Source organism: Leptodactylus fuscus, chromosome 6 (genome assembly GCF_031893055.1).
Source record: "Leptodactylus fuscus isolate aLepFus1 chromosome 6, aLepFus1.hap2, whole genome shotgun sequence".
Classification (NCBI taxonomy): domain Eukaryota; kingdom Metazoa; phylum Chordata; class Amphibia; order Anura; family Leptodactylidae; genus Leptodactylus; species Leptodactylus fuscus.
In genome coordinates, this window is record NC_134270.1 from 60,514,746 (window position 1) to 60,573,634 (window position 58,889).

Consider the following 58,889-nt stretch of genomic DNA (forward strand, 5'->3'; position numbering starts at 1 on the left):
AGTTTATTCAGAGGGTCATTTATTATTCAACCCCTCAAACCACCAGAATTCTGTTTGGTTCCCCTAAAGTATTAAGAAGTAGTTCAGGCACAAAGAACAATGAGCTTCACATGTTTGGATTAATTATCTCTTTTTCCAGCCTTTTCTGACTATTTAAGACCCTCCCCAAACTTGTGAACAGCACTCATACATGGTCAACATGGGAAAGAAGGAGCATTCCAAGGCCATCAGAGACAAGATCGTGGAGGGTCACGAGGCTGGCAAGGGGTACAAAACCCTTTCCAAGGAGTTGGGCCTACCTGTCTCCACTGTTGGGAGCATCATCCGGAAGTGGAAGGCTTATGGAACTACTGTTAGCCTTCCACGGCCTGGACAGCCTTTGAAAGTTTCCTCCCGTGCCAAGGCCAGGCTTGTCCGAAGAGTCAAGGCTAACCCAAGGACAACAGGGAAGGAGCTCCGGGAAGATCTCATGGCAGTGGGGACATTGATTTCAGTCAATACCATAAGTAACGTACTCCACCGCAATGGTCTACGTTCCAGATGAGCCCGTAAGGTACCTTTACTTTCAAAGCGTCATGTCAAGGCTCGTCTACAGTTTGCTCATGATCACTTGGAGGACTCTGAGACAGACTGGTTCAAGGTTCTCTGGTCTGATGAGACCAAGATCGAGATCTTTGGTGCCAACCACACACGTGACGTTTGGAGACTGGATGGCACTGCATACGACCCCAAGAATACCATCCCTACAGTCAAGCATGGTGGTGGCAGCATCATGCTGTGGGGCTGCTTCTCAGCCAAGGGGCCTGGCCATCTGGTCCGCATCCATGGGAAGATGGATAGCACGGCCTACCTGGAGATTTTGGCCAAGTACCTCCGCTCCTCCATCAAGGATCTTAAGATGGGTCGTCATTTCATCTTCCAACAAGACAACGACCCAAAGCACACAGCCAAGAAAACCAAGGCCTGGTTCAAGAGGGAAAAAATCAAGGTGTTGCAGTGGCCTAGTCAGTCTCCTGACCTTAACCCAATTGAAAACTTGTGGAAGGAGCTCAAGATTAAAGTCCACATGAGACACCCAAAGAACCTAGATAACTTGGGGAAGATCTGCATGGAGGAGTGGGCCAAGATAACTCCAGAGACCTGTGCCGGCCTGATCAGGTCTTATAAAAGACAATTATTAGCTATAATTGCAAACAAGGGTTATTCCACAAAATATTAAACCTAGGGGTTGAATAATAATTGACCCACACTTTTATGTTTAAAATTTATTAAAATTTAACTGAGCAACATAACTTTTTGGTTTGTAAGATTTATGCATCTGTCAATAAATCCTGCTCTTGTTTGAAGTTTGAAGGCTCTAACTTATTTGCATCTTATCAAACCTGCTAAATCTGCAGGGGGTTGAATACTACTTGTAGGCACTGTATATGGATGCCCTTATTAACCTACTAATAGCACTAACATACCTTTTTTTAAAAAATAAAATAAAATTTTGCCCAGAAAACCCCTTTAATGCTACTGCATTTACATTTATTAGCTCCAGTGGGATAATGTAATCTGTTTCTTGGTTCTGCTACCCTATCTATGCAGTAAGCCTGGTTCTTCTATTGTTTCCATGCATGAGCCCCCCATGAACAAATGATTTTGACCCTGGGCTGGTTTTTGTTTCCAGTTCAGAATCAGGACCTGTCACATAATGGACACCATGAGCAATCTCACCCAAATCCACAGACCTTATTGTCTTATAATGGGTATAATGGGGTTTGTTAGGGTGACATAATGCTTTGGTGGGAAGAATAACGCTACACATTCTGCTGTTCCCATGAAACCTGACATAACTACTAATGGAAGCTCCAAGCAGAGGCTTCTATTATTAACATTTATAACAGATTACTACTTTGGGAGTACTCAGATGGTCTCTCTTTTCTCAACAGGTTAGTTATCGTGAAAATGTTGAGAAACTCTGGTCTATGGGGTCTGTCAGACACTGAGTCATTCACAAAATTAGTCTGTATGGGGCCTCGAAATTCCTGATGGCAGCCCTCACTGCATATTGTAAAATCCCTGCTCTTCTATTATACATGTGTAATAGAACTATACTAATGACAGGCTGGGAGCTTCACTAGGCTCTTAGCTGTAATAAGAATGGATCACCATCTGCTGATGCTCCAGAAGAAGGCAATTTGATTCAGGATGACTGTACCCATGGACCGCTGTACTTTAGATGCCTTCATCGCAATTGACTGAGACATTGAAAGGGTTACATGTCTCCCATGAGATAATCTCTGAATGTAGCATTACCTCCATTGATCCTGAGTGGGTGCCATGTTTACAGTCCTGATATCTGCTTTTCAATTGCATTAGATGTCAGGTAGGAGGAGCAACCGAATCCTAAGCTCTTATACTGCATGCAAAAAAGTAAGTGCCCCTATCAGGGCCGGCTCCAGGTTTTTATGGGCCCTTGGGCGACAGAGCCTCAGTGGGCCCCCTGGTAATGGAGGTGGGGGAGTTGAGACACTGTGCGTCGCAGATGAAGTGAGTGATGTCACGCCAACGCCATACCTCCCAATTTTTAAAGAGTAGAAAGGGGTAAAATGTGCAGTGCGGCAAATTTGGCTCCACCCACTTTTATGTTGACTCCGCCCATTCTCATTTATTTATCATGTGCTCCCACACAGTATAATCCTCCTACAGTCACCCGTAAATTATATGCCCCCCCTCCATCTCTCCCCCAGTTTCATATACACCCTTCCTCTGCCCCCAGTTTCATGTCCCATCTCCATCTCTGTCCCCAGTTTCATCACGTTCTCCCCCTTCATCTGCTCACAGTTTCATGTCCCCCGTCTCTGCCCCAGTGTCATGCTGTTCCACCCCCCCCATCTGCCCCAGTGTCATGCCGTTCCCCCCCTTCCCTTCATTTGCCCCCCCAGTTTAATTGGGTCCCCTCCTTCTCTGTCCCCAGTTTCATGCTGTTCTCTCCCCACCCCCTTCATCTTCCCCAGTGTCATGCCGTTCCCCCCTCCCCTTCATTTGCCCCCCAGTTTCATTGGGCCCCCTCCATCTCTGTCCCCAGTTTCATGCCATTCTCTCCCCGCCCCCTTCATCTGCCCCAGTGTCATGCCGTTCCCCCCCCTCCCCTTCATTTGCCCCCCAGTTTCATGGGTCCCCTTCATTATGTTCCACCTTAATATTTAATACAAATCAAACACTTAAACTCACCTTCCATCATTCCCCCGACGCTCCTCTCTCTGCTCTCTCACTCCATTCACATCGGCGATTAAAGCAGGAGCTGTGAGCTCAGCTCCTGCTTTAAAGCTGCGGCCCGGCTTGCGTGTGTAAGCGCGATGTGATGACGTCATCACGCCTACACACGCACGCCAGGCCACAGCTTTAAAGCAGGAGCTCACAGCTCCTGCTTTAATCGCTGATGTATTCAGCTCATTGGCGTCCGACGGACGCCGATGAGCTGAAATCGGGACAGGCAAGTGCTGGGGCGGGCAAGTGCCGGGGGGCTCCCAGAGGCTCTGTGGGCCCCGGCCCTTGCCCGACTATGCCGTGCGCTGACGCCGGCCCTGGCCCCTATAACTGTATGTATCATGTTTAGCAGCAGTCATTGAAAGCAGTCTTTTCCTATGATACACTATACAGAGAAAAATCCTGGGAAATACTACACGGCACACTTACAGGAGCTAATTCAAAGACAATAATATGGAGTGGGTCTTCTCTTTTCAGTTAAAAGAGCTTCCCCTCTCTCCTGGATGGGTTTCTACAATGCACTGGAAATTTTTGTCCATTTATAAGGTCAGACACTGATGCTAAATACGATACATTGGCCTGGTTAGCAATCTTTGTCCTAGTTCATCTCAAAGGTGTTTAATGGATTTGTGGTCAGGGCTTGTTTTCCAGTGGGTTCTAAGGATGGTGTGTCAATAATGCCACACACCACTAATTTAAGGATTTTAATAAAAGAATATAATAAACAAGAATATCAGTGGCATAAATAGGAATGGCGGGGCCCCGTGGCGAACTTTGAACATGCCCCCACCTTCCTGACTGACAGTAAGGACCTCGACCGACCAACCTCCACTGCATTCCTGCGTGCTCTGTTATGCCCCATAGTGGCCCCTACACACACCATTATGCCCCATAATGAACATCCATGAACAAATATTATACTCTGGGGTCTTTTCAGACCCCAGAGTATAATAATTGGAGACCCTGAAAGTAACCGCTTTTTAATGCGTATAGGTTTCTGTTTGAGGGGGTCCCAAGCAGACTCCACGAACGGAAACCTGAACCGGGCCTAAACATCACGTTATAAAATACAATTCTAGTATGTATAATGGTAGACATGTATAGAAGCAAATACAGATAGATAGATAGATAGATAGATAGATAGATAGATAGATAGATAGGAAATAGATAGATAGACAGACAGATAGATAGGAGATAGATAGATAGATAGATAGATAGATAGATAGATAGATAGACATTGATATGCTGTATATACTTACACATATACACATCTACTCACACACATACATTCATATACAACATATACACACACACACCTATCTACACACATACAGGACTCACATAGTATATAAGACACATAATGTAAACACATATACACATCTATACATATTTTATCCAAAAATATACTTACATGTGGCTGTGCAGCTCTGTCTAGCAGTGAAGAGAGCAGATACATCGCACAGGATGTCTCCCCTCACACTCCGATACTGAGGGGAAGGGGCAGCACAGGAAGCTGCTGTGTGCAGAAGCTTTTTACAAGAAGCATCTGCAGCTCTGCATCTACTGCTGATCTTCTACTTATGGTAGGGAAGTTATGGGGCCCTTGAGGGTGTGGGGATATTAAGGAGCCTATTAAGGAAAAAAAAAAAAAAAAGCAGGGGTAGCGGCTGTCGCCGGGCCCCTAATGTCCCGGGCCCTGTCGCAGCTGCTACCACTGCTACCACGGTAATTACGCCACTGAAGAATATAAACATTAACTTGCTCAGGCTAAGAGGAATCCAATATCATGCCAGGTGACACCCCAAGGAATATAAGGCAAATCAAAGACAATAGGAAATCAAACTGATGTCTAGTTAAATGGGTCAGCTGGCATAGTATATATTGGACATTTATAGTGTCCTAGCCCCCCTTCTTGATATATTGAACTTTCCAGAAGCTATTTTGTATGCATTTGTGATGTTTTCTGGTTTGCAATTTAACCTTACACCTTTTGTATCAGATAGTATGATGACCTTCTATAAGCTAAAACAAGCTAAGAAAGCTAAAACATAACTAGAGTTGAAGTGGAAGAATCATCAAGAAGTAATATGGAAAGAATATGCAAATCTGTTTTGCATGATGTAATTAGGAAGACAGTGCCTCAGTCATGCAGTTCAATAGAGGGCGCTGCCTGAGGATATGCAAATCTGTCTTCCATTATGTAATTAGGAAGACAGTGCCTCAGTCATGCAGCCCAATAAATGGTGGTCTCTCCCTAAGGAGTAATGATATCCCCTTAACCCAAGAAGTAATAGTAACCCTTTGCAATACAAGGCTCTGAGCGGGCTATTCAAGTTCTTCCACACAAGACTTACCCAACCAGACCGTTATGGACCATGCTTTCTGCACCCTGGACCAGGAATGCTGAAACAGAAAAGGGCTTTCTCCAAACCATTCTCGCAAACATGTAAGCATACAGTTGTTCAAAATGTCTTGGCCGTATTGTATTGAAACTGAGGGACCTAAGCTGACCCCTGAAAAACAACCCCATTGCATTATCCCTTCTCCACCAAATGTTACAGCTGTCACAATGCAGTCAGACAAGTAATTCACCAAACCCAGACTCATTCATCAGGCTGCCAGATAGATAAGTGTGAACTGTCACTCCACAGACCATGTTTCCACTGCTCCAGGGTCCAGTGTCCACGTGTTTTACACCACTATGTCTGATGCTTGGCATTGAGCTTGGCAAAGTAAAGGTTGCATGCTGCTGCTCAGTCGTAGAAACCCATGCCATGAAGCTCCCAGGGCACAGATTTTGTGTTGATGTTAATGCCGGAGGAGGTTCGGAACTCTGCAGTTATCAAGTCAGCATGGCAGCCAGTTTTCTGACCAAATTTATAATGGAAGTGTACGCTATTTAGGAACTATCCATTCTGACTTATATAAGCCCTGCCATGCACTTGTCAGGGTCTTTATTAAGACTGTCATACAATGCATAGTCTTAATAAAGATGCTGTACTAATTGGCTAGATGCGGGATTTTATACACCCGAAGCAATAAGAGAAAGACTAAGGCCCCACATTGCAGAAGTGTAGCGTTTTTGGTGGCTGCAGAAAAGTTGCAGAAAAAATGCACAGGCAGAGGCTAGTTCTCTATAAAGATAAGATTCTTGCATTGTGAGTCCAGACAAAGGACAATCTAATGGGGACTGAGCATTCAAGCATTGTATGTACTGGATGTAATTCAGTGGCGTAACTAGGAATGGCGGGGCCCCGTGGCGAACTTTTGACATGGGGCCCCCCCCATCCCAACTGACGCCGAAGACCTCGACCGACCCCCTCCTCCGCACTCTATTATGTCCCTTACTGGCCCCTGCACACAGTATTAACCCCAATAGTGTCCCCTGCACACAGTATTAACCCCAATAGTGGCCCCTGCACACAGTATTAACCCCAATAGTGGCCGCTGCACACAGTATTAACCCCAATAGTGGCCCCTGCACACAGTATTAACCCCAATAGTGGCCCCTGCACACAGTATTAACCCCAATAGTGTCCCTCTGTGGACACCCATAAACAATTATTATACTCTGGGGTCTTTTCAGACCCCAGAGTATAATAATCGGAGACCCAGGGAATAAAAACATTAAAAAAAAACCCCACTGTTGCTTCTTACCTGTTCCCCGGCTCCTGTGCTGTGCTGTCCTCCTGTGCTGACCACCGCTCGCGTCCTTCGTTAATGACGTCGGACGTCACATGACCCGGGAAGCATGCCGGGTTCATGTGACGTCAGTAGGACGGAGGCCTGGCAGGATCACGGAGAGGTAAGTAACAGTTTTTTATGTTTATTACCTCTCCCGATCCGCCGGTCATTATACTCGGGGGTCTGCAAAGACCCCCGAGTATAATGATAGCCCCGTGGGGCCCGCGGTGTCACTTGCCGATCCTGGCCCAGCCAGGATCGGCAAGTGAATAGGGCCCGTAACAGCCTATTTAAAAAAAACCGCAGCGGTAGCGGCTGTCACCGGGCCCCCTATTGGCCCGGGCCCTGTGGCAGCTGCTACTGCTGCTACCACGGTAGTTACGCCACTGATGTAAGTGTTGGTGAAAGTAGAACATCCAGGACATCTCAGTAGTCTGGTCCTTGGACCATGCTCACATGCTTTATAGCTTAATATGCCTCAGTGTCCAGTATATTACTAGTGGAACCATTGCAAGGAATAGATCAGATGTGTTAATAACATATAGATATAGAACACTATAGATTCCATTGTTGATGAAAGTTGTTCTGTTGCTATAAGTTAACTGATCACAGCACATAAGGTGTATTTCAGTCCATTGGATATTCAGTTCTTTATGAAATTAATATTTAACTTGTAGTAGCTGAATCAGATGTGCTCAGTACCAGGTAGCTGCAAGGAGAAGGTGTGGCCACCAAAACCCGATAAAGGGGAGAATAAACAAAATTTGCAGATAACGTCTCCAAACAACACGTGAAGCTGGAAATGGAATTCATGTCTAAGGTGAAGTGAGAAGATCAAGTGCACTGCTCTGATCCTTCTCATCATAGATGTTTGTCTAATAGGCCAGAGGAACATAGATAAAACCATGAGTCCTCAAAGCTCCACCAGGCAATGGTTTGAATTCACATAACATTGCTGTAGTCTATGCTCTCAATACTGAATGTTATCCTCACCCTCTGTAAGATTTATAAATAATATACTTAGATTTTAGTTATTATAAGACATTGGGTGCTGTTCCTCCAGGACAACTTCTGGTGAGGAATATCCAATAATCTTACACCTTGTGGAATGGTAGATTATTGGAGTTTTATCGCATTAAGGAGTTATATGTTTGTGATAAGATGCACCAGCTACAAATACACCTTCCATACACCCCTCGCATGAAACACAACAATTAGATGTTGTCTCCAGGAGGGGAAACTACTCCGTAATTAACTCAGTGTAGAACCAGAGACGAGGCGAGAAGTGGAGTATGGGGATGTTTTGTCATATGTTACCATACGTACAATTCTAATGATAGAGGGGGCGGAATGAGACAGCCTGGGGGATCCCCGTATTATAGGTTTGTGCATAAAGTAACACGGTTTCTACTGTCACAGGGTCTACTGTCCTCAATATTTATTAAAACAACTGGTACACACTATGGATGTGTATACTGTTTCTACAGTATACTATGCATACTGATCATCTTCATGAGAATTTTGTATATATGCCTTCAATGTCCAAGACTGAACCGCTGCACCATCTCCTATCTACCAAAATACTGCTCCCTATGCACAGGAATATGACAACTATAATACCACCCCATGCAGAAGAACATATCTACTTTAATACGGCCCTGTATGTACAAGAATATGACTACTAAAATACAGCCTCCTATAAGAAAAAAAAAAAAAGGTACTATACAATTGGTCTCAAAATTAAGACTATAATGCTAATCTAAGATGTACAACTACTATGGTACTGCCCCCAAAATACACTACAATATTGACCAGTATGTAACAAAATGTAACTACTGTCCTGTATGGACAAGAATATAATGATAATACAGCATCCTATATGAAGAATGTAACTACAATAACATTGTCTTCGATATGCAGGAATATAACTACTTGATAGGGAATTGCTTAGATGACAATTCCCCAGTAGCTGCTGAAGAACCCTGGAGGAAGGGGCACAAGAGACCGTGAGCCCTAAGCTGAAGCCTTCCACTGTCCTTTCCTCTTGCCAGGCCCTATCCTATGTAATAGGCGGCAACTTGGAGACGATCCTTTCCTATATACGTGACAAACAAAACGCAGACAAGACAAATAACAACAAAGGAAGGTCAGCTAGCCAGGGGTCAGTAACAGTTGAGCAATGCAGTGCCAAATCAAAGTCCAAAAGAATAGTCAGTAGGGAAAGCCAGAGATCAAGGATAAGAATACAAGTAAATTATCAAGAGAAGCCAGCAAGCACGAGGCAATAACAGGCACCAGTGTGAATGTGAGTCAAGACTAAATAGGGGAGGATGAACCCGCCCTGGACCTGACAGGAATGCAGGCTGTCAATCACAGGGCAAGATCAAATTTAACTACTTCATGGAGAGAGGCAGACAAGGGCAGAAGACGGGTGTGGTGCAAATTCAATTCCAGAAATAGAGCCGTGTTCACACAGTGCAACCAAAAACTCTAAGCAAGGAACTAAACTGCACACGCCTCCTGCACTGCCGCATGCGAGCAGAGGATGGCGCAGTGACCTGAACAGGCAGAGATGTTACACTACTATAATACAACCCTCGATATACAAGAATGTAACTATTATAATACTGCCCTACATGTGTAAATATAACTACAATAATATTGCCGTTAAGGAAGGGAATATGAATATGTAAAGTAAAATAGTCCCATATCAAACTGGAGTTGATATTTATAGGGATTTTACAATCTCTTATGTTGGTGGTGGGTCTGACGCCCGGACCGCACACTTATCAGTTGAGCGTTGCAGCTCAATGTCTCATACATGAGTTGGAGCGAAGCTGTTGTCCATCACTGTAGCATTGGGCGACCAGAGTTAACCTGATCACCTGACCCCCACCGATCATATGCTAGTGGTAAGTAATCAGTAGGAGATAGTACATGGTGACAGAAATCCCCTTTAATGAAACTTAATTACATTTTTATTAATATTCCACATAAAACCACAGAGTGAGACAGGTAGAGCTTATTATAATTGTCTAAGGTCTGTCCTAGAAGTGCCAGGTCAGGCTGTATGAAACCGAGAACTATTAAGGATGGCGACAGTAAAGGTTAAGGGGCAGTTTTAGTCTACAGTAAGGTTTTTTCAGTACACGTTTAATCCTAGTTTTCTTCATCCCATGTACACCTTGCTTTAGTTTTCTCTTAGTTCACAGCACAGCACTATGTAAATATGGTGGGTCCTTTGCTGCGGTTGGGCCAGTCCCAGTGACTCACACAATGCTTGAGCAGATAACAGGTTCCAGTCCTCGCTATCAGAACGACATAGAAACCAGCGCCAGGCACCATGCTTCATGAATGTTCCCTTCTCATATTCCTTGGACTCGCAGCTCACACAGGTATGTGGTTGATCCTTATGTAATTATAGAACATAGAAGCTCCAGGGACTGTATACAAGAATCTGTGTGGGACCCCAGACTCACACTGAAATGACATATCATATCCACCAGGGTTATTGATGCAGGCTGCCACGTACTACCAACCAGCCTGTTACCTAGCCCTCACCTTAAACATTTCTGTTCTGGTTCCCCCCTCTGGTGGCTCACTCCTGCCTTAGACTGGGGCCCTCTTAGAAAGATGACTGGTGATGGGGCCCTGCAGTGACAGTAAGAAGATGAGGCCCATATGGGAGCATAGTGGTCGGCCTGCCTCAGTGCCTAGATGTCATCTCTGCCACTCGTATCTATACATAATAAACTAGGTAGTTTGTTAAATATTCCAGCAAGTATATCATATGGCAGCATAGACTGTGTGAGATGCTGTACTCTATTTGTACATAGTGCAGTGAACGTACTGTGCCAAGCACCACTCCTGCAGGGGTTGGGGTCTCGGAGTCCACTAGCCCCCCTGGGTCTGGGGCCCACCAGGGGATTGAGCTGCTCCTCTGCGTGTTAGTCTGGATTCATGCCTGGATTCCTGTCTCAGAACAGAATATTTTAGGCTAGGTTCATATCTTCGCTGGGCTCTCCATCGTTCAGTTTGCTGAGGGACCTGAATGCCAGAGAGCTCGGCCGCCAAAATAGTGGTTACCCTCAGACACCAGCTGTGCCTATAGACTATAATGGGATCCACCAGTTATTCATTGGGTGCCTGTGTTTTTTACACTGATACGTCCTACGCACAGGAATTTTCTCTCTGCCGATTTCTGTTGGTTCTATAAAGGAGTCTCCAGCGGAGATGTGAACTTAGCCTTATCCCCATCCTGAAAAGCAGTGAAATGGAAAAGTTTCTTTGTGTTCTTAGTGTTCAAAAGGAATGAGAAATAGCAAAGGAGCTTCATAGCAGAACTTAAAAGTGAATCTCTCACTACCAGGGATGTAACTGGAGGCTCAAGGGCCCCAGAGTAAAAAATTAACTTGGGGCAATTTCTTCTCTCACTTACGAGTCATGTCGTCCAGGCCAGTGATGCAGAACTAACAGTGTGCTGCTTGGGTCTTAAAAGATTTGACGTACAAGCTCCAACTTATATGTCTTTTCCCTTCCTCTCCCCCAAAAATATAAATATTGGAAACAAGACAACTTTCCAACATGGCAGGTCTAGATACAGCAGCATAGCCCTATGTATAGTAGTTTACTTTTATAGTACAGTCATACATAATTTCAGAAAAGCAGAACAGCATAGCAGAGTTTAAGAACAGCAGAAGGACATAAAGATAGTTATTAAATAGCATATATCATAAAAGTAATTAGAGCCAGACTCTGTACACTGTGTAGTAGCCCAATCGGGGTACAGTCTCTCAGCTCCTATTCAAATGGGCTATGATAAATTTTAAATCAACAAAGCAGAATAGCGAAGCAGAAGAACTAAATTGCAGGCCAATATTACAGAGCAACAGATGTAACAGATCACAAGAAACTCAGAACCGTAGCAACATAGAAAAAGAATAGCAGAGCTGAAGAATAGCAGCGTAATTGAAAAGCAGAATGGCTGCACATTGCAAGTAGAGCGGCAACATAGAAGTGGAGAATAACAGCAAAGCAGAAGAGTTGCTGAATAGTATATAAAGCCTTCTATTCTAGTGCATTGTTGTGCTCTCTGTATAATCCTCTATGGATGAAATAATGCTTTTATGTTTGTAACTTGTGTAAGGAAAAAAAAATGCAATAGGTTAAGGCCACGCGTTGCGGAAAAGCAGAAGAAAAAGGGCTGTATTTTACAGTACCTGCAAAATTAATGAGATTCTGTGTAGTCTCATTCACATATTGGCCCAGGTTTACTATTGTGGGTAAATCTAGTTACTGCTGTAAACATGGCGCATCTTTGGCACAGTGTTGGACACTTTGGTGCATCTAGATTTGTTTCAATTTTTTTTTGACTAGCCAGACATGAAGGTGTGGAGTCTCAAATAAAGGAGTTATGACTTAAAGAGGACCTTTCACCATCTTCATCAAGTCTAGTTCATGTCCAGTCATTTAATAGCTGATACTCCATGAATTCTAGCACAGTTGGAATTTTTTCTCTAGACCCCACTGTTCCTGAGCTATGAATGCTGTTAGTTGTGGTACTTGATATGCTATTTAGTCTCTGTACTGTCTGGGCGGCGGAGACAGGTATGAGCAACAAGGGGTGTGATTCAGACACTGTCCCTGCCTGTGTAACACGTTCCGTATCAGCGGCGTTAAAACAGATCCCATTGCTTTCTATGGGAGCCGGCATATGTGCGCTCCCCATATAAATGAATGGGCTGCTTTTTTTCCTATTGCTTTCAATGTGATACACGTACAGAATCAGCGAGCGAATACTCCGTGTGAAGGGGCCCTGACACTGCCCTTCTGATGCTAGGTTCACACCTACATTGGGGCCGAAGTGCAATCCGCTTAAAAAGCGGTTACGCACAGAAACCCGTGGACCTCATAGACGATAATGGGGTCTGCCCAGGTTTCTGCCTGAAAAATGCAGAGAGAAAAGTCCTGCTTGTAGGACTTTTCTCTCTGCATTTTTCAAGCAGAACAGGGGACGATATTCCCAAATGGTGTTCGAGCACAGGTGTGAATCCAGCCTGACATTACAGAGCTTAACTAGCACATCAGGCAACAAAACTAACAGCACTTGTTGCTCAGGAATGGTGGGGTCTGGAGAGAAAATTCCAACTGTTCTGGCATCAGAGGAGCAGTAACTATTAATAGATGATACAAACTTGAATTTGTGGAGGTGGTGAAATGTCATCTTTAAATGGCCAAGATCGTGATGTAAAATTTTGGCTCAAACTAAGCCAACTGAACGACAGTAGAAACTGAGACTAGACAATTATAGATACACCAGAATAATAATCCAGCATCAGCCACTGTGATAAATCTGTCATATTTTCAGAACTGCCTAAGTTTATACTGTCTAGCTATTAGTAAATCTAGGTCATTGAAAAAAAAAGCAATGGAAATTCTGCATTTTCAAAATTGCTGTGTTTTTTCCCCCCATTGACTTATATTGGATGGTAAAGGTAAAATTGAACAGCGCAGATAAAACAGCAACATTTTCCTGCATTTGTTTTCCTGAATAAACGGGAATATTCTTTTCCTCCCACTATATCCAAACTGAATCCATTATTATCCTTTTCTTCAGGCTGGGTTCACTCTGTGTCAGTGACAACTCCTGAGAAAATTGTGGTTGGGAAATCGGGCTCCACTGTGGTCCTGCCTTGTCAATACTCCACCACTGTTGGCACGCAGTTTGTGGTAGAATGGAAATTTTTTTCCAGCAGCAAACAAACAACAAGATGGCAGCAGGTAAGGAGGGAATACAGAATACGCATGTCTGCCATTGTATGGGGTGTACTGTCACTTTAAGTATCATTTCCCAAAAAGTTCAAACATTAATGAATATGAATCCTCCAGTCATCCCCAATGCTGATCGGCCAATTCATTTTCATTCTTGATTATAAATATCTATTCCTTGGAAAGCTGGATGACAATGAATTAGCTGTTGTTGCCTTGCTTTTCCAAGTTCTTGAAATACAAATGGAAGATTATAAAGATAATCTGTTTTCCCTTAGCCCAAACAGCAGCACAAGATGGGGTATTCCTGCCCCTGTGTGCTGTTAGGACAGGTGGAACTTTTAATTAGCTAACAGTTTTTCCCCCTATAAGAGGCCAGAGCGACCTCCTCCCCCCTGTGTTAGTCAAAAAGTATAAAAGGCAATATAACAATACAAACATTACCATAAACAATGGGAGGGAGCCTTGTGCTGCTGTTTGGGCTAAGGGAAAACAGATTATCTTTATAATCTTCCATTCCCCCTACGCCAAACAGCAGCACAAGATGGGGATCTAGCAAGTAAAATCCCAACTAGGGTGGGAGATCTTGGCAAGCAGATGCCAAGACAGAATGTCCGAAGGCTGTGGCCTCTGAGCTGCGCCAGTCCAATCTGCAGTGTCTGGCGAACATCAGATGAAAACTCCAGGAAGCAGCGGAACATATCTGCTCTAAGGAGAGCGAGCGTCTCTCTGACCGGGAAGTTGGTCCAATTCCGGTACTGGTAGGTCTTGAGCGCGAAGAGAGCAAGCGATGGCCTCCCTGATCCATCTTGACAGGGTGGCTTTAACACCTTTGTTACGGCCGTAGGTATTGATGAGCAGGTTCTTCGAAAGGAAGCTGTACAATCCAAATATATGCGCAGATATATGCGACCCTAGGACAAAATCCCTGGATGAACCCAAGTTGAACCCTATCAGGGAAAAAGGTAATGAATGGCTCCGAGGCAGCAAAAGCTTGTAATTCTCCAATCCTTTTGGCAGAGGTAATTGCCAACAAGAAGGTTACCTTGTAGGAGAGATATCTCCAGTCCACTTCTGTTAAGAGTTCAAACGGGGGAGAACAAAGCCCCTGAAGAACCGCAGCCAAGTCCCATTGTGGGACAGGGGGCTGCATCTGAGGGCGGAGCCTAGAGGCCCCTTTAAGGAATTACTTTAATAGAGGATCTTGTTATAACCAGGTCCCTAGAAGAGCGGAAAGTGCTGAAACATGAACCTTCAGGGTAGCTGGAGTTAGCCCCTTATTCAGGTCACTCTGTAGGAACTCCAAGACCGATTCGATAGCAGAGTTATTAAGCTGCCTATCCGAGATCCTTTGGTAACTCCTGTTAGTTGAATCCGCTCTTGAATGGGCCAACGTTCTTAGAACGGCCTGGGATAATCGTCTATCTCCGTATACGATGCGGTCAACCTCCAGGCCATGAGGTTGAACCTGTCCAGGTCCTGGCAGAGCTGTCAGTTCAGAATTACCAGGTTTTGGACTTGTGGAAGCCTCCAGAAGGTCCCTTGACTCATTAGGATGAGGTGGGTAAACCATGCCCTTTTTTGGCCAGAACGGCATGATCACTATTGCCGAAGTCTGGTCCTGCCTGAGTTTCGCCAATACCTTCGGAATCATCAGAATAGGAGGAAAAACGTATGCCAGTTTGAACCTCCAAGGTATTGACAGGGCATCTACCGCCAAAGGATTGTCTTCCCGGTAGAGGGAGCAAAACCTTGTCACTTTGGCGTTGTACTGGGTGGCCATCAGGTCCACCTCGGGGAGACCCCACATCTCAGTGAGATGATGAAAGATGTCCGGATTTAGGGACCATTCGCCTGTCATCACCAGGCCTCTGCTTAGCTGATCCGCAAGGATGTTCAGCCCACCTTGAATATGAACCGCTGATAGTTGTGAAAGATTCCTCTCCACCAGGAGAATATTAGATTTGTCACCTGCAGAAGCGAGGGGGATCTGGTTCCCCCCTTGTTTGCTGATATATCGGACTGCTGTTAAGTTGTCTGTTTCACTCTCACAGCTTTCCCTTGCAGGTGGGGTGCAAACATTAGAAGCACACGGTGCACCGCAGTGAGCTCTTGCCAGTTGGACAAATGAGCCTTCTCTAAGCTGGTTCCAGGTCCCACGTACCGGGGTCTCCCCCAGAAGCACTCCCCATCTTGTGAGGGAGGCATCTGTGGTCAACAGGGTCCAGGATGTCTGGACCGTGGATTTCCCGTCTCTGAGCTGGGACCACCAAGCCAGTGATCGACGGGTTCTGATGGATAACTGGATAGGCTTCTGTAGCCCCGAAGGACTGTGGTTCCCGACTCTCAGGATCTCGCACTGTAAGGGGCGCATGTGCCATAGGGCCCACAGAACTGCCTTGATGGCTGCGGACATGAGACCTAGGACCTTCATGGCGGTCCTGATAGTAACCTTCCGGGTTGTGGATAGGTGATGAGCCGCTTGACCAATCTTCTCCTTCCAAGGAGGAGGCAGGGAGATCATCATGCTAAGAGAATCCAAGATAAACCCAGAAATTGAATCGGGGTAGATGGAACCACTACCGACTTCTGCCGGTTTATTAGCCAGCCCAGCTCATTTAGGAAAGCCACAGTGGATTCCAACTGTGTGGCAAGCACCTCCTTTGACCGGGCTTTTAGGAGCCATTCGTCTAGTTATGGGACAATAAGATCCCTTGGAGGCGCAGGGCAGCTACGACCGGGGCCACTACCTTTGTGAAGGTGTGGGGGGCCAAGGATTTGCCGAATGGGAGAGCTGTCTAGATAAAGTTGCTTGATGCCCTGGAGAGGGAGGGTCCTTACGTATTTGTCTGGCTTGAACAAGTTGAAGGACCGATGGATCTTGGATAAGCCGTGATCAGGCGGACATATGATGAGACCAAATAGCCTACCCAGCCGATCTAGATGTGCTCTCCTCAGAGAGGGAGGCATAGGTAGTCAACAGGGTCTGGCGTTAGATGGACCATGGCCACTCTCCACCAGAGAGGGATGCATCAGTGGTCAACAGGGTCCAGGTAAACTGGACCGTGGACTCTACATTTAATTTCATGTTCCTCCTATGGAATGCTTCTCTAGATGTGCTCTCCACCAGAGAGGGAGACATAGGTAGTCAACAGGGTCCGGCCTTAGCTGGACCGTGGACACTCTCCACCAGAGAGGGATGCATCAGTGGTCAACAGGGTCCAGATAAATTGGACCGTGGACTCTACATTCAATTTCATGTTCCTCCTATGGAACGCTTATCTGGATGTGCTCTCCACCAGAGAGGGAGACATAGGTAGTCAACAGGCTCCAGCCTTAGCTGGACCGTGGACACTCTCCACCAGAGAGGGATGCATCAGTGGGCAACAGGGTCCAGGTAAACTGGACCATGAACTCTTCATCCAATTCCACTTTATTCCTATGGAACTTTTCTCTAGATTCGCCCCACTAGTGAGAGAGGGGCGTTTATAGTCAACAGGGTCCAGCGCTAGCTGGACCATGGACATCCCGTCCTTAAGATGGAACACCACCTGGATGAAAGACAAATTTTGAGGAATAACTAAATTGGCTTGACCCAGACTGCTGAGTTTTTTGTCAGCTGGATGACACAGCCTCCTCCATCCAATTCCTCATTGCCCGTATGGGAATCTCCTGTAGATGCGCTCTCTACCGGAGAGGGCTGTCTCTGTGGTCAACAGGGTCCAGACTATCTGGACATGGACATCCAGCCCTTAAAGTGAAGCCCCTCCAGGCCCCACGGGTTGTGATTCCAGGCCTCAGACTTACCTTCTGCAGGCCGCATGCGCTATATGGCCCAAGGGACTGCAACTGCAGACCCTGACATAAGATCCAGTAACCTTTGGCAGTTAGGATGGAAACCTGCTGTATTACCTATAAATAATGCACTGCTGATATGATCTTTTCCCACCTAGAGGAGGGAGATTTTCAAGCAGACAGAGTCCAGCATGAAGTTTAGAGACTTTCTCCATGTGAATGGACCATGAGAACCACAAGTACCTTATTAACTTTTTTTTTTTTTTTTTTTTTTTTTAATATCACAAATGCAAAGTGCAACTGGGATTGAACCCAGGATACTGTGGATTCAGGCATACAAGTCTGTAACCCTACAGCTTGAGCCACTAGGGCTTCTATTTCTAAGTAAGACCTCTTATGAAAACTGGGAGAGGGAACCTTACCAGAAATCTGCATGTACTCCTTCACCCAGGAGATGACAACAATAAATGAAGGGCTCCTAGCTGGAGGACCCCGTACTGACAGCAGTGCAGACATGCATAACCTTACAACAAATTGCCTTAGAGCATCCACCATCATGTGAGCAATAAGCAAATATGCACCTAATAAGAAATGATAGTACATAGGTATATGAACCCTTCTTTTAGGTTCACAGCATATAGTCCCCGCTTAGGAATTAAATGCACATTGAAAAACCGCAAGAAATACAAAAATTTGGTTGGATCTTACCAGAATGGCGGTGAATCGACTTCGATATTGTGAAGTTGACAGAGTGCCCATAGCAAATAGAAATTAGTGCTTTTAGTCTCTGCAGTGAACACAGAGGGAAAGCTGAAAGAGGACACGGCTTACCTTACTGCAGGGCAGTAAATGAAGTGCAGCTGAAAAAGTCAGTAACCTGCACAAGGCAGGTAAGACAAAAGACTGCAGTATAAACCTAGATCTTTCACTCAGAAAGAAGGGAAAGAGAAGAAAGGATCTAAGACACCTTATTCTAAACCATAGAGGAGGCCACAGCCTCCTCCACCTGTCCAGTCGCACAGGACAGAAAAAAACACAGGGGGGAGGAGGTCGCTCTGGCCTCTTATAGGGGGAAAAACTGTTAGCTAATTAAAAGTTCCACCTGTCCTAACAGCACACAGGGGCAGGAATACCCCATCTTGTGCTGCTGTTTGGCGTAGGGGGAACATGTTATTTGACAGATATCAAATTAAAGGTTCTAGTAAAATCTGTGTCAGGACCCCTATATGGGCAATGGTTGTTTCCCAACTTTCCAAGGAACAGATATAGATACAAATGACTTGACAGCAGAGGGTGGCTACTGGACTGACATTTATTGAGTATCCTGTGTCTTTCCTCTGCCAGTTTCTCCTCTTATATACTAATGAATCTGGTGATAATGGAGATTACATATCGGCCAAATCCATGAATCATCCTCGCTCGGTGATAAAGTGTAGGTGTATTGGGGACGGTCATCCAGTTTTCCACACACCCTCAGTGGCAATTTAATCTGTAGTGTTACGCAGATTTGTTTACTTCCCTCTTTCTCTCTGTGTCAGTTTTTACTGTAGTTTTGACATTATGTTCATGAGACAGGTAAGCGAGGATGAGAAGAGTTATAGGTCTTGCTCTGATAGATGAGTGCAGTAAAGCAAGGCATTATGGAAAGATGCAACACATTTTAGGATGGGCACAGAATATACTCTAAACCCTGTTATTATTAGTAGGTTTAATCACTGGTACTTAAAGGGGTAGTCCAGACGAAAATGGACAACCCTTTTAAAGTTTAAGTAAGCTGGAGGCAGTGAAAAAATAATAAAAAATGCTTACTCACCTGTCCCTTTGCTCCGGAGTCCCCCTGTGCCTCCCGGTTCATCTACTCCAGTGATGTCTTCCGGCTTTATGCCACTGATTGGCTTCAGCAGTCACATGACTGCTGAGACCAATCAGCAAAGGGCCTGAATGTCACTACCTCTAAAAGTTTTGCCTGAACAACCCCTTTAAATTATTGATCTGTAACTTTATTACTTTATATTACATGTTGTTATATTATAATTACATCCATATTATGTTACATTACATCTCACATTTCATGTTATTATTCATGATATAATATTACATGCTATTACACTGAATTCCATTAATATTATTGACTTTCTCTTTTTCTGTTCAGATTTATTACTATTCTGATGGATCAACATATAAACCGGGGTCCCAGGCAGAACGACTAACTGCTGTCAATAACCCACCAACCTCAGGAGTCGCTTCCATACAGCTGACCAATATTGGCTGGTCAGACAATGGCACTTATATATGTGAAGTGAATAATCCTCCTGATTTCAGCGGAAGCGGATCTGCGATCATACAGCTCATAGTCCTTGGTGAGATGAGGAGTAACATTCAGTAAAAACAAGATATATCATTAAAGGCAGTGGTGTACACACACAAGAGGGGACCCCAGAGCAAAGACCATAAAGGGAACCCCCTGTATGCTTTTGTCTGTAGGGTTTTGTCTTTGTTCCCCCTTACCCCTGCTGTGTCATAGCAGCTGCTGACATGTACAGCTTTAGTTAACCATTTCAATAATGGAAATTACAGCACCCAGCTATAATAATAATAGTAATACCTTTATATAGCGCCAATATATTCCTCAGCACTATACAAATCACAGACAGTATAGGAGTGAGGGTTCTCCATGAGGAAATAGGGAGACACAAGAGGTAAGAGGGATGGTCCAACTAGCTTTTAATAAATAAGGTCATATAAGTGAAGCTGTATGATCCCATCACCAGCCAGGAGGTCAGGGCAGTGTCAGCCTGGCCCACCAGAGTACCAAAGGATCTGGTAGACCAAGGCTATAACACAATAATGGACCAGTAGAACATATCCAAATTCATAGAAAAACATGGAGTATTCCCAAGAGAAACGTTTTATCTGGTGGGCCTAAGGAATCTCAGTCTCACACTGAGTAAAGGCAACAAGCGAGGACCTCCTATCACAGGGTGGGTGATGAGGCAAAATGAACCAGCAGTGGGCTCCACTTCATTGTTATTATTCTAAACTTCCATATCCCGTCCTGTTAAATAAGAAACTGAAACATTATGGGTCATCCTATAGGTGGCATGAACATGAAGGGAAAGAAACTTTTTGTTCTTTAATTTCAGCTCCTCCGACTTCTCCAACTTGTCAGTCTAATGGAAACACTATCATGGGCCAAGATGCCACCCTGACCTGCTCCTCTACTGGCAACCCCTCACCAGTCTACAAATGGTCCATGGTTGGCGCAAAAACCTCACTGCTGCCAGGAATGATGGAAAGTAAGGAACTCTAGCCACGATTGTAGAAATATAGTGAGCAATGTGAATTATATCATTATACCGGACAAGTTATATCAGTATAATAGATCAGTGATATCAGTATAAGAGATGAGTGTATCATTGTAAAAGAGGAGTTAACTCACTATAACAGAAAAGTTTCCAGTGTGCCAGTCTTATGGGAGGTTTCGGACTGAGAGTAAGGCTACATGTGTGTCCAAGTGGCACTTTTTTTTTTTTTTTTTTCCCCTTTTATGTAGATTGTGAGCCCCACATAGAGCCCACAATGCACATTTTTCTCTCAGTATGTCTTTTTGGAATATGGGATGGAAATCCATGTAAACACAGGGAGAACATACAAACTCCTTGCAGATGGTTTTATGCCCTTGGTGGGCTTTGAACACCAGGACTCCAGCACTGCAAGGCTACAGTGCTAACCACTGAGCCACCATGTGGCCCTTTCCGAATGGCACATTCATGTAGTGAGACAGGCTGCAAAATGGACAGAAATAGGTCCTGTCCTGTATTTTGCCCCAGGCTCATGGCCTCCTGCACAGACCTGTCATTTTACATGGATGTGTGTATAGTGCCATAAGAAAATAATGGGTCAGTGTGCTAGCCATTAAAGGCATCCTATCATTTAGAAGGTATTTTTTCTCCCTAACACGTTGGAATAGCCTTAAGGAAGGCTGTTCCTTGGGCCTGGGCAGAGCCGACTGTGTATGCCCACAGGCCACAAGAAAATGGCCACTTGCTTACTGTGTAAACAGCCATTTTTCTTGTGGCCGTGGGCATGCGCAGTCGCCTCTGCCCAGGCCCAGGCCTACAAGTTTCACCGCCTATGCCTGAAGAAAACACAAGAAGAGGATGCTCCTGACAAAGATGGAGGCAGCAATGGAGAGAGTTCTCTGGCAGCATTGGGGACGCCCCCAGTGCTGTTTGAGTGCTGGGGCCCGCCCCCAGTGCTGCAAGAGAACTCATTTGCATACCGATAAAAACTGATATTTCTACTGAACGGCCACCCGGAGAAGACATCTAAAAGGTAGAAGACAAATAGCCTTTCTTAAGGCTAATCCAACGTGTTAGAGGGAAAAAATACCTTCTAAATGATAGGATCTAGAGATGAGCGAACACTGTTCGGATCAGCCGTTGCGAACAGCACGCTCCCATAGAAATGAATGGAAGCACCTGGCACGGCGACCGGCCGCCGGCAAAGTGTACGTACCAGGTGCTTCCATTCATTTCAATGGGAGCGTGCTGTTCAGAACGGCTGATCCGAACAGTGTTCACTCATCTCTAATAGGATCCCTTTAAGACTTTAACCTTTTCCCCATTCTAACAGTATCTTAATTACTTGTCTTATACAGATGAGATAACGGGATCCCTATTACTGACTAACCTGTCAGAGCCGATGTCTGGCACTTACCGCTGTACAGCCTCCAATGAAATGGGTCAAGCCAGTTGTCAAGTGTCCATAACAGTGTCAAGTAAGGTCTCTTCATTCATCCTGTGCTTGCCGATTTATTTTACTTTGTGTCATTCTACGTCTTCCTATACAACAGGGCTCATTGTGTAAGTTAGGGTGCAGCACATTCAGCTCTGCAGTAACTGTCTTACTACACGTAATGTCTGTACACAGGGATAGTGATCACACAATGCAAGATGAAAGGGTACTGTGTTGACAAGCAGTCATAGAGATGAAGCGTTGTCTGTGCGGTTGTCACTCACTCAGTGTCAATATTTAGATCCTGTTTATAATAGAGTTTATTATGTCTCAGACTTCGGAGAAGATTATCAACAATATAGCATAGCGCACAACACCCACAATGCAGGATTGTCTGCTAAGAAGCACAGCACCACTTCTCTTGTCCTGTATATTTGGTGTAAGACTAAGTATCGCCTATCATTCTATTTAAACATAGGCTGCACAGTACACCTTCTCACATCCTATGTGATTGGAGTCATTCTCAGTATTTACTCTTCTCTTGTCCCACAAATATTCATGTTCTGTGTGTAATTGTCAGTATTTATATGATGCGGCCACCACCATGTGTCACAGTGGGGATGGTGTGTTCAGGGTGATGAGCAGTGTTACTTTTCTACACACATAGCGCTTTGTATTTAGGTCAAAAAGTTAAACTTTGGTCTCATCTGACCAGAGCACCTTCCTCCACATGTTTGCTGTGTCCCCTCTATGGTTTGTGACAAACTGCAAACGCCACTTCTTATGTCTTTCTTTCAACAATGGTTTTCTTCTTGCCACTCTTCCATAAAGGCCAGATTTGTGGAGTGCAGGACTTATAGTTGTCCTGTGGGCAGATTCTCCCACCTGAGCTGTGGATTTCTGCAGCTCCTCTTGGCTGCTTCTATGACCAGTGCTTTTCTTGCTTGATCTGTCAGTTTAGGTGGACGGCCATGTCTTGGTAGGTTTTGTAGAATACTTCATCCATTTTTGGATGAAGGATTGAACAGTGCTCCTTGGGATACTCAAAGCTTGGGATATGTTTTTATAACCTAACCCTGCTTTAAACTCCTCCACAACTTTATCTCTGACTTGTCTAATGAATTCCTTGGTCTTCATGATGCTGTTTGTTCACCAATGTTCTCTAGCAAACCACTGAGGCCTTCACAGAACAGGTGTATTTATACTGAGACTAAATTACACACAGCTGGGCTCTATTAATTAAACGACTTCTCAAGGCAAATGTGTGCACTGGATTTTATTTAGGGTTATCATAGTACAGGGTTGAATACTTTTGCACTTTTCAGATTTGTATTTGACTATCATTTTGAAAACCATGTATCATTTTCTTTCCACTTCACAATTATCTGCTACTTTGTGTTGGTTTTTCACTTAACAGCTCAAAAAAATACATTTAAGTTTGTTGTTGTAAGAAGAAAGAATGTGAAAAAGTTCAAGGGATATGAATACTTTTGCAAGCCAATACATATAGTTAGGGAGTTAGGTGAGGTACATAGGTAATTTATAAAGTGCGGAATTGGTGGAATCGACTACAGTACTTACTCTGCTACCCCCCTCCCCCCCAAATATTGGAAATAAATCTAAATATGGAAACAGATTTCTGTGTTGTATATACATTTAATTGGATATGCACAATGTGTGTTATAACATGTGTATATGTATATGTTATAGCATGTCTCTGACTATGTGTCTACAATATGTGTTATAGCATGTGCGTATATCTATATATGTACAGAGTGTATTATTGTTTATGTGTGTGTTATAGCATGCCTCTAAGTATGTGTGTCATAGCATGTATGTATATGTATGCACAGAATGTGTTATTGTGCTTGTTTATGTGCAAGCATGTGCCATAGCATGACTCTGAGTATGTATGTTATAGCATGAGTGTACATACTGTATATGCGCAGAATGTGTTATTGTGAATGTGTGTGTTTATGTGTGTGCTATAGCATGTCTCTGAGTATATATAGCATGTGTGTATATGTATGCACGGAATGTGTTATCGTGCATGTGTGTATGTATGTGTTATAGCACGCCTCTGAGTATATGTTATAGCACGTGTGTGCTTAAGTGTGAGTGTATTTTGTATTTTAATACTGAGCCCTTCTGTGCATATTTCTTTTTGTATGTAAAACAAATTACTGAGCTATGTTGTGTTATTAAGACTCTGTTCACATCTGCATCGTGATTTCCATTAAAGGGAAGTCATGATGCCGTTCCAGATCTGTCACATGACAAATACGAGTGACTCCCTTTGAATCCCACTGACTTATAATAATTGTACATTTAGTTTTGTCATGTTGTCAGTCATTTTTCTGGAGCAAAAACCAATGCATGCAGTGCTATTATTTTTTTTTACATCAAATATGAAATAAATCTGTGACTCAGGCTCTGATGCAGATGTGAACACAACTTAATTTATGCCGTCAGCTTTGGTCTGTTACTTTATTTATATTTATACAAGGCAATGGAAAAATCCAGTGGGAGGAATTTATTTACCCATGTACACCATTTTTTCTAGATGATGGGTGATAATGTGGGGCATATTTAGCATAAGGCTCTGTTATGCACCAACTTCCCCTTTTTTGTAACTCACTTGCACAGAGTGGGGGCAGAGAGAGAGTCAGTGTAGGGACATCTGGACCCAACATATGGCTTTGCTTATTTTTGTTACGGCCTATCCTCAGGATAACAGAAAAAGGAACCCATTGAAGTCAATAGGAGGCTTTTTTTCAGAGCTGAAATTCCACACCAAATTCCTCACCATTTTCCTCATAAGGAGCAACTTCCGGTTTTAACAGAGCTTCTTTCTAATTTTAATGGCAGGGATAGGATGGGAAATGTAGTAATCTTCAAAGAAGATTTTCAAGACCTATGCTAAGGCTTTATGGGTATGGACTCACGGGAAAGGGATGTAATAGTACCACTATATAAATCATTGGTGTGACCCCATCTAGAATAAACAGTTCAATTCTAGACATTACTTCATAGAAAGGATGTCTTAAACTTAGAAAATGTACAACGGAGGGCCACAAAGCTGATAAGGGGCATGGAGGATCTCAGCTATGAGGAGAGAGTAAAGGAGTTAAATATGTTTAGTGTGGAGAAGAGGCGTTAAACCTGTATATAACATATAATTCAACCATACAAAAAATATGGGTGAAAAGCTGTTTCATGTCAAAGGACAAGGAGGCACTCCCTATATCTGGATGAATTAAAAAAGGCTTAATCACAGAGGTGACAAGCAGTGGCGTAACTAGGAATGGCGGGGCCCTGTGGCAAACTTTTGACATGCCCCCTCCCAACCGAAGACCTCAACCGACCCCCTCCTCCGCACTCTGTTATGTCCCTTAGTAAGCCCTGCACACAGTATTATGTCCCTTAGTGTCCCCTGCACACAGTATTATCCCCCATAATGTCCCCTGCACACAGTATTATCCCCAATAGTGTCCCCTGCACACAGTATTATAGCCCATAGTGTCCCCTGCACACAGTATTATCCCCCATAATGTCCCCTGCACACAGTATTATCCCCCATAGTGGCCCCTGCACACAGTATTATGTCCCTTACTGGCCCCTGCACACAGTATTATGTCCCTTACTGGCCCCTGCACACAGTATTATCCCCAATAGTGTCCCCTGCACACAGTATTATCCCCAATAGTGTCCCCTGCACACAGTATTATCCCCCACAGTGGCCCCTGCACACAGTATTATGTCCCTTACTGGCCCCTGCACACAGTATTATCCCCAATAGTGTCCCCTGCACACAGTATTATCCCCCACAGTTGCCCCTGCACACAGTATTATCCTCCATAGTGTCCCCTGCACACAGTATTATATCCCATAGTGTCCCCTGCACACAGTATTATCCCCCATAGTGTCCCCTGCACACAGTATTATGCCCCATAGTGTCCCCTGCACACAGTATTATCCCCCATAGTGTCCCTTCACACAGTATTATGCCCCATAGTGTCCCCTGCACACAGTATTATGCCCCATAGTGTCCCCTGCACACAGTATTATCCCCCATAGTGTCCCTTCACACAGTATTATGCCCCATAGTGTCCCCTGCACACAGTATTATAGCCCATAGTGTCCCCTGCACACAGTATTATCCCCCATAGTGGCCCCTACACACAGTATTATCCCCCATAGTGGACACCCATAAACAATTATTATACTCTGGGGTCTTTTCAGACCCCAGAGTATAATAATTGGAGACCCGGGGGAATAAAAACATAAAAAATTACTGTTACTTACCTGTCCCCCGGTTCCTACACTGTCTTGTCCACTGTCGGCCCTCTTCTATGACGCCGGACGTCACATGACCCAGGAAGCAGGCCGGGTTCATGTGACGTCAGAGACGTCAGACAAGTAAGACGGAGGCCTGGCAGGATCGTGGAGAGGTAAGTAACAGTGTTTTTTTTACGTTCCCTTACTTCTCCTGGGCCACCGATCATTATACTCGGTAGCGGCTGTCACCGGGTCCCCTAATGGCCCGGGCCCTGTGACAGCTGCCTCCGCTGCCTCTACGGTAGTTACGCCACTGGTGACAAGGCTTCTTCATTGTAAGGACTGTGAATGTGGAAATCCTACCCCAGGAGTTGGTCACAGCAGCAACAGCTGACAGATTGAAATAGCTTAGATCTCTTTTTACAGAAAAGTAGCATGATGCATATGGGAATGTATATAATGCTTATTTCCTTCACTTTTCCATTTACCCATGCCCACTCCCATCCCTTGGAGAAACCTATGTCTTTTTCAACCGTACTATGTAAGCTTTCATAGGGTGAGGGGTAGCACCAATTATTTCTCTAAGATTTTTGCTGATTTCTTTCTTCCTTGGCATTGTGTTAACATGCACCTACATGCTGCAGACCAGCAAACTGCCAAAACCTCTGCTTTTATAGCAGCGGTCATGGTGAACATTTAATCAAGCATTTGATTAGCAGCATGAAATGTCTCTGCCTGTTAGGTCCCTGCGCCACCCTCCTCTCGCACTGTGGTGCAGGAGGTATGTTCAGTTTGATTCCTTGCTTAAGGTTCTTGTTGGTTTGTCTGAACACTACTCTATTACCTCTTCTTTGTAAGTGATTTTCTACCACACCCATCTCTTACACCTTTGTTTCCCTCTGCTCCTCAAAGAGTTTAAATTACCCTTGCCTGTGTGATTGACAGCCTGTCTGCCAATCAAGTCTGGGACAGATTCTGGACTTCCTATAAACAGGTCATCTCTCCACACATGGTGGCTGGCTATTGTGACTTTGTTCCTTGCTAAGCTATTTTCTTCCTATTGTATTGTATTTACTGACTTCTGACCTTTGACTTTTCCTGTTACTACTCTTTTGGATTACGATTTAGTACTGTTTTGTCTCTCTGGCTTTGACCCTTGGATTGCTGACTCCTCTTCTCTGTTGTTTGTCTTGTCTGGTTTTGTGTACACTTATTCAGAGAAGGGGTGGTCGCCAAGTTGTCCCTGTCCTTAGGGCAGTTGTGGCAAGTAGGTAGGGACAGTGGCTGGATCAAGTTTAGGAAACTCAGTCTCTATCTTCCTCCCTGGTTTCAGCAGCAGCACTGGGAATTGCACAACTAGCATTCCCTTACACAGCACCTGGCTGTTACTTACCCTCTTTATTACTATGGAAGTGGTATGGCTGTACTCCACTATTCACACAATATGTCTGCATTTTAGCTTAGTTTTTACTAAATAAATAACAACATAGTATACTTTGTGTTGTTCATTTGAGGCTATATTTACTAAATTTTAATATCTTCTACAGACCAGATTTTTTAAATTATCTTCTAATATGTAAAACCAAACAATTTAAGGCTGCACTTTGTTCTTCTCATAACTGTATGGACACTGCACAGTACCACTTCTTTTGTCTTATATTCTGAAAGTAATTTTTCATATGTAATCTTATTCTGTATGTACGGACACTGCACAGTCTTTTCTTCTGTGCTATTCTGTGTATCATGGTTATTCTGTATACATGGACACTGCACAGTACCACTTTCTTTATCCTGTATGATGGTTGATCATTCTCTGTATCTGACGTAGTCTCTAAAAATGCAGATTGCATTTGTAGTTGAGTGCTGAGCATAATTCTGCACATTACCACTTTTCTTCTCTTGTATGCAAGTTGTAATCCTCAATATATTTTCATTCTGAACATCATAAATATTGTATAGTACCATTTCTATTGCTGTATATGCTCAGTATAATTCTGCAGAGTAGTGATGGCAAATCTAGTTCATTTTTGGAGATGAGTTCCTTATGATCTAGTACATTCAAAAGAGTAGTTTACTTAGTTCATTTAGTTTCTTATTTCTATATGGGTGGGTTCACATCTGCGCCCCACTCTCCGCTTTCAGGTTTCCATCTTCTGAATGGACAGGAGATGGAAACTGGCAGTCACTGGCAGTCATTTACTTGAATGGGTTTGCAAAGTGTCCTCCCGTGAGCGTTTTGTCGTCCCTGTGACGAAACCTTTTTTTTTTTTTTTAACCAGACACAAAGTCGGACATGCAGGACTTTGTGTCTGGTAAAAAAAAAACGGTTTCACCACGGAGACCACAAAACGCTCACGGGCACTCATGGGCGGACACTGTCTGCCGGGTTTCTGTGTCCTGTTGGCAGAAGATTGAAATCTGAAAGCGGAGACCAGGGCGCAGATGTGAACCCGCCCTATCCTGTTTCACAAATCACTATTAGCTACTACTACTACTAGATGAGATATAGTTCTGTTAAAGTGATCCGACATAATAAACATATCTGATCATCAGTCCCCAGCATCTGTAGAAACTGATCCTATACCATTACAGTCTATGGAGTTCGCCGGTTTCCTTATCCTTTTTATGTAGATTAGGTTTCTGTTCAGGGGGTCCCCAAGCAACCCCCCCCCCCCCCCCGCCCAAAACAGAAACCTGAATGCATATATGAACCTAGCATGTGACAGTCTAGTTAAATCAGATGCATATGGCTGAGAACCTATGATAATTTAAAGGGATTTTACCATTAACTTTTTTTTGTGGATAAGACGTCGGAATAGCCTTTAGAAAGGCTATTCGTCTCTAACCTTTAGACGTGGTCTCCGCTGCTTAGAAATACTGATTTTTACCAGTATGCAAATGCGTTCTCTCACAGCGATGAGGGCGTCCCCACCGCTGCCAGAGAATTGTCTCCAGCGCCGCCTCCTTCTTCGTCCGCAGCGTCATCTTCAATATCTTCTTCCGGCGCAGGCTCGTAACTTCTAGGCTTCAGGCCTTGAGCAGAGCAGACTGCGCAGGCATACAGGCCACAGGAAAATGGCAGCTTGCACAGTATTGTTAGTGTCTGCACAGTCTGCTCTGCTCCAGGCCCGACGCCTAGAAGTTACGAGCCTGCGCCGGAAAAAGACATTGAAGATGAAGCTGCGGACGAAGAAGGAGGCGGCGCTGGAGACAATTCTCTGGCAGCGGTGGGGACGCCCTCTTCGCTGTTTGAGTGCTGGGGCCCGCCCCATCGCTGCGAGAGAACTCATTTGCATACCGGTAAAAACAGCAGAGACCACATCTAAAGGCAAGAGACGAATAGCCTTTCTAAAGTCTATTCCAACGTCTTATCCACAAAAAAAGGTTTTAATGGTAGAATCCCTTTAATGCTACAGATTCATGGTGAATGTGTATAAGAGAGCTGAAAAGCAGAGTAGCAGCAACTAGCATATTTATCACAAAGTAGACCTGACCTTTAGATTAACAAGCAAACAACAGGTGAGTTACATACAGACTCTCTTCAACTCACACTTGACTTTTTCCACTTTGCTTTTCCAGCATTAGGAACTATACAGTAAGTAGTAGTGTGCCGGTGAGTGAGTCTGCAGGGGAGGCCGCTGTGCTGTATCACTCCTTCCTTCCATCCACACCTCCTACTTGTGTTAGTTCCTGATGAGCTAATCTTTGTCAGGAACGAGAACTAAATAAGTAGTTCACTATGAATATCACTTCTTTTTCAACTAATAGTTCATAAATTACCCATTACTATTGCAGATTATAACTTCTCTTGTGTCCAGTAGACAATTGTGCAGGCAGTTTATTACATTCCACATCATTGTCTGTTTTGCAGGTGTCAGTGCAGCTGGGGTGGTGGCCGGCGCTGTGATCGGGGTTCTCCTGGCTCTGATTATCATTGCTGCCATTGTATTCTACTTGCTATGTTATAGAAAGAAAAGAAAAAATGTCACAAAACAAGATCACCCAGGAAATGACATAAGGTTTGTATCTGTAACTGGGTGTATAAGAATCACCGCTCCATAGTGCACCTCCTAATACTGACCCCGCGCCCCCCCCTCCCCATCCTCCATTGTGATGTTTTTTACTGGGAAAGTCAGTATGGACTCCAATGCAGCAAACCTTGCTAGCTATATAATAATATAATATTAGAGCTAGGATTATAATAGGTAAATTTTCTGGTCAGGATTTTGGGAAAGCTGGGTACTGTTTAAGGACTTTGCATTCTTTCTGGCCGCTTGTTATTTGCTCCTGTTTTTCCTCTGATGTTGTTTTCAGGATGTGGAGTGACACATTTTCTCCTCTTTATTCTCCCAGGGAAGATGCAGTGTCTCCAATGATGAATGACGAGCAGAGGCGCTCCAGGGAGTCACATCATTCCCGAGGATCCCGAGACACAAGTGAGAATCGGGCACGGGTGGTGTAATATACAATAAGAACTCTCAAAAAGACCACCTCTTTGAGAAGACCACCCCCTAATACAACCCAGATTTCCTGGTGTATTGGGAGAATGAAACATGCAGGATACAGACAGCATCAGTGTATTATCCCGAGATCCTGCAGTCACACAATACAAGGAATGTACTGTATATAGATGAAGATAATTATGTATTAACCCCTTCAGACAGGACGGTTAAGCTCAGTGTGGTTGTAAGCCCCATGCTCTATGGGTAGCTGATTTATTCTGTACACTATTAGACAATGTACATTACACAATGGCATTACATAATCACATAGCTTCTTCTTCTGATTTACATTGTTGCTTCAAGGGTTCATTTGCCAACAGAGCTCACAGTTCAGTTCAGAGCTCAGAAGTCAATGGTCTCCTTCACTACAAATCCTACACAGTCCTAGATAATCTAATAAGCATTGAAAAAGAAATGAGGGAGTAATGTAAATACCCTAAGACCGATGCCCCAGTTTGGCTGTGGCGGTACCGCTGTGGCAAAACCAGTATCATTTTACAGCCATTTGCCAACAGAGCTCACAGTCCAGTTCAGATCTCAGAGGTCAATGGTCTCCTCCACTACAAATCCTACACAGTCCTACAGATAATCTAATAAGCATTGAAAAGGAGATGAGGGAGTAAGGTAAATACCCTAAGGCCGGGGCCCCACGTGGTGTAAATGCCACGGTTTAGATATTGCGGAAACGCTACCCGCAGTGTTGTATAGTCACTGAAAAGTATATGGGATTCTAGCGAATACCATCCAGACATTGCTAAAAAAAAAATACAGCAGAAACACTGCAATTTCCTAAACCGTTGTAGTTTGGGAAATCGCAGCATGCCAATCGTACCTACAGAGACGCCAGTGGAAACCTGTGTTCCCTATGAACATATGTGCCCCATAAAGCCCCCTATCAAATTCTCTGACACTGCCCCATTACAACTACAACATCCATATAAGAGCCACAGTGCCCCAGTTTTGCACATTTTCCTGCTCCCTAGGATTCCTCAAGTTTTCCCAAGCATGAAGATACAGTCTCAGATGTTCAAGAAGAAACAAGGTCATGGTGCATTTAAATGACTATTTTCTACAGCTGTTTCTTGTACTCTGATGGTTGTGTGGTGAACAGAGGATTCTGCAGATTCTTACTGTTTCTGTGCTTGCCCCAGATCCGTGTTAATTGGCTTTAGTGCATTTGCAACAATGTATCCAGACATAAAGTATCAATGTATCATAGAATTGACATCTCATTGTTATTGACACAAATTGTATATTATATATTATACGCCATGAAAAATATGTCACCAAAAAGCAAATAAAAAACTGAAATTGAGCTCTGGAGCTGTTTTCTGTTGTCATCTTCTATGCTATTTTTTATTTATATCTGTCATTATTCAATTCTACTTTTACATAATTTCTCCTACTCCAGTTACACCCAGAGCTGCATTAATAGTTCTAATGCTATTTCTTATACATTATTCACATCCAAAGCTGCATTCAGAGTTTTGCTATTAGATTATGATTTAGGGTAAGTTCACACAGGGTTTTTTGGCCTCCACCTCAGGTTCCGGACCAAAAAACAGGTAGCCTTGACTGTCGTGCACTCCGCTCCGGATTAGGCCCAATGAATGGGCCTAGTCGGGAGGAGGGAGTGTCTTCAGGCCGAATCGCGAGGCGAATCAGCCTGAAGAATGAGCATCTCGCTTCTTTTTCCAGGAGCCGGAACATACGGCTACCGCAAAAAAGAACTGACCGGCTCCCACTGAAATCAAGCCGTCTTTTTGGTCAGGATTTTGAGACCGTATCCACCATCAAAAAACCTCGTATGAACGTACTCTTAGGGTTCAGATTTTTTGATGCTCTCTTTTTATAATCCACTTCTGGGTGTGATTTTCAACACTGCTTCAAACAGTATGAATGAACCATTATACTCCAGTCACACCTAGAGCTGTATATGATTTTTTTCCCCCATCCTGTCCTATCCTAGCACCTTTCTAGATTGATTTCAGTATGAGAAACACATTGGAGAAATGTAAAGTAACTGCAATCTAACATAATACATTATTACCAGCAGGAAACCTAAAAACTTTTAAATCCAGCTCTGGATGTGACTGGAGTATAAGTGATGATAGAGCTTAAGATCAGTACGAGAAATAGAACAAATAATTTATGAAGTTTCTTAATTAGAGATGAGCGAACACTAAAATGTTCGAGGTTCGAAATTCGATTCGAACAGCCGCTCACTGTTCGAGTGTTCACACGGGTTTCGAACCCCATTATAGTCTATGGGGAACATATACTCGTTAAGGGGGAAACCCAAATCCGTGTTTGGAGGGTCACCAAGTCCACTATGACACCCCAGGAAATGATACCAACACCCTGGAATGACACTGGGACAGTAGGGGAAGCATGTCTGGGGGCATAAAAGTCACTTTATTTCATGGAAATCCCTGTCAGCTTGCGATTTTCGCAAGCTAACTTTTTCCCATAGGAATGCATTGGACAGCGCTGATTGGCCAGAGTACGGAATTCGAGTGTGCATAAGGGTTCTAGTGCACCCTCGGCTCTGCTACATCTGATGGGCTGACCGGCACACGGTGTAGTTGAGCAGAACTGGCTCAACACTGCTAAGTCTCTGCATTCCCATAGGAATGCATTGGCCAGCCTTCGGCCAATCAGCGCTGGCTCTGCCGGAGGAGGCGGAGTCTAAGGTCGGACTTGAATGGAGACTGGTGTGGAGCGATCTTAGACTCCGCCTCCTCCAGCAGAGCCAGCGCTGATTGGTCGAATTCCGTACTCTGGCCAATCAGCGCTGTCCAATGCATTCCTATGGGAAAAAGTTTATCTCACAAAAATCACAATTACACACCCGATAAAGCCCCAAAAAGTTATTTTTAATAACATTCCTACCTAAATAAAGGTTATCCCTAGCTATCCCTGCCTGTACAGCTATCCCTGTCTCATAGTCACAAAGTTCACATTCTCATATGACCCGGATTTGAAATCCACTATTCGTCTAAAATGGAGGTCACCTGATTTCGGCAGCCAATGACTTTTTCTGATTTTTTTTCAATGCCTCCGGTGTCGTAATTCCTGTCCCACCTCCCCTGCACTGTTATTGGTGCAAAAAAAGCGCCAGGGAAGGTGGGAGGGGAATCGAATTTTTTGGGAGTTTGCCACGTGATGTTCGATTCGAATCGAACACATCGAACAGCCTGATATCCGATCGAACATGTGTTCGATAGAACACTGTTCGCTCATCTCTATTTTTAATGTTGTATATGGATTGTATAATATTTCAACAGAATGTCCTGGTGGTTGTACAGGTTATAATGTTACACTGGGAGCCACTTGACTTATTTACAGCAGATGAAGAATGGTAAGAATATACTTACAGAAGTCGGGATGAAGCCATTTTTGGATTTTATTCTAATTTTTTTTTTTTCAAGTTGAGAAAACATCATATAACAAAATACATGATTACCAAGCGGGGGAGTCACAGAGCAATGGGGGAGGAGGAAGGGCAGTTGTAGATTTCTTTATTGCAGCTTGAAGGATATGGAAGATTTATCATTAAAAGGATATCTGCATTCTAGGAGAAGCATGCAAACACTGTCACGAATCAGGAGCAAGCGAGCAGACGTCGCACCACGCCACGATCATTGATTTTTTTATGTTTTTTTTTTTCATGAGAAGTAAGATCAACAAAAACCGAAGAAACGTGAATACATAAAGGGAAGCAACATACATAATCTTCCAGTGACCAGTGAGTGGGCAGCCATTCCTCAGGGGAGGGGCTTACAGGAGGGCACCTCGTGGGTGGTGAAGGGTTCACCTCACTGTAGGGACAGTTCTTGCTTGTGGCCCAAGTTGTGTCTTATACAGGTCATCTGAAAATAATTAGGAAAAAAACAATAAATTGAAATTTGTTAATTTAATTTCATCCAATTTTCGAGCTAAACTGCACATAAAGAGACATAATTCATAACACACATCAACCATATGCATACATAAATCCATTAGTACACTAGGTTCACACCTACGTACAGCTTTCCGTACCTTGGGTCTGCTTAGGGGCTCCGAGAAACGGAAACCTAATCCGATTAAATAGCAGTTACATAGACTATTATGGGGTACACTGGGTTTCAGTCCGAAAAATACAAAGAGAAAAGCAAACAGGACTATACTCTCCGCATATTTAAAGCAGAATGGGGAACGGAATCCCTGAGCGCTCACCGAGCACAAATATTACCACACCCTATATTATATTCAACTACTGTTTAGTATTATCTGTTTCTGGGAAAGCTGAGTGACATCACATCACATTCACCCAGCATTTCCAGACTCCTATGTGTTGTAAAAATACTGTGATGTACTCCAGGTCCCATATCACTACCAAAATAGATTAGCTGTTCAAGACTCTAGGAAAGCTGGATGACATGCATGTGACAGCTGTATTCTTGGATAGATTGGTGTCACAAAGCTTTTCAGATTCAACATATATAATTATGAACAACTGATAAAAAAATATATGGATGGCTGATGGGCCCTTGATTTCCCCAATGTCCAGTGCCCGATAATCATACATTTGGGCATTTACAAAGCTGCTGGAGTTTACCTGTATTGACTACAGGGTCAATTCTTACTGTGAATCTCCACCTTTTATCATCAGACCATTATCAGGTGGAAAATCTGCACTAAATCAAGTTACATGGCAAAACCACTAGAGGGAGATTGGGAGATTACTAAATACAATGTTATTATTGAATTCAATGTATAATCTGTATTTATTGAACTCCTAAACTCCCTCTAGTGGTGACTGCAGACAGTCAGAATTTTATCATGTAACTCTAAAGCTAAACAGGGGATTTGGAGCTCTGTATCAGAAACAGATTGTGCACTATACAAGTGTATTAAGTTAACAAAGTTTACCTATTCAGACTAATAACTAACATAGTGTTCAGGGGCAGACACTTCATGGGTACATAACTACCTTGAATATTAGAAGTTGTATATCCTGCAGCTTTGTGCTATTATATGTCCTTGGACTGCCTTGCAGACAGATAATAGACTAAAAATGTACAGGACAGGATACAGGATAAACAAACAGAATGTCAGTGTATAACATACAGTGAGTGTTATTCCAGCAGATAATATCAAGTTACTGCTTCCCTCACTTTATTGTGTGCGCTCTGTGGAATAAGAACCTGCTTGGATACAAGCAATTAAATGATGTTGCCAAGGGAGAACCTAAATTTGGAAGTGGAATTTCCAACCACTTGGGAAACAGAGAAATTCCATGATAATTAATGACCTCATTAGAATCTGTAAAAACTGGGACGCTGGAGCCATCAGAGAGAGAAGACAGCTCTCAGGGACATCGCAACCCACTAATCGACTATTATGATGCCGCTAAATTTAGATGGAACACTTACATTATATGTGCCGGAAAGGTGATTATATCACAGGGTGCACAGCAAATGAACTGCTTATAAGGAAAATAGGATGAAGATGACTCTGTAATAAGGGGGACACAGATGAAAAGAGGATTTTCCGGGCTAAAATTACTGATGATGGGGGGCATGTCTGACACCAGGCAAACCCACCTATCAGCTTTGCTCTTTTCACTGTGTGATGGTTAGACCAAATTACAGCAAAGCAGTTCCAGTTCACTTGAACTGGAACTAAACTGCAATGACTTGGTTAAATGGTCACTCATTTCATAAAGCATGTGATTCTGGGTCAAAATGTAATGTACTTTAATGAAAACATAGCTGATTTCTGCCTGAAAAGCCTTCTAAAGTTCCGGCCTCTAGTTATCCCCTTCTAGCTAATTTACTGTTCATTCTTTTGTTACTATGGAAGTCTGTCCCTAGATACATTCCATTCCGTCTTGCTTATCTCAGTGAGTGTAGGAAGCAGATCATTTCTCTTCATAAGGTGAATGGAGGGGGTGGTTTTACTCACAGCCTGTACTGCATGTGACTGTTGTTATGTAGAATAGACTGAGCTTAATGCAAATTTCACAGCTCGCAATATAAAAAGTGTATTTTCTGTATTTGTATCTGCTTCTGGCTGCTTGTGTGATTACAGATGGCATATTATTCACCGACAGCAGCAGTTTTACTGTCTGCACTCATAGATTGATTTTTTGTGTGTGTGTTTTATCTCCTTGGTTGCATGGATTTGCAATGTATTTGCAGTCAGTTTTCCTGGATCTTCTATAATATGGTCACTTGGGCTTTTCTCAGGCTTTTCTTGCAATTGTATAGTTACTCCTGGCAGTGTGGTAGAATTTTATCAAGACACCATGTATGAAGGCTTACACTAGGTTCACATATGTTGGGGTTTCTGTTCTTCAGGTCCGCTTAGGGACCCGAAAAATGGAAACCCAATCTGCTTAATTCCGCAGACCCCATAGACTATAATGGGATGTGTCGGGTTTCTGCCCAAAAAATGAGGACTTTTCACTGAATGCATTTGCGAACCTAGCCTTATACAGTCATGGAACAGACCACCCAGAAAGACTTTTGACATATTTCAACTTTTTAAGAAAACTCAGGTACCCTTTAAGCCAGAGAACTGTATACAGAGAACAGAATTGTATGCTTCCTGCTCCATTCTTTGTGTATCAGGTGCTGAGAACTGATATTGAGCACCTATCCTTAGGATCTATATTTTTAGCCCTGAAAATTCCTTCAAGGCCTCATGCACATGAACTGTGTGTGCATGGTCAGTGTACTAGCTGTGTTTTTCATTGCTAGCACACTGAACCATTAATTTCTATTGCTCCATACACAGGACAGTGTACTTTCACGTTCCCGTTTATGGGGTCGTAAGCAAAACTCAGGACAGGCCCTATTCCTTTCCGTTTTGAGGCCCATGCTCAATGACCTCAAGAAATGGAGCCATAGAGGCACTGGCGGCACCAGGATGTCATCCATGTGCTGTCTGTACTGTTCATTCAGGCCCAGCAACACGTACAAGGTTGTGTGCATGTCACCTTATAAGACATTTACTAACTTTAGAAGCTTTAGGCATCTTGATAAGCAAAAGACCAGGGATTAGCTTAAAAAGGCAGGGCTTGCTGAAAAAGCACTTAAATGAATGAGACACTGCATTTTATGTTGGTAACTAAAAGGCTACTAAATGATAACTAAATAGATGTTTAAACTTATGCCCGGTTCACATCTGTGCATAGGTTTCCGCTGAATTTTGTGGGGTTCAGCTGAAGTGGCTCAAAGGGGACTCTTTGGAGCATTTTATACTGTTTGGGGCCACTGTAGAGCATATTATACTGTGTGGGGGCCACTGTGGAGCATATTATACTATGTGGGGACACTGTGAAGTATATTATACCGTGTGGGCGCCACTGTGGATCATATTTTACTGTGTGGGGGCCACTGTCAACCATATTATACTGTGTGGGGGCCACTGTGTAGCATATTATACTGTGTGAAGAATTATATTGTGTGTGTGTGTGTGGTGGGGGGGGGGGGGTGTTGGGCACTAGGGAAGATAATATTCTGTGTGGGACCCCATTACACATCATCTGTTTTATAGCAGTCATGTGATATTATCACAGGCTGTAATTACATTGAATGGACATTATAATGGTCATTATAAAACATGCAATGTAAATAGTGAAGGGGTGAGAGCGCTTGTAAAAGCACCAATGTCCCTTCAAACAGTTGGGTGTTAGACCCCCCACTAAGACTGTTGGGACCCCGCAGATCGGATGTTTACCAGAACTCGCAGCTGCCAGTATTGTTTCCATGGTACTCACTCACCATATTCTTGGTAACCGCTGTTGTGAGTACTATAGTTGTATTATGTTCAGGTATCTGAGATACTGCTGCACCATTCATAACCATCCCTATCAAGAGTACACTGTAGGGAGGGGGTAGAGTTTAGTTACGCCACTGGATGTGAGGTCTGAATTAAGTCAAGGAAGGTTGACTACACATATTTAGAGGTTCAGATGTTTGAGGGGATCTGAATATACTGAGGGGTCTGTCCCAGGTCTGAAATTAATGTAAGCTGTCACCAACTAAGAGGAAGATGAGACGCCACGGATTGTTATACCCCAAATCACCCCCCTCCCCATACCCACTACTCTCCCCCCACTTTACTAGCATTGGCAATGCCAAATATCTATTCGGACGTGCCAATAAAGCTTGTTTGATTCTTGTAATGGTCTGTAATGGATTCTAAAATTAATATATGGGCTCTGAATATATTTAGGAGGACTAAGGTCTGAAATCTATTTTAGGGGTATGATTGTGACTTAATCAAAAATTAGGGGTGTGGTCTGGGATGTGACAATATGATTAATATGAGGCCGGTTCCTGCCTGTGCTTCTTAGGGCACTGCCACACAGTGTTCTGAACGCAGTCACAGTTGCATTTGGACTGTTGCCGAAAGGAACTTTCACTAATAAATCAATGTAAACGCAGATTAATTACTGGCAAGATAACAAAAATGTTTCTTATAAGTGTCCCCGGCAGTGACTGCAGTTCTAAAGTAGTAGGAGCCACTACCTTCTACCAAATGACCATAGGTGTGCAATTTTTTAAAGATCTTTAGACAAGATTGGCCCATGTAACAGCTTTGTATATTGACTTTTCATTTATATGTCTTATTGGGCATTTAATGATGTTTATGGTACTGAGTATGCTGATGACTTATTGCACTGTAAGGTATAATGCTTCACTTTAATTGTGTTTTGTGAGTCAATACGTCTATCTCAGTCTTATTGTAACATCTCTGCCTGTTCGGGTCGCTGCGCCACCCTCTGCTTGCATGCTGCGGCGCAGGAGGCATGTGCAGTTTGATAATTTGCTTAAAGTTTTTAGTTGCACTGTGTGAACACGGCTCTAGTTCTGTGATTGTATTTGCACCACACCCGTCTTCTGCCCTTGTTGCCTCTGTCCATTCAGTGGTTAAATTCTGTCTTGCCCTGTGATTGACAGCCTGCCTTCCTGTCAGGTTCAGGGCGGGTTCTCCCTCCCTTATTTAGTCTTTGCTCACATTCACACTGGTGCCTGTTATGGCCTCGTGCTTGCTGGCTTCTCTTGCTGTTAATTTACTTGTATTCTAATCCTTGACCTCTAGCTTTCCCTACTGACTATTCTTTGGACTCCGATTTGGCACTGCATTGCTCGACTGTTACTGACCCTTGGTTAGCTGACCTCTCTTTGTTGTTGTTCATCTTGTCTGCGTTTTGTGTATCACTTATACAGGAAGGGAACGTCTTCGTGGTTGCCGCCTATTACGTAGGATAGGGCCTGGCAATAGGAAGGGACAGTTGGGGGCTTCAGCTTAGGGCTCACTGTCCCTTGTGCCCATTCCTCCAGGGTTCGCCAGCAGCTTCTTGGGAATCATCTGGATATTCCCTAATACTTATACTCTCTGTAAAGAACATGGCAGGCTGATTCTCTAAAATAAGCAAAATCAAGTGGCACCCATTGACTGTTCAGTGCAGTACAGTTTGACACCTTCTAGTCAAGTGGTAAAACTCATTAAAAAGAAAATTCACTGTTATCATAAATACTGTCTCTTCCAAATTCAAAAAGCAATTCACTGACTAAATTAGTGAATTGCTCATATAAAAATGTGGTTTTCCACCACATTTGGGTCTCCATTGCTACTAGTCCAACATTCTGTCCGTGCAGTGCAAGTCCAAAGCTGAGCCTGTTTTTTTTCCAAAGGCCAGTGTGGTGAATCCATTGTGAGCCTGAACATTGTTTGCTGTGAATATTGCAGAGTATACCCGTGAGAAATGGGTAGTCTAGTGCATGCTACGAGACCGTTGTTCTCATGTTGAGAAAGTTCAGCTGTTCCTGCCATGTTGGACTGCTGATGCTGATCGTGGCCATTTCTTACTACTGAGCAAGTGGCATTAACCTATGTTGTGCCAAACATCTTCCATGTCAGCAAACGCTAGTAACAACCTGCCTGTGAGAGTAGAGTGTGCACTACTACACTTAGAGGGAGGTGCATCTGGCCTGATGGGACACTTACAGTATTTGGTGTAGTCGGAGTGGGCCCCTACACAGCTATGACTGAGTGGCAATGCCCTTCAGGTGTAACTTATCTCTGATAAAAAATGTAAATGTACAGACACGAATGTCCCCGCAGATGCACCGTCGAGCCTCCTCACTATAAACACACTCACGGCAGCATATGTCTGTCATGACTTTCCTCATTACTGTCTAGTAGGAGACAATTCTTTGGCAGCCATCCAGACAGGAAGACATACGTCTCCAATTATTGGTTTATGTAGTTATAGACTAATCTGACAAAAAGAATATGGAAAAACTATGAACTGCAGCTCCATGTTGTATATAACCAGCTAAAGCAAGATGGCCAACCGCCCCCAACAAGTCACACTATATGGCTACATTCAGTATTGTGTCCGAGCATTCATTTCAGGACTCCATTGCAGTGTCCACCTAATTTGCCTGACAAAAAACTCCCACACGTACAACTTTTTCAGTTATAAAGTATGGACACCCGACTGACCTCACTATAATCAAAGGGGTCCATTGGTGTCTGTATGTTTGCCCGCTATTGTAGCTGATGGACCAGAACAACAGACACAGCGGTGCACATGTGACCATAGCAGAACATTTCGATTGTTTCAATTCCTCACCATTTCCAAAATTTCTGTTTGCTGCCAGTGAATGTACACATTATTATTTACATTCAGACGCTGACTGAACAACTCTCATACAGTCTATCAGTAGGTAAGTTGTCCCACTGTTCTTCCCTCCCTTTCAGATTGTTTTCCTTTGATGTATAAGATTTCTATTTTATACTGTTGAATGCTGTTTTTGCTCTAAAATTCAGTAACAGATAGAAGTCGGATATGTGCAATAATGTGACAGAGAGGTTTTAGGCCCCACGTTACAAATACTTTTTTGTTGCAGATTTTGCTGCATTTTTTTCAGCCAAAGCTAAGAATGGCTACAAAAGTAATGGGAAATGTATAGCAAGCTTTTATACTTCTCCCTTCTGCTCAATCCACTCCTGGCTTTGGCTCAAAAAACCGCAGCAAAATCTGCAACAAAAAAGCTGAGCTTCCGCAACATGGGGCCTTAGTCTTAAAAACGGATTTGCCGTACCCGCTTAGAGTTTTACAGATATCATACCATTTTGTAGCTTTAGTGATACTATAATAAGATGTGCCTTATAACCACTGGTTCATTTTATGGAGTATAATAATAATAATAATAGATGGAGGATCCCCTGTGTAATTTACAGTTTTAGTAATAATGTAATATTTATATTAATAAGCTGATGACATTAGACTCGTTTTAGGTTAAAGCCCCGATTTGTGGAAATGCAGCTTTTTTGTCGCAGATTTTGCTGCAGTTTTTTGAGCCAAAGCCAAGAATGATACTATCCCTTAGTCAATATATAGTCCCTCAAGAATGGCTTCTAAAGGAATGGTAAATATATAAGAAACTCTTATACTTCTCCATTCTGTTCAATCCTCTCCTGGTTTTGGCTCAAAAAACTGCAGCAAATTTTTTTCAATCCATTCTTCTGATCCATTGTAAGGGTGCATTCACACGATGTAACGTTGTGCGTGATCTGGCACGTATGCACATGCCGGCAGATGACGCGCTCAAAATGCTCCCATTCATTTCAATGGGAGTTAGGAGCGTATACGCTGCGTTATTTTGCGCTTGTGATTTTGCGGCCGCAAAATAACGCGGCGTATACGATCCTCACTCCCATTGAAATGAATGGGATGTTTTTGCAAGCGCAATCTGCTCACACGTGTATACGTGCCAGATTGCGCTCCACTTTCCTCTGTGTGAACTCACCCTAAGACCAGAACAGACGGACGAAACAGAACAAACAATCCCATTGACTATAATAAGGTGTGTTCATTGTTTTTTGCCATCACCAGACTGCAGGATTTTATTGTCTGCAATTTCGGGTAGACTCTGCACTGGACAGCCACCAGGATATGTATGCAGCCTTAGTAATACACTTTATTAAATGACTGTCACAAAACATAGTAGCACAGGCAAGTTTGGTATTCTTGTTACAATTATGAACCAAACACTATTAATTGGGATCACTACAGTAAATGGCATAAATAAAAATGGGGCAATTGTTAATATATTTAGGCAGTGACAATCCGGGCCATATTATTATTATATGTGGTCTGAATTTATTAGCTGTACCTTTCTGTAAAGGCCATGCCCCGGGAAAAGTCCACTCACACTCTGCCATTCGCAAATCATCCTGTGAAGGTCTCTCCCAGCTTCACATCGCTATCTACGGCTCATAATTCAGCTGCATATCCAGTCCTAACCATGTGTTAAATTACCCAAAATTATAGCACTATAATGCTGCTAACCTGGTTAGAATGGGATTAGCAGTCTGTATACAAACTATATCATAGACACGTACTACAGCCATCCATAGCTGCTTTTGTTGGCCGATATCCTATAGTCCCAGCGAGCGGAACACATAGCGAAAAATTTCATGTGGCCATGCCCTTTGACTATTGGCTCGCTCCCTTTATGTTGTGCTGTGGACTCAAAATACAGTACATGATCACACTCCTATTTTTCCATGACAACCACACGAAGCGCCCATGTTAAGTATAATCATGTCAAATATAATATGACCAGGAGCCCGGGAGTTTTGCCAACTCTTCTGGGATGCTGGAGGGTCAGCTCTTTTTGCAGGAGCCTCCAGGATGCTTTTGGAGAGATTGCAAGTATTGCAGTCATCTGAAAGTGGCCTAAGGCAGAAGCTACACTAGGAGATGGCGTAGACTTTCAGGTATAATTTACTCTGTTTTCTGGTATAAAATTATAATAAATTTGGGTCACCCCTCCTGTCTCACCTACTTATGTGGCATGAGTCGAAAAAAAAATGGAAAACTCACATTTGTCATTGCAAAATAGTGTGTGTGTAAAAAATTACTCTTTTATGGAAGATGGAGGTACAAAACTTTAATATGTTCCCCAAACTAGGTCTGACTGTGATTGTGTTTTAAATGGAGGTTATTAGATTATGGTGGCCATCTGCCGTCTGCTCATCTCAGTTGTCACAGAAGGACTCAGGAGCAGAGTCACAACGAGGTATAGACCCATTGATCTGAGCCTATTCATTTGGTGTTAGCTGTGGCAGAAAGCAGAAGTAATTCAGCCTCCCGCCATGGGATGGGATTCAAATCACTTTTCCATTTCCACTGTGTGAACATACCATAGCAAGTCAACAGAGTTTTATGTGCTTTTCTCATATATGGAGACAGTGGCATAACTAGGAATGGCGGGGCCCCGTGGTGAACTTTTGACATCTCCCCCCCCCCCTGACTGACACTGACACCGGACCTCGACCAACCCCCTCCTACGCATTCCTGCACGCTCTATTATGCCCCATAGTGGCCCCTGCACACAGTATTATCCCCCATAGTGGCCCCTGCACACAGTATCATGTCCCACTGTGGACACCCATAAACAATTATTATACTCTGGGGTCTTTTCAGACCTCAGAGTATAATAATCGGAGACCCAGAGGGAGAAAAACATAAAAAAATCTCTGTTACTCACCTATCTCCCGGCTCCTACAATGTTGGCCTCCGAAGTAGTCCATCTTCAATGACGTCAGACGTCACATGACCCGGGACGCAGGCGACTAGGCCAAAGCCTGCCCGGATCGTGGAAAGGTAAGTAACAGTGTTTTTTATGTTTCTTACCTCTCCCGGGCCGCCGATCATTATACTCGAGGGTCCGAAAAGACCCCCGAGTATAATGGTAGCAGCGGTAGCGGCTTTCACCGGGCCCCTAATGTCCCGGGCCCTGTGGCAGCTACCTTCGCTGCTACGGTGGTAGTTATGCCACTGTATGGAGACACTGGAGCTGTAGAAATCCATGATTTTACTGCGACATCAAGTACATTCTTGCCCAGGGGCATAACTACCAGGGTAGCAGCGTTAGCGGCCGCCACAGGGCCTGGGACATTAGGAGGCCCAGTGACAGCCACTACCACTGTGTTTTTTTTTGTTTTTTTTTCATAGGCCGGTAACGGGCCCTACTTACTTACCGATCCTGGTAGGGGCCGGGAACAGTAAGTGACGCCGCGGACCCCACAAGCACTAGTATACTCGGGGGTCTTTCGGACCCCGAGTATAATGATCAGAGGCCCAGGAGAGGTAACGGAACATAAAAAACAGTGTTACTTACCTCACCGGGTAAGCTTCAGGCCTACTTCCGTGATGTCCATGACGTCACATGACCAGGACCTGCACTCATATGCGTTGCGATGCAGGCCCCCCGGTCACATGACGTCCCGGACGTCATTGAAGATGGCCGGCAGTGGTGGAGAGTGCAGCGGAGCCAGGGATAGGCAAGGAACAGTGGTTTTTTTACGTTTTTATCCCCCCTGGGTCTCCGATTATTATACTCTGGAGTTTGAAAAGTTAAAGACAAATCTTATAAAAAGTTATACAATTTTCCCTGCTCGCTGTCATTCATTCTGTTACCTCTAGTGGATAAAAGTCTGACCATGGTCATGTGATTTCCAGCGCATGGTCATGTGATTTCCAGTGCATGGTCATGTGATGAGGACACAGATGCCGCTCGTTAAAGTCGCAGCACAATAATCAGACAGCTGCCTGATAACGAGCCGCACCTGTGTGCTCATCACATGACCATGCACTGAAAATCACATGACCATGGTCAGACTTTTATCCATCAGAAGTAACAGAATGAATGACAGCAAGCAGAGATCTAGAAAACCGTGAGGAATTGATACAGAAAGTATATTGGAAAATTGTACAACTTTTTATTATACAAACCATAAGATTTGTCTCTCAATATTGGTCTGAAAGTGGAAAACCTCTTTAAAGTGTAACTCATGTTATGTATAACCCATGTTATTTTATTTTTTGATATTGTGTTGGAGGGTAATTTGCTGAACATTTTTGTAATATATGTAACTTATCTAACTTTATTTTAGTAGAAAACAGGTTGCAAAATTCTCCCTAGCAACTCTCTAACTGAGTTTTTCCCATGAAAATCCATACACTTTTCTATTGCCAGCTGTAGCATTTGACAAAGTGGAAATGGTCACTTCAGATGACTGTATCTCCGGTTTTATACAACCTAGAAAAATTGGTTCAAGCATCAAAGGAAAGATTAGCTCTAAAATAGCCTCAGATATCACTAGTTAAAAGCACAATTGGGAATTTGAGCTTTATATGCAGCAGTTTTTAACTAGCAATATCTTCATTGTTGTTATAGCTAACAGACATTTCAAGCGACATTCCCCATTGGTAAGTGCTACAGCTCTACATACTGCATTGAGTGGTGTACGGGACAGGCTCTCCCTGGCAATGTTTAGAGGATTACTAGTGGGAACTTTACAGCCTGTTTTCTATTAGAAATAAGTTTAGGTAGGTTATCTAAGTATATTAAAAAAATCTTCACCAAATACCTCCTGAGTCCTGACACAATAGCAAAAAAAAAATCAAGTCTGACTGTGATTACATGAGGCGAGAAGGATATGAGCTAGCCTAAGATCTGTGGTTAATTTGCCAAGATGTCTTGAACAACCTCCCTTCCAAATTCCGTGCTAAGCAAGTGTACCTAGAAGAACTAATGCTGTTTTGAAGGTAAAGGGTGATCACAAATATTTATTTGATTTCTCTTTTGTTTATGCACTTCATTTTGTTAACAAAAATAAACTATAAACATTTTGTAGAATTTTGCCCCACATCTGCCTAAAACTTTTGCACATTACTCTGCATTATATAGGCTCTGTATATACTGACCTCATGTAATCCTGGTCTAATCCCCTTCGTGCTCCCCTTGTGCGCTGCTGCCTTCTTTACCCTCTTTGTGCTTTACATCTTTATCCCCACTTTTCATTTTCTTCCGTGTCATATGACCACGGAAACCAGCCTGGATTTTAGCAGCAGCTGCATTGGCATCAGGGTCGTCCAGGGCAATGTCCAAAGCTTCTTCCGTCTGCTTCCTTAAAGCTTCGTTCTGTAAGTGGGAAAGAAAAGAATCAGAGCAGCAACTAATGTATCAAGTGTCCATGTTCCACATAGGGCACGAGGGTCACTCTGGGTTGCAGCGCTCAGGTATATGTCGTACTACATATTGAAGGGTTTTACTAGTGTGCACTGGTCACTTTATCCATGTGGATTGTGTATTCCATATGGTTTTGTGCTTTATACCTGTATACTTACCCCAGGTGATATTCTATGATTATTTATGAGGTTAAACTTTCTCTCATTATGTGCTGTTTCTACATATGTTTAAATAAAATTTATACCTTTTATTATAACTTTTGAGATGTCCACAATTTATTGTATACACATGTTCTATATGGGATAAAATGGTGGGCAGTCAGTCTCTCCACTAGCTCACCTAATATTGCCCCATTTTATGGACCCTACACAATGACACAGGACACACTGTGCAGCACCCCCTGGAGGCCTGCAGTGGGGATGGGTGAGTAAAACATTGGCCACTACCTGTTGGAATAATCCAATTACGTGGGTTGCTTTATGGTCAAATCCACGTCAGAGGATATGGTATACGTAATTTCAACCACTCCGACCCCCCCCCCCCCAAAGACCCAAACTGACCCCCCCAACATTGCATTCCTGCACACAGTATTATGCCCCATAGTGGTCCACCCATGAACAATTATTTTCAGACCCCAGAGTATAATAATCGGAGACCCAGGGGAGGATACTAACATAAAAAAAATATTACTTACCGTATATACTCGAGTATAAGCCGAGTTTTTCAGCCCGGTTTTTGAGCTGAAAAAGTCCACCTCGGCTTATACTCGGGTCAAGGAGCAGGAGTCAGGGAGCAGGAGTCATGGAGTCAAGGAGAGACTGTCTCCCGGGCCGCCAAGTGGTGTCTACATGGCTCCGTGACTCCGGTGGCGCTCCGTGACTTCAGACGTGCTGTTTAGTTAAAGCTCACGGACCCCATAGACTATAATGGGGTCTGTTGTGCTTGCAGCGCACAGCCCACTTCAGCTCACTGCGCGTGCTGCTCTAAAATGGCAGCTGCACGCACAGTTTTGTTGAAGCACATAAGGACCCCATAGACTATAAGTGTCTATGAGGTCTGTGTGCTTTAAAGCAGCGCTGCAATTGTGTTCCGTCCGGGGGGGGTCCTCATGCGGACTCCCCCGGACGGAATACATACCGGTAAGCTGTGTGCGGGGAAGGGGGGGGATTGCAGGCTTACCTGGTCCCGTTGTGCTTGCAGCGCACTGCCCGCTTCAACTCACTGCGCGTGCTGCTCTGAAATGGCAGCTGCACGCGCAGATCTGTTAAAGCACATAAAGACCCCATAGACTTTAAGTGTCTATGAGATGCGTGTGCTTTAAAGCAGCGCTGCAATTGTGTTCCGTCCGGGGGGGTCCTCATGCAGACTCCCCCGGACGGAATACATACCGGTAAGCTGTGTACGGGGGAGAGGGGGGGTGGGGAATGCAGGCTTACCTGGCCCGCTGCTTGGCTCCTCCTCCGCTCACCGCCGGCTCCAGACTGCCACTGGCCGACAGTGCAACCTAGGCAACCACACCCCTCGCACGCTGATAGGATCCCATCCAAGCGTGGGAGGAGCTTGTGGTTGCTTGGGTTACTGTACTGACTGGACGGATAGGAGAAGTAACGGTAAGTACCGTCACGCTTCTCCTTTTTGAAAAATGAAAAAAAAAAAAGTTGATGGGGTTTTGGGGTGCAGTATGTGTTGGGGGGGTAGGTTGGTTTGGGGGTGGGGTTTGCTAACTACCCCTTTCCTGAGACTGTTTTTTTTTTTTCTCCCCAATTGGCATTCAGCCTGACTACAGCCAGGCTGAATATAGGGGATCTGCAGTACTCCTATTCCGTAAGGAAGGGGTTAATAGGAGCACTGCAGATCACCTATATTCATCCAGGCTGAATTCCAAGTGGGGGAAAAAAAAAGTCCAGTCCTCAAGCTCAGGGAAGGGGCAGACAGACAACCAAAACACCCCCTCTTCCTTCCCCAGCAACCAAAAACTCCGGCCACCCTACCCATCCCATCGGTGCCCGTGATCAGATCCCCTAGGTTTCAAGACCCCTAGGGGGTCTAAGAAATATATATATATATATATATATATATATATATATATATATATATATAACATTTAACCTACTAATATCTCAGTTAATGTAATTGTATTGTTATCTATTTTAATTTTGGAAATTTTCCAGTAGCTGCTGCATTCCCCCCTAGGCTTATACTCGAGTCAATAAGATTTCCCAGTTTTTTGTTCTAAAATTAGGGGGGTCGGCTTATATTCGGGTCGGCTTATACTCGAGTATATACGGTACCTCTCCTGGGCTCCAGAGCACTCCCCAGTGATGTCGGCCATTTTCAATGATGCAAGAGATATCACTTGGAAATTGCATTGCGACGTCCATGTGATGTCTGTGACGTCACACAAGTAGGCTCGAAGCCTTCAGGAGACCAGGAGAGGTAACTCAACTAATAGTGTTTTTTATGTTCCCTCACATCTCCTAGGCCTCCGATTATTATACTCAGGGGTCTGACTATTGAAAAACTACCACTGCTACCATGGTAGCTACATCCCTGCATATGGCCATTTATGGATACAAACCCAGGGTCGCTTACTACAAGGGTTGACCTCCTAAGGCTGCCTTCACACAATGTAACGTGCCGCGTGATCTGGCACATATACGGCGTGTGAGAGTTTGCGCACCGTAAAAGCTCCCATTCATTTCAATGGGAGTTAGGATCGTATATGCCACGGCACATTACATCGTGTGAAGGCTAGCCTTACAGTGTATATTGACACTATGGATGTCAATTGTTGTGGAGTGGAGGGGATTGAGTATGACAAATGCAGAAAAAGCAGGAATAGTAGGTGTCATACATTGCCACAAAGGAAGTGGACTGTTCTAAGCATTGGCTAGGCTAGTTTAATGGAAGTTGGAACATTTGAGTGGATATGTGGGTTCAGGTATTGTTTTGGGGGTTCACATATATATTAGATTTCATACTTTGGATTTACACTGGGATTCTAAATACCTGTTCTGAAATATAAGAAGAAGAGATGTAGCAGTGGCATAAACCAGATGAAAGAAGATTACACAAAATGGAGGAAGGGCTATAAAATGAATGAGGAGTATCAGAGAAGGCCCTAAATCACGTTGTAAAGATGGCTTATGGAAGTTAATTGCAAAAGTAACATTAAATATAGTTATGTAATATAGATCAAAGACCCCTCATCCTTTGTCTCACACTGAGATTAAATGAGTCCCATCCAGTGAGTTGCGTTTCATGCGGCATAATGAGCTGAAGGCCTCACAGAGTCTCTAAGATATATCTGTTCATACAGCTTTAATGACAACAGGGGGCGGCAGGGGCTAAAAGCTAAAAGTTACCACCCCTGTCGTTCTATTTCCACAGTCCAATTTAACAATGTAACCGACGGCTAGATGAAACGAGTCAGATTCTGTGGTCACCAATGAGTATTTGTAAAGAACTGGAGTCAGAATGTGATCGGCTTATGAAGCTGATCATGGTAAATGTAGAGTACTAGCGGCTGTCCAGTAATCCAGAAAGCTCGATAATCCTACTTTTGTAGCGGATTATTGGAATACGCCTGTACTTGTATTATCTGCAGACTGCATTATACCAGGCAGTATTTTATGACGCCCTCACCCAAATAAAGAATGTATATTAGGGCTCAGTTTAACACCACTATTTTGGGAGAGGCGACATCTGGGAAGATGAAACTTTGATGTTCCACATTTTGGGTTACTCATCGCTGAGACTGGATCCCACCTGTACCTCACATTGTATTGTAACGGCATACAGTAAAATGGAGGTACAAAGGCGCCCCCCTCAGCTCTTTGTTACAGTCTTTTTCCCCATTAGCCGCTGGCTTTACATACGAAATGTAATTTCACAAACAAAACCGGTGAAAGGTTCTCGGCGTGGCGCTAAGAGCGCGGAGCCGGCAGTAATTAGACAGGTTGGAAGCTGAAGAATGACACACATTATATTTTCTTTGTGTAGGAACGGCTTTCACATCAGCATACGGCAATTCTGTGCAACTATTTTGTGTATTTCACATGAATACGTCCTGATTATACTGTTCAGCGGCTACACTTAACATTTACCGAGATCACAGCCGGCAGGAGACACTTCACTTCTCTAACGTCACGCTGTCTGTACCCGGGTTATACAGGTGGGTGAAGCTAGATTTCACCCCCCTGACTGAGACCCCAGCTGTAAAAGCCGTTCTACTCACATATGAATGCCATACTATATTCAGGTCAATTTTCTTGTCTATAGGGGGCAGTATGAGAGTAGTTTTTTTTTTTGCACATAAAGCTGGATAGATTTATATGTGTGTATATAGATAGATAGATCTATCTATCGATCTGTGTGTGTGTGTGTGTGTGTGTATATATATATATATATATATATATATGTGTATATTATATATATACATATAATATATACGAATAGATACAGATGTATACACATATTCTTGTACATTTATGCAGTGTTCTAGTAGTTATATTGTTGTGCATAGGGGGAAGTATTACCCTTCGTTCACATCTGCGTTCGGTATTCCGTTCAGGGAATCTGCATGGGGACCCCCCGAAGGGACTACTGAACGCAACTGCAAGCGGTGTGCTGTGAAAGCACACAGACCTCATAGACTATAATGGGGTCCGTGTTCTGGCCGTGCGCTGCCCGCAAGAATCATGCGGACAAGAAAGTAGATTATGAACTACTTTCCTGTCCACATATTCTGTTCGAAGATCTGGAGGCCAGCACACGGACCCCATTATAGTCTATGGGGATCTGTGTGCTTTCACTGGCACACCGCTTGCAGTGGCGTTCGGTATTCTGTTCGGGGGGTTCTCATGCGGACTCCCCCAGACAGAATCCAAACGCAAATGTGAGGCCTTATAGTAGTTATTGTATGTCATACATAAGGGGCAGGAATACAGTAATTATATTCTTGTATGTAAAGTCTATATTATAATAGTCATGTTCCTGTACTTGGGGTGATATTATGTTAATTATAGTATTTTACATAAGGGCAGTATTATAGCAGTTATATTCTTGTGCATGGAAGCATATACATTTGCAGTAGTATCATACTAGTGATAGTGGTGGTTCTATTCTTCTACATAGGAGACAGAATGATAATAGTTATACTGTCGTATATAGGGGGCAGTATTATAGCAGTTATGTTCTTATTCAGAGGAGGCAGTATTGAGGCTTATTCACACATCAGAAATGGAAGAACCTCTACATGGAATTTGTATGTTCTCATATTTGTGTGGATTTCCTCCAGGTATTCTGATTTCCTCCCACACTCCAAAGATAATAATAATAATCCATTTTATTTATATAGCACCAACATATTCCGCAGCAGTTTACAAAATGTAGGGTTCAAGCACAGACAAAAAAATACATCACAGAGAAATAGTCACTTCACACAATGGGATTGAGGGTCCTGTTCGCATGAGCTTACAATCCATGGGGTAGAGGGGGTGACACAAGAGGTAGAATTTAGTTTGTGAGCTCTATATGACTGACAGTGTCTATAAAACACTGTGGAATATGTTGGCGCTATACAAGTAAGAGAAATAAGTAAATCTGAGGCAGACTTCTGCCTCAAATTCCTTTTCCATTTCTGCCCCTCCGGCTTCCCACAATAGAAAGTAGTTGAATGGGGCTAATCAGCAGAATCCACAATAAGATCGAGCTGAACGCTCCTTTTTTCTGGTCATCCAGGAATTACAGATTTCTTCAAGGAGGCCAGGGAAGGTGAAAATAATAAAAAAAAAAAAAACATACTTACCCGTCCCCAGTGCTCCAGTCTCCTCCATTGCAGTCTGGACCAGAGGCGCCCCGAGGCTTATTCCAGCAGAAGTCCTCGCTGCATGTGACCACTGAGTTCAATCATCAACCAAAGGAAAGGAACCCGGACGTAATAGATGACGTATGTGACATCTTGCGTCTTTTCCATAGGTCGCGTGTGGCAAAGACTTCTGCTGGAACAAGCCCCTGGGTGCTGCTGGATAAGATCATGATGTGGCATACGGGAGACTTGGGTCGAGGAAGTATGGGTTTTTTTCAGCTTCCCTGGCCTCCTTGCTGATACCTGTAATTTCTAGACAACCCCTTTAAATGTAGAATTTGGTGCTGATTTTGAGGTGGAATCTGTCTCCAAAAAAGCACAAAATTCTACTGTGTAAGCATATCCTAATAGTAGTTTTATTCTTGTTCATAGGAGGTAGTAATATAGTAGTTAAAATAGTGCTTCTATGCACAATAATGTAATTACTATAATACTGACCCCTGGATAGAAGACTATAGAAAATAATCAGTCAAGAATATAACTACTATAATACTGCCCTCTACTGTACAATAATATAACTGCTATATTATTGCCCCTAAATACACGAATATAACTATAGTGTAATCATACTGCCTCTGTGTACAATAATGTAACAACTATAATACTGCCCAAGGTGCAAGAAAATAACTGATGTAATAATGCCACCTATGGTATGTACCAAAATATAGCTAATGTAAACTTATAAGTTGAAAAAGCGAGCAGTATTAGTGAAGTTATATTCTTATACATAGGAACAAGTATTATTCTAGAAATATTATTGTATATTCGGGGCAATATTATAATAGTTATATTTTTGTACTTAAGAAGAAGTATTATGATAGGTATATTCTTGTACATAGGAGACGAAAACATAGTAGATATATTTGTGTATGAAGAGGGGCAGTATTATAGAAGTTATATTCTTGTTCACAGAAAGCTGCATTATAGTTGTTATATTCTTGTACAAATGGGGACAGTATCAAAATAATTGTATCATTTTATACAAGGGGCAGTATTACAGGGGTAACATTCTCAAACATAGGCCATTATTATAGTATTCTTGTATATAGGAAGCAGTAATATGGTAGTTATTCTCTTGTACATAGATGGATGTTATGTAGTAGTTATATTATTGTTCATAGGTGTCCACACTCACACAGGATTTGATTCTAAACCAAATCACCAACAATTCGTGTTAAAATCACTTGAAAACTTAGCAACATCTTCAATAACATTCTGAATATAATGTGCCAGCTTTGACACAATGACCAAATTAAAGGGGTTTCCAGGATGTGAAGGTAAATGATATTGATGACTTATGCACAGAATAGGTCATTGGAATCAGATCGGTTGGGGTCCGGCACCCAGACCCTGTCCCATTCAGATGTTTCAGCCACCAGAAGCCATATACTAAGCATAAAGCTGGAAGCTTCACTGCTCCTATTCAAGTGGGTGAGGCTGCAGTTGGTCAGGGTCCTTGGACCCTGGTTGATCTGACGCTAATGACCTATCCTGTGGATAGATCATCAGTATCAATTACCTTCAGATCCTGGACAACCCTTTTAATGTCAACAACAACCTCAAAAATCTCACCCTAAGTAAATAACATAGGGTAAAGACACATATTCAATTTATGTTAATGCAGTTTTTAAAGCCAAAATCAGATGTGGATTGAAAAAAGTTCTATCTGTCCTTTATAATCTTAAAGCCTTATGGCCCACACATTCAGAAACTGCATCAACAAAACCTGGATGTGTTATTTCACCCCGACAATGTCTGCTGCCCAACTGGGAGCCAACCCAAATCATAGGCAACTGCTTTAACTGGGAACGGTACCAAATACATTACTACTAACCTCTGATTTATTCACCCTTTTTAATAACCTCCATCTATGCACCTATAAAACCACCAGATCACCAGGTGAAAAAAACAATGTGGTTAAATCACTTCCAATATCATGAAGTGATCTACCAGCTGCCTATATAACATCTTCTGCTGAAGTAACATGTCGCTAACACATGGACTACAACTTTCTTTCTTAGATCACCATAAAACCATCATCTATCTTTGTCACATCCGACAGTGAAGACACCTACAACCTGTTGTTCAGACCATATGCCAAATCCTCCACCTACCCAAATGATTCTTACCCCTCCAGTGATGGAACCCATAAGCAGCTAAGCCCATAGCACTCAGTAGACAAATCTTATTATCTATTATTATTTTATTAGACGAAAGGCTTTCGATATTCGCTGTTAATCAAGTAAAGTAAGAAAAATCAATCCTATAATGTGAAGCATTGCCTGACCCACTAGAGGACCTGTCATGGGGTACCATGCTGTGCCCAGCTTCTCCCGCTGAGTTTGTGTTACGAGCCACATCCACCCACACACCGATATAACCACAGCAACAAAATCAATTCTAATTAAAACAGCTAAAGCACAAATAGTGGCGAGAAGAGGGGCAAAAACAGGGACAAAGCACTTCCTAAAAATTCCACAGACATGGACATGACTTTTGTCATCAACATCAAAAACTTCATTACATTCATGTAAACATATAGATCACTTGTATCATGTGCTATAGTAACTACATACATGACAGCAGTCCATGGTGTGCAGAATCTCCAAGTAGCGTTCAGTCTTGATACAAAATCTGATGGGCTCCTTCCCTGGAGTTTCTTTTTAATCTTCAGCACAGCGTTGTCTTGAAGTATTATTGCTAAATTCCCATCCTTCACACAGCCTGCTCAGCAGAACATTGCTCTCATTCTGAAATCCACAGGACCAGGCAGCAGAGCTAAGAGCTGAGATCTCCTGACTGTTTCCTACGAGCTGCAGACTCACATCACTTGGGATCTGTGAGAGCCTCCTACTCCAAACACATCATGTGCTGCTGCTGCCACCACCGCCGTTGACTTGTTTTTCTTTCTTAGCATATCAAGAGAATTGGAATATTGATTTGGGAGTTGTATGTTCATATAGGATTGTGGCAGAAGAAGCTTAGAGTTATAATCCGTTATAAAAAAAAATGAAAAACATGAGAGGCGTTTTTCTCCGGGTCAGACGCACAGCAAATATATTTCTGACTTGTTAAAGGATCTGATATTTTTTCAGTATTGGGGCATTCATCTGTATAAGATACCCATAGATAGAGATGGAAATCTCTGATGGTTGGTTAGCCTTAGAAAGACTAAATTTTTTGTCCGACATGAAAACATTTTGTCCAAACGTTGCATTACAATGTTATCATAGCATAAGATTTTTAACTATAACAAGATTGTTACTATATGTACCAGAACGGAGGAGCCTTCTAATATATCTGATAATGATTTTTGATGGATGTAACAGATCACTATTGGAAAATTTCTGCACTATCGTGGCCAGACAGTCCATTGTTGCGTCACCAGTTTATTGTAATTTTTATGTTTGCATATATATATATATATATATATATATATAGCTCCTTCATATTTCACAGTTAACACTATCCCATGTAGGGACAATCAAAATTCCCTATGTATGTCTTGGAGAATGGGAGGAAACACACGCATGCACACCTTGCTGGATTAGAACCCAATACTGCAAAGTATCGGTGCTAACCACTGAACCGCTGCACTGCCCACATTGAGCTATGTTGTGATGATGTGTCATGTTACTAGTGCACAACACTTTGCAAAGTCAGTACCATGAAGCATGACATATAGACGCATGAAATTTAGTGTGGCGCCATAGGGTTGAAGGTGTATTTCCTTACAGTGTTTCCTACCACTGGTCTTTATATATGGGAGCAAAAAATTGGCACATAATTGGAGAGACTTCTGGTGTAGAGGGACTATATTGTGCCGCACATTCGGCTCAAGGCCCTTTCTTGTGTCAAACGTGAGCCACAACCCCCATTCTGCATCTCACTTACCGCATTATGAAAATGTGGACGCACCAGGGCATATTTATTACAACTCACCTGCCATAGATCTCCATTCTGGTGCCTCTTCATAAATCACTCGTTCCCTGAGCCAGTCGGGCCTTTGTTAAGACAATAAATCTGCCCCAATAAACCTTCCAAACATATTGTGGCAAATGTGGATATGGAAATTTCCATAGGATCACATTATCAGTTTAATGTGGTTCTGTACAACTGTAAAAAAAAAGGTCCTGCTTGATCTTGTTACAGTTTCCATGTTGCATGGACTATCAATGATTACCCCCTTGTATAAAACTCAACCTCAACTTTCTGCTGTGGGTTCCATACGGCCAGTTTTGGGAGAGGATTCTGAGGTGAAAGTAAATTATGCCGTGTAAACTTATCCTAACTTATTCCGTTTCCTTGATACCCATTTGCCATTTACTGCCCCTTCAATGACCTTTGTCACAGAAGGGGCAATAAGTGGCACATGGGTATCAAATGGGCACTGAAAAGAATAACATTATAGAGGTAATAAGCGGCAAAAGGGAACCAGGATGGCATAGAATCCTCTGTCCACTTGCCATTTATTACCCTCTTTAGACCATCGATGCCTCTATTCAACATTAGTGCACCCAGACAGATTATAGCCCCCCCCCCTCTAAATTAATAGTATAACATATGTGGGAGGGAACTATTACTTGTTGAGGGGCAATATTACTATTACAACAATATTTACCCCCACAGATACCCCGCCACACATAAGTAATAGTATTACTTGTGTAGGGGGGATATAACCTTGGGGGTCACTGTTACCTCCATAGGAAAGTGCTCTTACCTGTAGAGGTGCATTATTAGAGCACTTTTGCACGTTTACAGTAATAGTGCCCTTAAAATGCCCCCCACCACAGGTAATAGTCCTTCCACACAAAAGTTTTACTACTATACTATTTATGTGGGGGAAGCTATTACTTATGAGAGTCACTATTAGGGCTCCACCTCACAGGTAATGGGGGACACACACTCAAAGGTGCCGCTAATAGTGATGTAGGTGCTGGGTGAAATCTGAAAGCTGGTCAGGCTCAAACAGAGCTGGGCTTTTACCACTAATCTGAAGCTGACAATGAAGGTGTTTATCTATTAGTTATTAATAATATGGCTGATAATATGTATTGACAATAAGTACTTGTTCTGCACAGTTGTAGTTTCTACCCTAAGTCCTGGAGTTATCTGCCAAGATCTGTTATAGGATGTTGTCCATCTTGTGCAATCTGTGACAGGCCAACAGCCAAAGCTATAACATAATATATTAGACACTACTGACTGTGAAAATAGACTAGATGTAGAGTTGGGGTTGGATAAATACACAGAGAGCTCTTTCACATGTGACAATATGAAAGTCAGGTATCATTTGAGGATGATGGATGTGCAGAATTATGGGGTTAATAATGGAGGCAATGTATTATTAAGGTTAAGGGGCTTCAGTCTAAAGGGGTTTTCCATGCTTATCAACTGAAGACTTATCTGTAGGATAGGTCATCAATTTAAGATCCAAAAGGACCCGACTCCTGGGCTCCCTGACCATCAGTTGTTTAAAGAGACTGCAGTGTTCAGAACAGTGTTATAGCCTCTTCACATAAAACAAAGCACAGCGCTATACATTTTACAGAAGCCATGCTTGTTATTGCAGCTCGGTCCCTATATGCTTGAATGAGACTGAGCTGCAAACAGGCCATGTGATTAATGAATGTGACCTAAAGAGGACTGTGAAGTAGAAGTGTCACTCACAGGAATCCAGGTTATTGGATCCTGGCTGATCTTTAATTGATGACCTAAAGGATAGGCCATCAATGCATACGCCCAGAAAACCCTTTCATTGAGCGACTCTGTAGACAATATAGTTACTGACTTACAAACACTAACTTGTTGATTCTTAGTATAAAAGGACTATAACAGGGGCCACACGGTGGCTCAGTGGTTAGCACTGCAGCCTTGCAGAACTGGAGTCCTGGTGTTCAAATCCCACAAAGGGCAAAAAAAAACCATCTGCAAGGAGTTTGTATGTTCTCC

At 43.2% G+C, this 58,889-nt stretch overlaps 1 protein-coding gene across 2 annotated transcripts; it reads left to right on the top strand.

The window, feature by feature from the left end:
• The first annotated feature begins 10,188 nt into the window (after positions 1 to 10,188).
• Positions 10,189 to 31,676, top strand: VSIG2 (V-set and immunoglobulin domain containing 2). 2 transcript variants are annotated; one of them, XR_012716945.1, is made up of 8 exons: positions 10,189 to 10,334; positions 13,556 to 13,719; positions 19,655 to 19,862; positions 20,646 to 20,798; positions 22,163 to 22,282; positions 30,389 to 30,536; positions 30,871 to 31,367; positions 31,563 to 31,676. XR_012716945.1 is itself a non-coding variant. In XM_075278552.1 (7 exons), the coding sequence occupies exons 1-7, from the start codon at positions 10,283 to 10,285 to the stop codon at positions 30,977 to 30,979; spliced, it is 954 nt and encodes a 317-aa protein (XP_075134653.1). In that variant the 5' UTR covers positions 10,189 to 10,282; the 3' UTR covers positions 30,980 to 31,405. The 2 variants fall into 2 exon arrangements, 1 of the variants encoding a protein (XP_075134653.1); XM_075278552.1 differs by lacking the exon at positions 31,563 to 31,676 and having other exon boundaries at positions 30,871 to 31,405.
• Positions 31,677 to 58,889: the final 27,213 nt, after the last annotated feature.

What these genes read in the sequence shown, in the direction of transcription:
- VSIG2 (XM_075278552.1), top strand. Translation starts at nt 10,283, where the DNA reads ATGCTTCATGAATGTTCCCTTCTCATATTCCTTGGACTCGCAGCTCAC. An exon ending in TGGACTCGCAGCTCACACAG is followed by an intron (nt 10,335 to 13,555) that starts GTATGTGGTTGA and finishes CCTTTTCTTCAG; the next exon opens with GCTGGGTTCACTCTGTGTCA. An exon ending in CATACAGCTCATAGTCCTTG is followed by an intron (nt 19,863 to 20,645) that starts GTGAGATGAGGA and finishes CTTTAATTTCAG; the next exon opens with CTCCTCCGACTTCTCCAACT.